This window comes from Acinonyx jubatus, chromosome C1, assembly GCF_027475565.1.
Source record: "Acinonyx jubatus isolate Ajub_Pintada_27869175 chromosome C1, VMU_Ajub_asm_v1.0, whole genome shotgun sequence".
NCBI lineage: Eukaryota > Metazoa > Chordata > Mammalia > Carnivora > Felidae > Acinonyx > Acinonyx jubatus.
The window spans coordinates 80,751,819-80,823,907 of record NC_069381.1 but is presented as its reverse complement, the minus strand read 5'-3'; positions in this window follow the sequence as shown (position 1 = coordinate 80,823,907).

Genomic DNA, 72,089 nt, shown 5'->3' with positions numbered 1-72,089 from the left:
TGTAGAGTCTAGTATGTGGGTCAAAGCTAAATGAAATAGAAGATGTGAAAGTTCCTAGCAGTGCTGGTACTCAATTAACTCAGGGAAAATCAGCTGCTAAGGGTTCACTCTGGAGAGGCAAAGCCAGAACAAAGAATGAATCAAGTGCATTGTCTGAGGCATACAGAAATGACAACAGGCAGAGGGCAGTTATACTTTCCCCAATGCAATAATGTCAATTCTTCTCTATGTGAAAGGCTAATAGACAAAATCAGGGTCACTATTCAAACAGCTTGGAGATCAAAGAGAGGTAGTTGCAAATAATAGCTACAGATGAGAAATAAGGTCAACACAGAGTAAAATTGCCAATTAACTCAGTATAAGCCAGATGAAATGTACCCTTGAGGATATGAACTAGATGCTATGTTAAGAAATATGAGTGTGATCAAGAAAGTAATGACTGATAAAAACTGAAGTGTAAGGACTTTCAAATTCCAGGTAAAATAGCAATGTATCCTCCTTTCTCCTAGAAAAAGCTTTTGATAATTTCCTTCAATGACACTTTGTTGTTAATATTTTTACTTTTATGTATTTTCTTTAATGGCTAGGCCACAGAACTTTACTAACAGTCACACAACATTCAATTGCAAACGTTTCTATTGCAAGCACAAACCCACCTCTCTCCATCCATCAGAACTTGATTGAATGCCAGGACACTGCATCATGTCCTGAAACATTTGAAATTTGTCAAACAGGAGAGAAAATGAATCCCTGAGATATGGGCTTCCCTTAAAAAATGACTTGTTCAAATTTGGAGACCATCTGGAGAAGGACTAGCCTCTTTATCTACGCCCCCACTTGCTCATTCATCAACTGTTCTCCCTGGGCTGTGAGGGATGAGAAAAATAAGTAAATAAATGAGAGGAGCTAAGCCTCTGTCCTTAAAGAACTTTTGGTCTTTAGTTAATATCCTACTAGCATAAGGTGTAAATGAACCAGTTTGACTGATGATTAATCATTAGGGTACTTCAAAATATATAAATAGCTCAGAAAAAAAATAACTGAATCTGTTATGTTAATCATGAAATAATAACCTCAAGAACAAAACTATTTTTTCATGTTGAACAATGACCAGCTTATTGCTGATAATGGCATATATATAGCTATGTGTGTTTGTGTGTGTATATATGTGCATATGTAGATAGACATGTTTATGTGTTACATCTCTATATATGTAAATATGAGAGGAATTCTGAGGTTACAGATGTATCAGCCTAACCCACATATTCTAGGAACAATTAAATGGCAAAACCTTAGTCTCTGAAGGCAGGGAGTTCTTTGATATGGCTACACAGGAAGTATCATAGAATCAATGATTTTTGCACAGTGGGAAAACAATTTCAGTTAGAATTCAGCTTGGAAAGTTTTCTCTATCCATCAAAAAGCCAGGACTGGTTATAAAGCCCTTTCCAATGCCACAATAGTCTGAGAGAGACAGTAAAAAGTGCAACACAGAAAGAAAGAGATGTTGCTATAAAGTGCTTGGGTAGAATTCAAAATCATGTCAGATGTACTCAGAGCTCATACTCTTCCTCTCTGCTTTCTGGTGAGGGAAACGTCATGGGCTCACAAAAGTATGAGGTTGAATCCCGGCCCTTGGGAGAATTTCCTAATCTTTCTGCCTTTCATTTCCTTTCTCTTTAAAATTCCAGACCTCACCAAAGTACTAGCTATGTAGTTGCACTTAATATTTGTTGAATGAATGAATAACTGTAATGAATAATAGCTAATTGCGAACTTGTGAAGACAATGTCTTTTTATATTTGTATAATGCTTTGCACACGGCAGGGGCCAGGTAAGCGCTCCCTTCCATTCTCATTCCTTAGGGAAAGAAGCTGTATGTTATACTTCTTTTGATTAATCATAGTAGCTAGCACAGTACTAGATCTTTATTGGTTATTTAATAGTACTCATTTTATGTAACAATAATTGGAACCTGGGGATTTATGTCAGGCTGACGTATGCTAAGTGTATTACAGTAATCTAGACAAGCAGTGTTTAAGACATGGGCTGCAAAGTGCAGACTTGCAGGCTGTATCTGCAGATGTGTTTGATTTGGTCATGCACAGTGCTTTAAAAAAATGGTACATATTTGAATGTCTTTAGAGGGGCATATGTGCTCTGGTTCTACTGTAGTCCCCATTATCTCCTGCTATGTTATAGGCTGAGTCCGTTTCTCTCATCTTTCTGGCTGCAGTTAAGTGTGTATATCTGGATCAAGACTAAGGTAAAAGTATTAAGAATTGCGCTAGGGGTGCCTGGGTGGTGCAGTTAGTTGAGTGTCGACTCTTGATTTCAGCTCAGGTCATGATCCCACGGTTGTGGGATTGAGCCCCCTATCAGGCTTTGTGTGGAGTGTGTCAGGTTCCGTGCTGATAGCACGGAGACTGCTTGGGATTCTCTCTCTTCCTCTGCCCCTCCCCCGCTTGCACTCACTCTCTCTCTCTCTCAAAAATAAATAAATAAACATTAAAAAAATTAAAAAGTAAAATAAAGAATTGTGCTAGAGAAATAGGGACATCGCCTTTGAATGAAGCACAGGTGGAGTAAAGCTTAATTGATCATAAGTGCAAGCTGAAAATTCAAGGGCTGCTACATGTCTAGGTGTATTCTTAACTCACACCACATATGAACTCATTGATAATCCATAGATTTCAGGGAAGCGAAGAAAATTCTGATAGATGTACTTTAATAGAGCATGTTAAGTCTGACCCAATAATTTTTAGATGAGGTATAGTTTGGCTCAAGACTACTTGTAAGAATGAAATCTAGATGAAGATAATCAGACAATATTAGCCTCAGAAAATTGACATGACTAATAAAAAATAAGGTTCCCACTTGCCTAAGAGATGAAATGAGAATAATAATAACGAAAAAAAGTTATTTTGATCATGGAGTACATCAGAAAGTGACCTATCCCAGGTTCAATAGAAATATTAACAATTGAGTCATTAAAACTTCACAGCCAGGGGCATCTGGGTGGTTCAGTCGGTTGAGCATTGGACTTTTGGTTTTGTCTCAGGTCGTGATCCCCAGTGTCGTGGGATTGCACCTTGCATTGGGGTCCGTGGGGCCTGCTTGGGATTCTCTCTCTCTCTCTCTCTCTCTCTCTCTCTCTCTCCCTCTCTCCCTCTGCCCCCTCCCCTGCTCATGCACTCTCTCTCTCGAAAAAGACAAATATGCCTATTAACTACATAAAAGGAAATGGAAATAATGTAGATTTCAATATTACCAAAATAAACTTCTATTTACATATTCAGTCCATTGAAATATTGTTTGCTGTCTTCAGCCTTAAATTTGTCACTTGCAATAAAGCATCAGAGTTGCCTTTTAATTTTAATAGACTATATTTTTCAAATATGTAGCAGGTTTGTGGCTCTCATCTAAGACCTACATTTGGTTTTAAAAGAAAATTCCTAGATTCAATATGAAAAGCAAATTTTGTATTTCAGGCTAAGTTAATCATTATAAACTCTTTTTTTCCCCCATAACTTAAAAAAGAGGGCAAGAACCTTAATTTTATCCATGGATGTATGCCAAATGCCTAAAGTAGTTCCTGGAACGTATTGACTAAATGAAACTGCATCATTCCCATGACACTATAGGTTTCCCAAACCACAGCAAAATAAGCAAACAGTCCACCCTTTGGAAACATTGTTTTTAATTCTGTAAGTACTATAGTCTGAATGTTTGTGTCTACCCTACCCCCAAATTCATATGTTGAAATCCCCAAGGTGGAGGTATTAGAGGTAGCATCCTTGGGAGGTCACGAAGATGGAACCCTTGTGATTAGTGCTTTTATTTATATTTCTTTTTTTAAATTTATTTATTTATTTTGAGAGAGAGGGAGGGGCAGAGAGAGAGGGAGAGAGAATCACAAGCAGGCTCTGTGCTGTCAATGCAGAGCCCGACACTGGCCTTGATCTCACCGATACTGGGATCATGACCTGAGCCAAAATCAAGAGTCAGACACTGAGCTGACTGAGCCACCCAGGCATCCGGGATTAGTGCTTTCATAAAAGAGGCTTCACAGAGCTCCCGAACCCTTTCTACCAATGTGAGGACACCAGGAGAAATCTGAGACCCAGGCGAGGCCTCATGTCACCATGCTGGCATCCTGATCTTACACTTCCAGCCTTCAGAACTGAGAAATCAATTTCTGTTTATAAACTACCTAGTTATGGTATTTTGTTACAGCAGTCCGAGTGGACTAAGGTATTAATTATGTACTTCCTTCTAATTAAATTTGGTAATAGATGACGGTAGGATTTGTTTGTTTAATGATTTTATTTAGAAAATAAAAGTTTGCATCATATATAATATGGAAGGAAAATTTCATCAGTTCACGAAATCACCAAGTCTGACCAGTACTGCTATCAAGCAAAGAATACAATACGCTGCCCTCACTTACCAGATAAGGTTGTCCTTAACCTGTTAGTTCTTTGGACAACATTTGCTATCAACTTTTAATTTTTTCTCCATCTATAATCCCATGTGGTCTTAGAGTCTGTGAGTTTAAATTTTCTTCTGAGATAGATTGCTTTTCATTCCTACTGAAGAATTTATGGGTTTTTTTTCCCCATTAGTTTAAATACTATGTGAAAGAATGACCTGGTATGTTTAAGAGTTCCTGAGTTAACCATTTTTTTTTTGCATGTTGTTGGTGCAGAATGAAAATTTTTTTACTGAATGAACTAATGAATGAGTTGATGGGATGGACTGAACAAAGTCAAGGAATAATGAGAAAATGGAGATTGGCTTGTTTGGTGCTTTTACAACAAGTTTGTTTCTTTTATTGTTTGAACGCCCCAAGCAACCCTTGTATAGCTAGACATGGCATTTTTCCTGAGTGTATTTTTGGAACCTAAGGCACCTAAATGTAATGCAAGAATATGAATAGCTGAGTAAGTCATCTGCAGGGCAAGCAGTAAAATCAAAGTCTGGAATCCAAGTTTTCTTACTGCCTATCCAGTCAAACCTTGGGCCTTGATATCAACCCCACACTAAAGGGCCTGAAGTGAGGCAGTGAACCACAGCAAGGTGCTGGAGGGAAAAGTGCAACGACTGTTAGTTCAGGCTTTCCTGAACTAGGTGACGTTGGAGGCGGAAGTTTGGAGCAACTAAAACAAACAGAAAGACGTCCTTGGTTCTAAAAGGAAGGGAGCTCTGAAGAGGAGAAAATTACTATGGTCCAGCTTCGAGGTCAGTGATGGCTTATCTGTTAGGACTTATGACTTGATTTGTGAAATTCCCCAAGAAGGTACATTTTCTGTATTTACCTCTATTTGACAGAAGTTGCCTTGACAATATAAAACAAACCAACACATAAGCCTTGAGGAAAAAAATCCTACACCTTAAAAATTATTTGGAAAAGAATTTTAAAATATTTCAAATTTTAGAAAAATGCAGAGAATATTTGAATAATCACATATATACCCAGACTCCGCATATATTAACATTTCCCCACATTTACTTCACTTCTCTTTTTAAAATTAAAAAAGAAAATCCAGTTTTAGTTGAAGCCTCTTTCAGCTCTAACCTGATCTCATTCTTAAACTCTTCTCCCCAGTAAATTGTATGTTTATTCTTTCCCCTTTTACAATGCATACATTAAGAATATAGAGTTGTGCATGTTAAAAATATTTCTTTCACAGGGCACCTGGGTGGCTCAGTCGGTTAAGCGTTTGACTTCAACTCTGGTCAAACGCTTAACCGACTGTTTGTGGGTTCGAACCCCTGCATCGGGCCCTGTGCTGACAGCTCAGAACCTGGAGCATGTTTCAGATTCTGTGTCTTCTCTCTCTGCCGCACCCCCCACTCGTATTCTGTCTGTCTCTCTCATCAAATAAATACTTTAAAAAATTCTATTTAAAAAATATTTCTTTCACAATTGCCTTTTTAATATATTTTTGGGGTTAAAAATATGTACACATGGACTATGTACATTTAATAAATTGCTGTGTAGCATTCCAAAGTATGAATATGCCATAATTTACTTGCCATTCTCCTACTCCCAGGAGTAGCAATAAGAGTAAAAATATTTTGGCTATTACAAACAAATTTTAAATGTCACTGCAAATATTTTAGCATATCTCTTTGTGCATATGTGTGAGAGTTTTTCTGGAAATAGAATTGCTTGGCAGGAAGGTGTCACTTCAATTTCACTCCATATAGCTAAATTGTTCTCCAATGTGGCTTTACTCTATAAAGGGTCCCTGCTGCCCCACGTTCTTTGCAACATACAATACTATCAGAAATTTTAAGACTTTGACAATATTTCCAGTGTGAAATGGTACCTCAATGGTATTTTCATTTCGTCTAACAATGATAGATTATCTCCTTGTAGGTGTATTAGTCATTTTATGTAAATTTACTTTTTTTACATTTTTTACACTTTTTTTCTCTGTATTACGTTGCTGTCTTTTTTTTTTTTTTTTTTTTGATTTGAAAGAATCCTTTTTTATATTCTGGATCCTCTTCTAGAGAATATTTTTATATGTTAAATATTTGGGGGAAAACTTTATAAAAGGTCAGTTTGCCCAAAAAAAATTGACACCTGTACTGTTTTGAGTTTTATTTTTTTAACCCCTATTTGACAATGAGACTATATGAGACCACCACTTTGATGATAGGGTTTTAAAAATGGCATTTACCAAAGGATGTCTTACTTTGGATGCAGAGAATAGACTGTAAAATTTCAGGTAGTATTAATCTGTTACAATTGGAAGTTTACAGTTTCTACACTTTTTGATATGGGTCACCCTTGCCCAACAGAAAGAAAGGCTTTGGTAAATAAAAAGTGCCAAAGTGGGAGACACATTGCCAAATCACTGACTGGGGCTGTGAGGTACTTTAATGCTAAGTAATCACAGATTTTGCAGATTATGAATTGGGAAGAAATTTAAGTGCCTATGATTAATTTTGTATGATATGTATGATAAAATATGATAATTTTGTATATCACCTTGACTGGGCCATGGTGCACAGACCTTTGATCAAATATTCTTCTATTTTATGTGAGGGTGTCTTTTGATGTGATTAACATTTCAATTGGTGGACTTAGAGTAGAACCAATTACCCTTCATAATCTAGATGGTCTTCATCCAAACAGGTGATGACTTTAGCAGAACAAAGAATGACCTCCCCTGAGCAAGAAGGAATTCTGCCAGCAGGTGATCTTAGAACTTGAACTGCAATATGGGCTTTTCCCTAGGTCTTTAGTCTGCCGGCTACCCTGCAGATATTGGACTTGCTGGCTTCCATAATCACAGGAGCCAATTCCCTAAACAAAATATCTCTCTTTATATATACACATCCTATTTTTTCTGTTTCCCTGGAGAACTTTGACTAATTCAGTGCCGTTTAGCATATGGTTACCTAAGTAAACACCTTTCCCATTATCAGAGCCTATCAATATATTTCTTGTTGCAGCTGGCACATTGCACTGTAACTATACTTATGTCTTCCCCTTCTATTTGGAAATGAAAATCTACCATAATTAAGGGTCTGTAGTTATTTCTGACTCTAACAAAGATGGAAGGCATCCCAAAGATTTATTAGGACATGGTAGATGCTTTGCCCCTTTATCCAGGCTGTAATTTGGGGTAGACATACTTGGCTCTGATGTCAGGTTGACAAACAGGTATCAGTTTTCAATGCTAATTTCTGGTTCTTGGCGATGGTCATCAGGAGGGATGAATTGAGAAAAATTCTGTGGCCATTTTTCAGCTCGGTAAGAAAAAGCCTGCGATCTACTAGTGACATTTATTTTAGGTGGCAGAGGAATACTTATGCTCTGTATTTGCCATCTCTGACTTAGCCTAGAAATGTAAAAGAGATTCTTCTAGCACACCGTGAGATAGCCCACCTCCCCAGGGCCAATAATGCCAAGGTTCTAGTTAATACTGATGTCTATCTTTGTCTGAGTGTCCTTTGAGAATGTGCAATAACAATAAGATCCTGGTCAAATATTTTACCATTGAATGGCAACTAATAGAAGAGATAATCACCTAATTTATTTTATTATGTCCCATTTATTTTGAATAATTACATTACTATTACTATACCCCAGCAATATACTTGCTTCAAAATAAAAGTGCTGGGATTCTTTTGAATTTCTACAATATTTAATCTATTGTATGACACTTAATATGATACTTAATCTAATCTATTATATGATACTTAATAATCTATGATACTTAATAATATATTGCTTTGTTATTTAAGCAATATATGATACTTAATAATCTAATCTATGATACTTAATAATATATTGCTTTGTTATTTAAGGTGTTCATGGCGTCAGAAAACTACTCGAGGACAAGACTGAGTCTTTTGCTTCTTTTGTTGTTCTCTATAAGAGCTCAGTAAATAGTGGTTGGACTGAATTGCTTCTAAGGGACCGTAGAGTCTCGGGTCTTGAAGTCTTTGTATGTAACTGCAGGGGGAAAAAAAGGCCAGAGTGTTCTTGGCATCACCAAGAGGTGTATTAGAATGAAAATAGAAAGTATTATGTTACCCTTGAGGAAGAACATGTTCTAGTCACTACACTTCCAGAAAGCTATAACTGACCTTGGAAAAGGGCCAGAGATGGGCAGTTTGGGGTTGATAAAGGTGCTGGAACAGCTTCAATGAAAACAAACCAAAATGACTACTATCATGGCTCATTTAGAAGCCTTTGCTACCAGGGAAACATCTATAATAGGGTATAAAGAAAGAAGATTCCGGTAAATAGTAAAAACTCCAAGGGGGTAGCTTCTATTGGGCTGGATTCCTGAGAGATCCTTGAGACTGGGTGGCAAAGGATCCCTGGGCCTGATTGGCATGTGTAGCTTTATCACAGATATAGCTGCCAGTCATCCTGAATGAATGAGGAGATCACCTCCGTCTTTAAAGACTCAGGCCTGTGGTAACAGACAGTGGTCACTTAAGATGGAACACACCTAGCTTGCCTCCAAATAATCAAGTCTATTTTGCTCCACATCTTTGTTAGAGTAAACAGCTGCTTTTAGGATTTTCCACCTAGATTCAATTTTTTAATCTATCCAGCTTGCTAAACCAGGCCTAATTCTGACATGTACCTGCATCTAGACTCAGTGTTTCCTCATCTGTTATTCCTACTGTAAGCATTACCTGGGTCAATTATACCCACGTCAATGTCGCTGTCATTTTTAATCCCAGGAAGTCAACCATGTCTTTCCCATGGCATTTGCCTTGGCCTTGATTTGCTTTGGTTCATTGATGTCTTTGGTCACTTTGGTCAGCTTTGCCTTTATACCCAAGATGGAGATATTAGCACTTTTTTTTCCCCCTGCAAAGAGAAAGGGGATATGGATAAATCTACAAAACTGTGATTCATTCACCAAGTTTCTAAAATTTAAGAACTAGAAGTAAAAATTATGCCCCTTTCATAGTAGGTAGCAGGCCCAAGGAATATTATTATCCCAGAGTTACACGAAACAGAAGTCAAGAGAATCCCAAAAAAGCCTAAATCAGTTAAAGAAGGATTGATCCTTTATGTCACTGAAGGAAATGTATCATATACTCAGCATTGACAACATTTGAAGATGATATTGAAAAGCAACCAGGTTTGTTTACTAAATGCAACTGTTGACAGGCTGAAAAAACAATTACTTTGAATGAAGCAGTTTTGTTGTTTTTGTGTTCATTACATCATTGAAGTAGTGTGTTTTTTAGGTCTTTTTCATGTTTTCAGCAGTGCTTTCCAAGTGCAGACATTAGCTCTACATTTTTTCAGCTTCACCGTAATAATAATAGTGCATATTTATTGAATATGTATTATGAGCTCAGTTCTTGATGTACATTTCTTCCAATGAATCCTCGAGCCAGTCCCAGGTGGTTGATACTATTACTGTATGCATTTTGCAGATGAGGAAACCGAGGACACCGAAGCTAAGAAACTTGTAAATGTTCCCAGAAAACGGCACTGCAGAACGTATTTACATAGCCTGTGCACATGGCCACTTGGTGATATTGTCGCAGCAAAGTGCTGCAGACCTACCTTCCTGATTGTGTGCCTGCTTTGGAGGGTCCGATACAGGAAGCTGGCGACTCTCTACTCTCCAGGCCTTATTTCAGGCCAACACTGTTGTCAATATCTAAACCTGTCTCCTGATGAGATTATTCCTACTGGAACGAGAGCCACAGAAAGTAAAGTTAATAAATCTTCTGCTCATGCCCAGGAACTTAGTAGACTGAATGTGAAAGGGGCCAAAGCAGATTTAAAGTGATTGAAATGACAAGAGGTGAAATGTGAGTGAAGTGAATGAATTACAAAAGCATGTATGAATAGTATTACACAAGTGCAGCAAATTCAATATCAATTCAATTTCTGACCACGTGCAGAGGGAAAACAAGGGCAAAGGAGCAGAAGAGTCAAGGGTAATGAACAGCTTTATTACTTTCTTTCATTGTGCTCCTACATATGGGTTTGTGCTGCTATTTATTAACATGCAGAGGTTAAAGTTTGTGTAAAATGCCAATCATAACATTATGGAAGGCTAAGTGCCACCCTGCAGTGGAGAAGGCAGTCGGAAGTCAGATTATAAAACAAAACAAAACAAAACAAAACAAAACCAGCTTCCTGCCAGTATTGTAACGTGCCGAGTGTATTTTGGAAATTAAAAATAAAGCCTTTTTAACACCCAGGTTGGATTCTGTCCAGGGAGACAATTGTTCTGCGTAGGTGAGTTTCTTCCGCGTTAATGCAATGGAAAGTGAAAGTAGTGTGCAGATTCAGACTAAGCCATCTCTTCTGCTCAAGGTGGGTAATATTCAGCCGTCAGCAATATAGAGAGACTTCACCATCTAAGCAAAAGGTAGTCAGATGCTGATACTCTATTCTCTTGAGAGATAATAACGTTGGAACTTAGACTGGCCCCGGGCCTGAGTCTTGGCACCAAGGCTCCAGGTGTGTCCATAGGCCACTTGTGTAGCGTCCTGAGTACCAGCTTCCTTACTGTAATATGAGGATAATCGCAACCTTGGAGGATTATAAATAATACAGTACCTGGAAAGGGATTGGTAGAGAGCCCTGTACTCAGTAGGCCTGCCACAAATGATAGTAAATATAGTTACGTAAAGTGCACAGTTCCCTGCCAAGCACATGGAGGAGCTTAGTACATGTTGGTAGAATGAGTTCAATAGCATTAATAGCAGCAATTGCACCTGTGCTGTTGCGGGGAGGGGAGGTATGATTGGTTCTTCAATCATAAGGCATAGGTAGCTATTTATCTGAAGCATTTATAGAGACAGACCTGGTTGGAGATGTCCTATCAGTCTTTCAGGCTAGGGGCTGGATCAAGATAGCTATTAAGTGGGCAGTGTGGCCAGTGTATAAGAAATATTGACACACGTGCTTTCCACTTATTAACTATGTGAGATTATTCTTCCTGTACACATACCCATGCACACACATAGGCATGATATTCTCTCTCTTGTGTATTTCTTCAAATACAGGGACTTCTCTTTCTTTTGTTCATTCTCTTGCTTTTTATAGAGGCAGGGATACAGAGAAATCTCTACTGTTAGAAAAAAGCATCAGTGCCAGAGTAACATTAAGTAACCTTTGCATCACAGGGAACACGGAGTACTGTCATGTTCTGTGGAACATGTGTCCTTTGGGGGAGCCACTGCTCAGCTCCAGCTGATTGTTACCATGACAAAATTTGAGCCTATCTGTGAGAGTTTCTGATTTCTCAAGAAAAACTGAAAATCCAGGGATTTATGTGAAATTTACCAACTTTCAAGATTGACACAAATATTTTTAAGACACCACATGGGTGAAATAAAGTCTCTTTTCCAGCTGAATGTGGTCCAATGGCTTGTGCGATTTCTCTTCCAGGTCTGGCTTCTCCAGATACTCCAATGCCTTAATCATCTGAGATTGAGATTCTGTAGTACTTGGGTTGGAATCTGAGGGACTCCATTGTCTGAACATGTATTCTGAGTTCAGTAGGCAGTGGGGCAGTCGAAACATTAGGGCTGATAACTAGAAATGAGGCACAGCCCCAAGGATGAAGCAGGAGGTCCACGTAGACTTAGCAGCGGGGGGGGGGGGGGGGGGGGCGGGGAGGGGGGTGGCACATGTCCCAGAGAGTCATTCTGGGCATGTCAGGAGTTCAGCAAGACATAACAGATGGGAGAGGTGGGAATGTGAGAGCAGACAGTGGGCACAGAGTGTGTGTAGTGGGGAGGAGGGAGTAGATGTCTGTCTCTAAAGCCTGTTCACATATGCTTAGCAGCAAGATTCCTGAGAGGAAGAGGGAGTGAGAGGAGCAAGACAGACATGAACTAGAACTGATGTGAAATAGATGCAGTGTTAGAATAGATGGCACAACAGTCACTTCAATTACTGAATTAGGGCTCTCTTTCCACTCAACAATCAGAGCAGGCTTAGCCCCAAAGCCTAAAATAAAATAGGGGTAAGCCTGCAAATCAGCTAGAACCTTGACTAGAATTCAGCTGTGAGCAAAAGGGACCAGAAGACCAAAATGTCAAGAGTGTGAAATGGCTCAAGAGGCCACCGATCTGTCTTTTCAGTGAGAGTAAACGTCTTTGTGTTGAGAACATCCAGGACCATGCCTGCAATCCCCTGCAAGCAGTGAGAGCCCAGGGTGGAGGACCTGAAGGAACAATCCTGGGCTGTTCCTAAGAAAGAGTTCTCTCTGAAAATGACTCAGGGACCTTGGGCCTTTGAAAAGCAGTAGATATTCTGACCACTTTGTAGTTGATTGTCACCCAGCATTTCAGCTGGCCTTCAGACCGACTAGGGCATGTCTGGTGAACTGATGGGATGCACCTGCCAGATATCTTTTTAGAAGAGGGACTGATAAGCTTCTTGGGGAAAGAACTCATTTCAAATGAAGAGCAGCCAAACAAGACCCCATTGACCCAGTAAGAGAATCTGAATGCCAGCAGGGAGGGGAAGATACCATATAGTGACCGTCCTGGAAATTTATCTCATGGATTACCACTGGCCCAAGTCTCGCTGGACTCCTATGGAAAGCAGAGGGTGTTTTCTTTTTCTTTCTTTTTTTTTTTCTTAATATAATTTATTGTCAAGTTAGCTAATACAGAGTATATACAGTGTGCTCTTGGCTTTGGGAGTAGATTCCCGTGATTTATCACTTCAATACAAGACCCAGTGCTTATCCAAACATGTGCCCTCCTCAATGCCCATCACCCATTTCCCCCTCCTCCATGCCCCCCCCCACATCAACCCTCAGTTTTTCTCTGTATTTAAGAGTCCTTTATGATATGACTCCCTCTTAGTTTGTAACTATTTTTTTTCCTTCCCTTCCCCCATGGTCTTCGGCTAAGTTTCTCAAATTCCACATACAAGTAAGAACACATGATAATATGTCTTTCTCTGACTGACCAGAGGGTGTTTTCTAAAAATGCCCTTAAAAGTTGTTTCACCAAATATTCTGGCCCCCAAATACTACTGTTTGAGTAAACTCCCAGTGGAGGAAGACACTAAACGAGGAAATTCTTTCCCAGCTTATAATATTCATTAGCACAGCTTCGACACATCAAAGTCTTAACCTGTTGAACGCATTGTTGGTGGCAGACCTGGTGTGTTGGGGTGAAGGCGAACAGGGCAGCAGCAGAAGGACATTGTTGGCAGTACAGCTGAGCAGAATTTTCCTGAAATCACGAATGAGGCACACCTTGCCGAAACCCAAAAATATTGGGGAGACGAGGACTTGGGGGAGAACCTGAGGTCTTGTATGAGTAAGGAGGAGTGAGACACACAAACCACTTCTGTTCACATGACCCCCTGGGTGCTTACAATCTGTTGAGGCTTAGTACAAACTTTTGTTCCATTTTTGAGTCAGAACATGAAACACCTGTGCTTTTCTACTATCAATTAAGTATAGTCAGCGAATCTTTGTTACCTGTAAAATACCTAAGCTATTGTGACAGCTTTAAGCATCAGTGTCCTGAGGATCTTTGACACTTGGAATAGGATACTATTCCAAGAGGCCAGTCTGGTCTGTGACATTCTTTATTACTTAGGAAAGAAATAAACTAATCGTGTTATTTAAGGACATAGAGACACATGCGTGCACATGAGTGTGCACACACACAGATAAAGAAAAAGAAATATAGAAAGAGAATTAAATATGTAGAACTGCTGGTCATGAGATAAGTCTCAAACTTATCTCACTGGTAAGTGTTTATTGAAAAAGCGACTTCCTGGAACCACAGATGGAAAGGAAAAGGTATAGAAAAGGAAACAATTGTTTCTTGTTCCTCCTTTAAGAGGAAGCCTGAAATTAAGTGGCTTGTTAAAAGGCTCATGTCAGAAAAATGTGCTGGCTTCATAAAAACAAAAATAAAAACACTGCAGATGAAGCATATTAATATTTATTTATTTATGTATTTATGTATTTATTGTTGCAACCCCTTTCTAGAATAGAGTTTAGATCAAGAAAACAGCCAAAAAAAGGAATAGTAATGCACTGTTAGGCACTTACATTATAAAATGCTACCCCGTACGTTGGGTCTGTTTGGCAGATACTTGCAGTCCTGTGTTTTTCATTGCAAGTGGCTTACATCAGTACTGACATCTTCCAGATGTTAGTAGCTTTGATTTTTTCCCCCGTGTTGCAAACGAGTTGGCATGGAAACAACTCTTCGCTGGAAACATGACATATGATTCAAGGCAAAATGCATTTTAACACAGATGAATAGTTCAGGAATCTGCCTTTAACAAAAGTCATTTTGAGAGCTGTTTTGAATTTGTTGGTGTTTTGTGACAACTTTTTCAACTTAGGAGAAATCAAAGCATTCTGTTATGCAATGTAGCTATTGTTAAAATGTGATTCGGCTCTCCTATTGAGTAAAAGCTTCAAGTTTAGAAATGGACTTTAGGTATAAGGAGTCCATACAAACAAAATTTTTTTTGCTCATTGGAAAGTGCCTATTTGTTTTGAAAATTGAGCCCTCTAAAACAAACCAAATGGGGATTGGGAGTCTGCTCTTGATACTAGGAGATAATGCGGAAATTATTTCAGAGTGTGGATTTCTTTCCCTTAAAAGGACTGTGGAGAGATGGAGAACGTAACAGATTCTTTTCACTTTGCCTTGCTAGCTAGCATTGTTCACCTACTTCTCAGTCTCTCTACCAGAAAGGCTGGGAGTACGGGATGTTCTTCTAGAGGCCCCGATATAGTTCCTCTGCTTGCCTCAGATACTAGAGACCACAAGTTCTCACTCGTTCCCTGTTCTCCTTTCCCGAGTGAGGGAAGCGCTGTACTTCTCAGTCTGCTTTCAGGAAAGTGGACTGTGTGACTCGTTCTGGGCATGGGCTGCGAGAAGAAATGACAGCCACTTCCAGGTCCAGGCATTTAGCTGCCTGTGCAAAACCCCTCAGCACCCTCTTTCTCTGTCTTGGCGACGAGAAGCCACTTGTTCCAGATGGTGCAGCTGCAAACCACAGAGCCTTCATTAGCCTGGGTGCCAAGGACCATGTTGTGCAGAGTCTCCTACGACTTCCCGCAAAGCACATGTAGCAGAGTGTGAGCAAGAAGCTCTTTCGTATTTGTTAAGATTTGATTTGTGTGTGTGTGTTTGAGATTTTGAAGTTGTTCATTACCTAAGAGTAACTCAGGGAATGTTTTGAGTTATGACATTCCTGATTACAGATTCCCCAGGGACAGGAGCACAAATGCACCTCTGCATCCTCAGAGTCTTGGTCAGGGCTTGGTGCATAGCTGACTGGTGTTATGACTAAAATATACATCAATGGTTATGTTTATTTTTTTTCCTGTTGCAATACAATTTGAGTCACTTTGCTGAGTGTTCTCTAAATGCAAAATACAGCTTTCTAAACTAACAAGATGCCCAAGACACTGCTTCTTCTCCCAAAACTTACCATTTAATGGCAGTTACATATACATTTTAAATAAGGACATCTAGGAAGTATGTTGCCTCTTTCACAACTTGGCAAATTTCTACAACACATACCTGGTCTCATTTGCAAAGTCGGTTTGCACTAAACAATTATAATAATGTAGTTACCATTATGTATGATATATTAGAATTTAACACTCTGTAAAACATGCCCACTGTCTCAATAAGGTATATTACATATGAACATGTGGTTCATATAGCGTATATACTCTCTGATCCTTAAAACAGCCATGTGAGCAGGAAGGCATAAGGTAGTTACCACACCAATAGGTAGAGTCAGAATACATGGGTTAGAGTGTGTGTTGTAGCATTTCCCAGTCATATCACCTTGGACAAATCATTTAACTTCTTTGAACTCAGGTTTATCATTTAGAGTTAGTAATACAGGTGTCCTGGAGATTAAATGAGTTTATATATGGTGAAGGGTTTAGAAAAGCATTTCATGCATAGTAAGTGCTCAATAAATTTTGCTTACTACTCATATCTCACAAATGAAGAGATGAAGGTCAGAAAAATTAACTAGCTTCCCAAAGATCACATAGGTTGGACTGACACCAAAATCCTTTCTTGCCCTTGTCACTACAATGCCTCGCTCTCTAACTAGATAGAGGCAGGCTGGCTCAATGAATTAAAACCACATGTGGTTTTATCTAAATTCTAGCCTGTTTGGGTGAAAACTGATGGTGTACACTTTACCCTTTGCTCTATTTTCTCATATGCAGAAATAAAATGACCCAAATGTTCATTAGACTGTGATCAGCATTTAAAATTTTTTCTACAATCTGGGATCAGTAAGCGGAGAGGAAGTTTCCGCAATGGAAAGACTTTGGTATCTGATGCTGAACTTCAGTTTCCTCCTCTCTAAAATGGAAGTAATACCCTGGGCAGCATGGTTATAAGGATTAGGAGTAATGCAGGGAAATCCCCAGCATGTGCTTGCACATAGTAGGTGCTTCATAAATAACAGCAGCAGCAGCATCATAACTGTCATCATTTGCCCAGAAGTCTAGAGATGTTCTCTGTAAGTTCATTCATAGGGAAAAGAGGAACTTTCCATGTGCCTTACGGCCATAGCTCAGTGAGCTACTGCTTAGCCTGTTTATTTATGAAAGTTCCTTATTCCAGTTAGTGGCTGCATTGCGGCCTTAGGGCAACCACAGTGCAGCTTCTCAGTGTTAATTCCAGAGCGATGCCACAAACTGATGGAGCAGGAGGCTCAGGCCACCAGCCGCACAGAGTGACTTTCTCGGCCATCCAACAGTGAGCTCAGCGCCAAGAAGACTTCACACAAGGAGAGATAACATGAGGGGGCTGGTCTTTCTGCTCTGTGCTTGAGAGATGTGTTGTTTCTCCACCACAGAAGGGGAAACTGTGGGGAGTGATTGGAGTCCACACTGCTAAGGCAAAGCGGAGAATGGTTTCTTATTAGTAGTCCTTGTCGCATTAATAATAATAATAGCCATGAAGTAACAAAACAGTCTCTGTCTTTGAAATATAGGAGAGAAGTAATTGGCCCAGAAAGACATTATCAGTTGGAATGTTCCATATTTGCTTGATTTACCATCTTCAAGCAGTTCAAACAGCTTTGCCCAATAAACTTAAATGCCTAAAATGTCCTGCTCGCGCACTGAAGCATCTTTTATATACTTGCTTCCATAGTTTGGAACACCCTTGTTGCAGAAATAAGAAATCAGAAGAGACCCAATTTATTTTACTGATATTTGAAGGTAATTTTTCCCTTAATGAATGCATCTGTTTGGATGATAAATTGTCCATTAGACAATGCTCAAGTGTTTTTATGCTCTCTGTTTTGATTATAGAGCTTTTAATGTAGTGTTGCATCCACTCTTTGAATTTTCTTTGCAATTCAGTCATCCACCAAAGAGAATAGGCTGGAGAAAATGCCACACTGACTTTCCTTCCTTAAGTATTTTAATTTATTAAATAAATGACCTAATAGATTGCATCGAGACATATTTCTGTACTTCGTGCTGACTTTATTGAGAGTTAATCAGTTTCATTATGCTAATTAGATGTCGGCATTAGTGTCCTGTGCATGCATAGAGATAATGGCTCCAATACACAGCACTCAGCACAGATCACGTCCAAGACTCGACTCTGTCTCTTGTGCTGAACACGATCCAGGGAATTTCTCTATTTGTTCCACTCTTCAAAGGGCTGGTGTGCTGTTTTCTTCCTTTCAGACTCATGAGGGAGGATGTTCAATGTGGTGTGAGCAGAAGACACACACAATGTGGGGAATTAGTTACACAGTTGCTGTTTCTGTCATATTGTTAATGGGAATTACACCCTGTAGCAATAGTTCACAGTGGGCACTGGGAGGATGTGAAAATGCATGAGAGAGTTCAAATAATGAATAGTATGGCATTTTAGTTTGGTTGGATTTTAAACTACCTTTGGAAATGAACACATCTTTATCTTACATAAACACTCTATATATTTAGGCTTCCTGTCAAAATTGGTATGTGTTTCACTTCAACGTGGGCTCGGTTTCCAGGGCTAGGAAACCAGAATTGATAGTGATGCCGAGTTCCATTGGAACTTCTTGCAGGAAACTAAGTAACAATATTAAGTTGCCTTGACAAGTAACTTTGCATTTCCTAAATGTTTATTCCAGGGTATCACTTTGCACTCTGACCTACTAGAGAAGTAATCTTCATGACACTAACTTGCATAAACAAAGGCCAAGCAAACAAAAATCCACAAAGAACGTTCCCTTACATTCTGTGCACATCATTGAAATTCAATATTCTTCTCAAAAAGAAATAGGTAAAAAGCATGTGCATATATTACAACTTTTCTTTTTTTATTAAAAATTTTTTTTTTCTTAATGTTTTTATTTATTTTTGAGACAGAGAGAGACAGAGCATGAGCAGGAAGTGGCAGAGAGAGAGGGAGACACAGAATCGGAAGCAGGCTCCAGGCTCTGAGCCATCAGCACAGAGCCCCATGTGGGGCTCAAACTCACAGACTGTGAGATCATGACCTGAGCCGAAGTCAGACGCTCAACAGACTGAGCCACCCAGGTGCCCTAGCTTTTCATTTTTTAAGTCATTAACTTATACACTGTATAAAGCTGCAGGACTCTCTCTTCCCCTGACCCTCAAGAAACCTACTTCCCACTAAACTCTAAAATTAAGAAAAAAAATTAAACGGAGCTTTTCAAGCAGAGGTAGGGGTGGCTGGGCTGGAAAATGCTTTAGCCGCCTCCCAAGGCTATTGGGAGGAAGCCCTGGGGCATGTTGGCAGGATCTTTGGGCTCCCAGGAGCGTCGTTTTAAAACCACAGTTTAAAACAATCGTATGTTGAAACAACATTTTAACAGTTCTTCCTCACTAAAAGAGAGAACAACGAGTAAAACTGACCTTTTGGATATATACCAATATTAATAATTAATTCAGCACTTCCTTTACAGCCCAAAACACTCATTTCCCAATCAAGGAGTTGCTGATCCACAAGGTGACAGTAAAGAACACCCCTTCCTCAGTGGGTTGAAAAGTCTCCAGTGTTGAATGTAAAAATACTTGGTCTATGCCATCCCTACCGTCGCCCATGTGTACTAGTTGGCAGGGTAGCCCTAATGGCACTCACTTAATCCTGAAAGGGCAGATACCCCATCTTGATCTTCCTTGCAGCCTGGTACCAGCACAACACCTTGTTACAAGAGCACATTACCTTTCTGAGGTCTGATCTCTGGCTTACACATTTCCCCAGTCATATTCCTGGAGTCTTTCCATTGGGTTATGAATATTCCTCATTTTCTATTTTCTTTTAAGGTGATTCCTGATTGGTACTTTGAAACGGATAGCTCCCCCCACCCATTTAATGTTGAAACATGTTGAAATTCCAGGAGTGGGATTTAATGGGATCAGTTGCAAATAAGATGTCCTTATTTTTATTTTTATGGTTCATAAAAAATAATTTATTCAGTCAGGGTGAACTCCTGCTGATTCATTATAGTTGCAGCAGGTGTCTTCAGAATGGCTCCTGAAAGGAAGTTCAAAATGAAAAATCTGCAAAATAAGTAATATTTTCCTCCTGTGAGCAAGGCACAGTGAAGTCTTAGTCAAGGCCTCTGTCCTCGGGAGTTTATAATCTCTTCAGGCAGATAAAACAGGTACATAAGTTATGACTAACAGTACAGGTAACATGTAAGATACCAAATTAATGATATCAAAAGTAAGTTAGAGGAATTCAGGGATGCCTGGCTGTCTCAATTGGTAGAGCCTGTGATTCTTGCTCTCAGGGCAGTAAGCTCGAGTTCCACGATACGCGTGGAGCCTGATTAAAGAAAACAAGAGGAATTCAAATGTAATGATGAAATGACCATTTCATTTGGTCCCTTATGCCTCATGTTCATGTTCATAATCATGTAGATCCTGAGGAACTTACATACCTGCGCCAAAGATGCTAAGCAAAGAGAAACTGGATTGTCTCTCTCCTCTGGAATAGAGACCTCAGGAAGAAAATGCTTCTTTATTTTCCCACTGCTAAACTCCTGGCAACTTGTGCCTGGTACACAGTGTATGCTCCTTAAATATTGTTCAGTGCAAGAATAAATGAATGAACCGCTATGGCGCCCAAATATGTATCTGTTCTTACAAACCTTAAGTGGGAATTAGTAAATTTTAAATGATATCTTCTTTGGTAGACAGCTAGAAAGTGTTTAGGCAGTGTTCCATAGTGATTAGCACCTATAATCCAGGTATAAACATGGAAGTGTATTTGAGTTAGAGTTAAATGGTGGGACGAGTTTATTCTGGAATATTAGTCATTACAAGTATTTTGAACTATATTCAGAATTTATGCTTTTGGAATGCAGATTTTGATGCAGTCTGGTTTTAAAGTAGAGAAAAGGTTATGGTGGCTCATAAAAACCTCCTCCCTCTTAATTCAGTTTTTACAAAAGTTTGAACTTGCAGAAACACAGGACAAAAGTTATTCTCATTAGTGTTTGTCCTTAACTCAAGAGTGAATATGTTTTACTTAGGTGGGGGTCCCAATGAGGAATAAAGAGTGGACAGAAAGGTGAGGACAAAGAAAGGGTGAGAGCTTGTATAGGGGTTTGAGGTGGGCACCTGGCTAAGTTTCACAATTTGCTGTTATCCATGGCAAATCTACAATTCTGTACATTGTGTTAATAATTACTGTTTTCAGTCTTACAGTTTATCAACTGCCATTATGCAGAGCTTTTACCATTTCAAAGGAGATTCAAACCACAATAGTTAGTCTTCGAGGCATATGATTAAATAGATGCGTTGGTATATATAAACATATATAATTAGTATGTATATACATCATGTATGTATTTAAGCATTTCTTCTGTTTCAATAACTAGATCATTTATGCCTTGGGGTCAGTAAATTTTTGATTTATTTATTCAACAAATATTTACAGACTGTCTACCATGGGACAAGTAGGTATTAGGGCTAAATGATGAATAAGTCAAATGTGGTCCCCATCCCCATGGTGCTTTCAGCCTGGAGGAAAGTCTTGTAAATAAACTCTTACATACAGCAGCTCACCATGTAAAGTGGTATACTATGGGGAGTACAGGTTACTTTAGGTTACGTTGGAGGAGCATCTAATTTGTACTTAGATTTGGGAAAGCTACCAAGAGAAAAGTAGTGTATACAAACTGAGGCTGGAGAGATGAGAAGGAGTTGGCCAGGCTGACAGGACCTTTATGAATCCTTATAGCTCCTAGCATGGCATCGTACACAGACGGGATGCCAAATGATTTTATTTTATTATTTTATTTTATTTTATTTTATTTTATTTTATTTTATTTTATTTTATTTTATTTTATTTTATTTTATTTTTTGAGAGCTTGCCATGGATCCAGCTTTGCACTAGCATTGGAAAAGATTTAAGGAAGTGTAGGACTTCATCTCTGTAATCAAGGTTTCTACAAATTAGTTGAGAAGAAAGTGAATGCGTTGCTCTTTAATTGTTTTACATATAAGAGGGTGCAATTCACAACAGCATGCACAGTACAGGCAATGAGTATTGCGGAACATTAGGAAAATGAGAGATTGAAATACAGGCGAGGTGCAAAGTGGATATGGGGGATAACACAGAGGAAAAGAGACTTGAGATATACTATAGAAGAGAGAATTGATGGACTAGAACTTGGCACTGAGAATGAATATGGCCATGGAGAGGAACAGTTGGGGAGGGGATGTCAGGTTTAATTTAGCAGAAGGTACTTGTTGAGCTGAGATTTTGACTGAATTTTAGGATGGCAAAAAAGTGTTAATGAGTTGCCAACAAAGCAGATAATCTCTCCTCCTCAACTTAAAGCCCTATCTCTACTGGTTTTCCTCTTGATGGGCATTTTGACTGACATTTTACACAATGACAAACCTGCAGGGGGCTCTGACACAAAAGTAAACTGTTAATTGCCTACTGATAGAAAAAAAAAAAGACTTCAGAAGGTAAGGCCTGGCCTTCTTGCCGCCAAGGGGGAGGGCAAGAGGGAAGCTTTGCCTTGTTCAAGTTACTCCAACATTCTGTCCAACTTCCCACACTCTCTGCTTCTAACACATCTCTAATCCTTCAAGTCTTCCATGGCAGGGTCCAATCACAGAGCAATGTCCTAACTAATGATCCTATCTCCCTCCCACTGTTACTAGAAAAGATCTATAAATCTTTGAAGGAATGAAGACGAGGCCAGAGGAAGAAGCCCAAAGATGCTAGTTAATAAGTATTGAGAATCCGGAGCAAGTGACAGGGGACAGGATTTATAATAACTCACTATTTATGATAAATTTAGAGACTTTATATTTTACGATACAAAAGATATTCACTGAATTTGTTTTTTTTTTAATTTTTTTTTTAACGTTTATTTATTTTTTGAGACAGAGAGAGACAGCGCATGAATGGGGGAGGGGCAGAGAGAGAGGGAGACACAGAATCGGAAGCAGGCTCCAGGCTCTGAGCCATCAGCCCAGAGCCCGACGCGGGGCTCAAACTCACGGAGCGAGAGATCGTGACCTGAGCTGAAGTCGGACGCTTAACCGACTGAGCCACCCAGGCGCCCCAGATATTCACTGAATTTGAATGACTTCAGTTGTCTAAGGAAAACAGGTTCCATTCATGTGCTGTTCTCTTCCTTGAACCTGCAGTGGGGTCTTAGCATATGCAGTTCTCTCTGCCTGGAACGTTTCCCCAGTCACCCACCCCTATCTTTTGCCTGGACTTCTCCTGTTCAAGCTTCACATGTCAAGTCAACTTAAATACAACTTCCTCAGAGAGACCTTCCATGAGTCCTTTGCATGCCTTTCGTTATTCTCTTTCACAACACTCTGTGCAACTTACCTTTCAGAGCACTTGTCAAAATGTATATTTTGCCTTCAGTGCTGCACTATGGACCCCATGGAAACAGGGAGCATTTTTGTTGTGTCCACAACTGTATCTTGGAGCCAGCACCACACCAGGCACAGAAGATGTCCCAACTGAATGTTATTGAGAGCATATATACGTTCAGGTGCTGCATGTAAGGGCGAGGGTTTGCAGAGAAAAGTGATGAGGGCATTGCCATAGCTTGTGGGCCAGCTGGTCAATGGCCAATGATCAAAAGAAGTTTTTCCAGTTGTCAGAAATGTGGATTCGTATTGAGCCACATTCTGATTTCTGAGATCAAGGTTCAGGAAAGCTAGCCGGGTGATACTTCAGGGTTATTGACTTGCTGACATGAATCCCAAGATAGGATTCACGTTTTCTAGATTGGAATAGTTTTAACGTTCCTAAAAGTTCCTGTCCTCTTCTCCAGTAAGACTGCAACTTATGGCAAGGTGGAAAATATTCTGAATTAAGCATTCCGATGAGAAAATTCCAAAATTACCAATCAATTTGGTGATGAATGAAAGGGAATTTTCATTACCAATAATGAGTCTTTGCTTTTGTATTCTCTTCTGACAGAAAAGGAAAAGCGATCCTGACTGGAGTTTCACCATAGACGAAGTCAAGATCTCAGAGCTATAAGCTTGCTTGTGTGGAGCCATAATATTTGTGTTCAGAGGATTCCTCCTCACACTGTTGTCATAGCTTCTCATTTTCAACAGACATTACACACCACTCATCACTCACTCTCCATGTCAGTACCTTATCAGCATCCTGAGCTGCGGCTGCCTCTAGTGGATGAAGAGTTTCCCAGCTTACCTAAAAGAACATCAATCATTCTTCATTCTTAGTGTTCAAACTTGCTCATCAGTTAGTAACAACACTTCTTGCAGCCTTGAAAATTATTTCTGAATAAACACAGGGCCGAGAACAGCTGAAATGATTGACAGCTCATAACTCCTCCAGTGCTTTATGTTTCAAAACCAGTGTGTATGCAGATGTCTCATTACCAGCGTTTGGATGTCACTTAATGTAGCTGCAGCTAAGAGGGGAACTGCATGGGTGAGATTGTCAAGCATCTTCATGGGAGTTTTGTGCCTATAGCAGACATTCTAGAGAGCTCTGAACCAGGGTTGAGGTTTGAATAGAAGAGCTATCACTTGCAGATCAGGTAGCTCACAAAATCGTGACATGGGGAAATTTGTTTCCAGTAATTCTTTCCCTTTCCCTGTGTTTTGTTTCCAGATCCCCACAACCCAAGCAAGACCCCCCAGTGAGATATGTAGAAGCCTTTTGAAAAAAGCAGATGTCCTTCTCAAATTAAGGATTAATCACCACCCCCTGACCCCCCCCCACCCCCAACTCTCGCCCCACACTCCACCTCCAAGTTTGGGACTTCTCACTACTTGAGCAGAGATTGAGATAGGAATGGGTGGGGATGAACATAGGAGGTTAGGAGGAGAGAGGGTGATGGATTCATTAAATAGCAAATTCCTGATAGTGGGTAAAATCTGATCATGAATTTTTTTTTCCAAGAACCAGATGACTTAATCTGATGACACCACCTTTCCTGGAGGGAGTATTAAGAATCTACTGCTGGTTTGAGGGACATGTTTTTAGGACAGGATGGGGTTTTGAGGTGCCTTCAGTCTTTTGATGTGGGTGTCTGTCGTTTTTGTCTATGAATGCCAACCACTATATTTACAAAATTTGGAAAGACTGTGATGGCTGCCTTCTGTTTTTAACTGGTCCTGTATTGGATTTCATCAGATTCTGCCACTGCCTAAGGAGTATATTCAGTATTCACTTGGGCAGTGGCAACAAGCCTATTGGCATGGAAGAATGACCATAGAACTCAACAATGCATAACTAATAGTCAAGCTCGTGGCTCAAGTTCTGGGAAATTTCATCCATTATCAGTTATCCTCAACACGAGGAGAACAGCCTAAGGCCTCACAACCATTTATATGGTATAATTTTCAGGGCAGTGAAATCAGTAAGGCTACCAGATTCACACAACAGGCTCTACTAGATTTTTAACTCATTGAGAACAAGGACTATGTCTTGTTTACCACTCTCTTGCAAGAGAATAGCACAGTACTAGCCCTAGAGTAAGAAAATGATAAATGGTGGTTGAATGAACAACACTCTCTTTGATTCTCTTCTTCAAACCCTTCTCCTTAATCACATTTGCAACTCCGCTCTACCCCTACTTCCAATGAATGCACTTACACTGGCAGCAGAAGTTGAGCAGCACAGAGTTTTAGATATTAATTTGAATAAAATCCAAAAATTTTCTTTACTGACAGCACAGTGATTTGAGTAAATGCCTTCTATGTCTATTTGGGATAAGAGCAAGGATAATGACAAAATAGGAACAACAAGAAATAGAGAACACAGTGCTCATACCAGGGCCATCATTCATAGTGCCTTGCACTCTGAGTAATGGGGAGAACCCAGAAGGTCAAAATGCTACGGGTTTTTAAATTTTAGTTTTTGTATCTGAATAAGATGGCTCTATAGCTCTACTACCCAAAAAAAGGTGATTTGTTCATTAGTTCATTCATTCATTCATTTCAAAATATTAAAATTTTTCTAAATGTTGGGCACTGTCTTAGACATTAATGATACCAAATGAATAAAACATGATTCTGGTCTGAGTAGCTCATAATCTAGGGAGCCATATAGGCAGTGCATTAACAACAACAATAAAATGGTTCAAGGGGAAAAAAAGAAGGAATCATGAAGTACAATCTGCAATACGTTTTTTTTTAACCCCCCAGGTTCATGGGGCAAATACTAGACCAAGACCAAGCCTTCTTACTCGATTAGACCATCAGTCTGGGGAGTGTGGCTGTGGAATGTTCTTGCAGTTGTGTGGTCAAGAACATGAGTCTCTGAAGACCATATGTGAGCTGAGAACATACACCCATTCCATTAATGAGTAGATAATAATTGGAGCAACCTGCTTTTCCAAAACTTAGTTAAGACATCCTAAATCTTAATTTGGGTCAGTTTTGATATGTTCACGAGATTAGATAGATCAGAGAATAGAAGGCTCAGCAATAGATTGAAGGGACAAATAACAGAAGACTATATACACTAGAGACAAATAAACAAAAAGAATATACAGAGTGAAATGAAAGGAAACAAGTTTCTAGAAAATAAGTGAGCCTTACCACTAACACTTGAAATATCTGACAGGCCCATATCAACAAGCTCGGCTGTATTTTCTCTTGGCTGTTCATGGTCTATTTTTCTCTCTAGACATCTTTCTTTAAAAAGAAAATCCAGATTTCCAGGGTTGGGCAGAGTGTGGGGAAGAAACGACAGGAGGCAAGCACTGTCAAGGAAAGACGTTCTCTCTGGAAGGAAGCGAGGGGCCAGAAGGCAAGGCTGGCTCCCTGGGCAGGTTTCTTTGCTGCCACTCCATGTGTCTTTTCCCTCCCACTCCTGTGGGCACTTACTTTCTTGGCACAGGGAGAATTGAGGAAAGTCACGACAAAAATCCTGTCATGTGCTGGAAAAGGAGAAAAAGTTTTAGATCTTTGCCTTTTTCACAAATGAAGAGTTTCATGGAAGTTGATGTGCAATTTTAGATGGGAACTTTGCCTTTGTTAAAGTTACTCTAACATTGTCTCCTGTTCCCACACTTCCTGCTTCTACCTAACCTTCACAAACAAACACAACAAACATTCCTCCCAACACACACACACACACACACACACACGTGAAATGCAACTTAGCTGGCAGCCAGCATCATCTGTCCCAGGGCTATCTCTAAGGACAGTAGATTTATCTTGGACTGACTTCAGACATTTCCCCTCTGATCTTCTACTGGCGACGTTTTTCTCCAGTTTCCTCGCTGCCTCCCTTGGCGCTCATTAATTAACTGCTCCTCACTCTGTGACTAAACGTGAGCCCTGTGTTTGGCTGTAGAGAGGATTGTGACATTTTGCAAACGCACACACACATGAGTGGGGAGAATATTTTGGGTAACACACCGGCAATGGAGGTCAACTAGGAAAACCCAGTTTTAAAGACCTGTTGAAGCAAGTAACCGAAAGAGAAAAGATGGGAAAATAGGCTGCTTATTTGGTGACATTTACTTATTCCCAACATGATATTTTAAAAGGCAAATACAGAAACTGGAACTTGCCATTTAATTGAGGTTCAGGTATTTCAAAGCTTGCTTATCTCTCCAGCCCGTCTGGTGTTTCCATGGTTCCTTTTCCGCTTCTATTAGTCTGGAACGTGGGTAGCAAGTTGATGAACATTTTTAATGAGTAAATCCTTTTCTACACCAAATTTTATAGATAATTAAATCTGATTTATAGGGCAGGTTTCAGCGACAGTCAAAGAGGGAGGAGAGGAAGGCCCAATTATTGGAGCTCTGAGTGAGACTCTAAGTGGGCTCCGCTTTGTTTGTGTAACCTTCCCAGCAGGGACTCTGCAGGGCCTGCAGTGAGGCTTCTGATACACAATAGGACTCAGTGATGGCTTTGCCATGGGTTTTTCAGGTTTGTTTGTTTTTGGTTTCTAGGCAAAGAAGTTCTTTTGTCCAAGAGACGGATCCTCATCTTTATTTGCTGCCCTCCCATTTTTTACTCCAGGTTATGCTGAAACCTCTCATAAAAAGCCTCAGTGTGCACCACGGAAGACTTTTTTCCTTCCATCGTTTGTTTGTTAAGCGTCGTCTATGTAGCAAACACCATTCCAGATGCTGGAGATGCAGCAGTCAACAACGCAGGCAGTTCAGATTCTTTGCTTGTGACGTAAAATAGACTCAGTGGAAGAAAATGTAGACAAAAGACAGTGTAATCCTTTTAAGGAAATTGAGACCATGGATGGTCTGCATCGCACAGCTTGTCTGTCATTGCTGGGGCTGGGTATGGACTTCAGGTCTCCCGACTTCCAGTCCAGACTTTTCTTTTTTTAAAAAAAATTTTTTTTAATCTTTATTTATTATTGAGAGACAGAGAGAGAGAGAGACAGAGCATGAGCATGGGAGGGGCAGAGACAGGAGGAGACGCAGAATCTGAAGCAGGCTCCAGGCTCCGAGCTGTCAGCACAGAGTCTGACACGGGGCTCGAACCCACAATCTGCGAGATCATGACCTGAGCTGAAGTTGGATACTTAACCAGCTGAGCCACCCAGGCACCCCCAGACTAGAATTTTCTTAATGCACTGTGCTCTTTTGCCATTTGTGGAATACATTAAAAGCACCAAAACCAGCAATAGCTTCGGTTTGAAGTGTCTAGCACAGTGCTATGTAGCTGTATTTATTGACCTTGAAACACCATATTGGTTTCTAACAGCTCTTCTATTCTTTTTCTATTTGTATTCATTAATAAATTGAAATTTTCATGTTAATTTGGGTTGCAGGTCCTGAAATATTTGGTATTGCCAAAGCCGAAACACATGTAAGATTTTATCAACCACAGTTCCCTATCTTGGCTCCCCTCTGAAATAATGTGTTCAAATGGGTTTTTGAAAGCCAAGATCAGTCCCATCATCATCAAGAGATTCCTGAGTGACACCTGTGAGTTACCATATATATACAAATTTGAAAGATAATGAGTCTTCTGAAATGACTTCCTGTCACACTGCCAAACTCCGCCCTGTTGCTTAACTCAGAGTAAGACATCAGAAGCATATATGTCTATGGGGAGCCTGCTTGCATCAATCTTTGAATTAGCTTGCATCTTTCCTCTGAGTGTTTTTTCTGATTATAATAGTAATATAAAGTTGCATCCGATTTGCACGTAACAGAAAATCCATCATGCAGAAAACAAAAGTCCTTTGCCCAGAGAGAACCATTAGCAATCGTATGGTATACTGTCTGAACTTTCTTACACGTACACCAACGTGAGAACACACATCTACTGCTGTGCTGCAATGCCTTAGTCACTGGATGACATATTTTCCTTGTCTTTTCATGTCCGTATATATAAATCCATATCTATTTTTTGAACAGCTATATAGTATTTGTTATAAGGTTAAACAATAACTTATTTAACCAATCAATACTTAATATTTAAGTTATCAACAGTTACTCCTTATAAAAGTGAGTGCTACAAAATTCATTCTTGTATATAGTTATGTGTTAACTATATTTATTAACCCAGAATTCCATGTTTTGTCTTCAGACCTAAAAGTCAGAGTGTATGATCTGATACATATGCACATATATGTTAATATAATCAATACATTATGTATAATAAAATTAAGAATTATAATTTATATGTATTGGTATATGTATTATATATGTATGATGTATGTGTTTCTTCCCATAGTCAAGAAACTGTCCCACCTGACTTTGAAGGCAGTTTGCAAACCCACAGAAGTCCTCAAATTACCTAGTCATCTCTTTCAAAAAATTATAAAATTGTAAAATAAACAAAACCACATTTTTTAATCACTTGGCTAAGACTATGTTATTTAAAGCTGGGTAAGTGAGTGGTAGCTATTAGAGAAACGGATTTAAAATGTAGTGAAGATGAAAAAAAATTCTTTATGAATCAAGCTGCTATTACTCTAAGTCAATTAAATGAATCTCCCTGAAGGAAAAACCTAAGGATTCGAATTCCTTTATTAGAAGGATGTTATTAAAATGTCTCTGTGGTTTATTGATTTCTTTAGTTCTGCTCCTTGAAGAATATGGGAATCACTAACAGAACTGAGACCAATACTAAATGCTTGGAAATGCTGGTCAAAATTGTATTTAGAGACAATAAAAGTAATGTGTCCATATGTAGGAGCTGGTTAGAGACTTTTCTTTCAGACCAGCTATTCCCACTACTCCCAACTGTCTTATTAATTTTTAAATTTCTTGTGGAAGAAAGCCTGGGATTAAAACTTACTGGACTGCTCCTTAGCTCCTTCTTACTGCTGGTATCCTGTCACTGTTATGCAGTCTTTTGCTTGGATTTTGGCTTTCTCTTCATTGTCATTGCTTGGCTGGAAACAAGGAGATTTTCAGTTTGTACATGCTCTTGGTTACAGGCAAGTCTGAACGTCAGTACAGCCTCCTCTGTGCCCCACTCTGAACTCTCTCTTAACTCCACTGTGTTGAACAAAGAAGCTAAAATGGTTTGCAAGGAATCTTGAAGGTAGTTGACCTCAAACTCTTATTTAAGAGATGAGGAAACTAAGCCCAGAGAGATTTAGTGACGTGTTTAGAATCCTGCCATAAATAATAACTAGGACCAGAATCCACATCCAGTGGATCGCCTGGCTAGTTTTATATAATGTCACTGCACCTGTCAACCTCTCAGCGTTTCATGCCCTTCTCAAAGGCTGGGTTGGCCACTGTACTTATGTCAACTTGTGTTCCTCCCAGAATTGGCCCCAAAGTCTGGCCTTCATGCCAAGAACTTTTGCTGCCTGTATTACTTGACCAAGAATTAGTGATTACTCCTTACTATGGGATGAAGTGGATTTAAGCAATAGGCTTTTTTGTTTTTAATTTTTAAAATGTTTATTTGTTTCTGAAAGAGAGAGCACAAGCATGGAGGGGCAGAGAGAGAGGGGGACAGAGGATCTGAAGCAGGCTCCACTCCTACAACAGTGAGCCCGATGTGGGGCTCAGACTCGCAAACTGTGAGATCATGACCTGAGCTGAAGTTGGGCGCTCAACTGACTGAGCCACCCACATGCCCCTTAAGTGATAGGTTCTTAAAGCAACTTTTTCAATGTCAGTATTGGTCCTGTGAGTAAAATTCTTCTGACCCTCTAGCTGATGACTTCTGTCTCTTTGAGGCTCTCATGCTTTTGTGAGGAGATAAACCCTAGGCATTATTTTCTATTTTAATATCTATGTGAATGGTCAGCACCCTGAATTCAGCTATTCAAGAAACCTTGTATATATTTATAGGAATTTGTCCAAAATTAACATCTCTAATGAACAGAATTATACAGTTTGTCTTTATGCTAAATCTGTGGATGTTCAATACCATGGGGGTATAAATAGCATGGTTTTTATGGTCAGAGGGATAATGGTTTGAAACTAGTTCTCACCACTTGCTAATTGCATGACTTTGGACAACCTAACATCAGTGAAGCTCAGTTTACTCGTTAGTAAAATGGGGATAACGATACCTGCTCTGAAATGTTGATGTGGGAATTAAATGAGACCATGTGCTAACTCGGTGCCCAGTATGGGGCCTGGCACACTCTAAGTCCCCAATAAAGGCTCCTTTGCTTTCTTTCTCTCTTTCCCCCTTCATTTCTACTACTGAAAAGCCCCTGTCCAAGAAAAGGAATGGGAGAGAGTTGTAAAAGTCTGAAGACATCAATTTTAGTTTTTCCTCTTTTTTTAAATCAAGAATTTTTTGCTGAAGGTGCTGCATTATAAATGGACTTCTCAAAAGCCGCTTGTATCAGTAGTCCGATCATTTATTCCTTGATGAGAAATATTTTGGTCTATTAGCAAGAAGAAAGATTAACTGCACATTAATCAAAAACTTCAAGATGAGTACAAGTGTGCATATATCACAGAAACTGCCAGAGAGGTACCACCACCACAGACTGGGAAGCGTGTGTTTGTGCACCAACTTTGGCCTCAGCCTGCTGAAGCAGAGTCTGACTATTCGGTTTACTGGGCAACTTTAGAATGTTCTTAAAATTCCATATGTGCTATTTTTTAAAGAGAGGTTTATTTGATTTTATTTTACTCCCCCCCCCCCTTCTCTGAAGCAATTAATTTCTTGCTGGTACTGTGCCTGGAAACAGTAGGAGAAAATGAGTTGCTAGAAGTGTATTTCTAAATTAGCAATCATCTCAGTGACGTGTGCACTTAGTCAATGTGTTTATTTCTTGGTTATTGTCTGTTTTCTAAAAATACCTAGAGAAAGCTATGAGTATCTTGGTAATTCCCTAGAAGCTGAGACAGAGAAGGATGAAGGCTGCCTGAGTTTGCCATTTGGGGGTTCTTACTGTTGTTTCTGGGCTAAGGCGAGAGATAGATCTTCTCAAAATAAAATGACTCTGCCTCCAAATGGAAATCCTCCTCTGGCAAACATAATCATCTACCCAAAAACTTTAGTTAAAAAATCTAGTTAGATTTAGGGTGTCACTACTCCCCAACATTCTATCTTTGAAAGCTTTGAAGTGACACTCCATTAAAAGCTCAGTAGTCACAAAAATAAAGGGGACTTCACAGGGTGAAAATTCTCTGTCGGGATGGAGAGTTGTTATTTAGCTATTTGCTAGTATGCCATTATGCCAGAATATAATGGGACGGAGTTATCCAGGAAACAGTGATGTAGGGCTAGAGATTGTGTGTGTGTGTGTGTGTGTGTGCGTGTGCACGCCCATGCACGCACGTGACGCACACACACATTTAATCAGGTCCACAAAGCTTTCAACTATCCATTTTCTTCCTTATTTTTGCCTTTTCTTTAAGGCTCACTGCTACATCAAGTGTGTATGGAGACTCACTAGTGTATCAGAAAATGGAGAAGTGTAAGTTGTGAGTCTCTAAGGATAGTTGTACTGGGTTTATAACCCATTTGGAAATGTAACCACAATTTCATCTCATCCCAGAGACCCCCACGGAGCAGTAACAGGGGAGAATAGGATGATTCACCTAATTTCTTTGATGTAAATTTAAAATTTCTCCTGACAGTTTATGCTGGAAACTGGGGCTTGAATGCATCATCCTGAAGAATTTTTACACTTGCCCAGAAATGTGGGCTAGAGAGAGCAGATGCTCGGAAATGCCGTTGACATTTCCAAGTTTTTATAGCCCTGGTACATAGCCCACTAACTCCAGCATGCTTCACACATGGAGAAGGACCATTTGTCATTTTGATGCCAAGATGATACTCACAACTCTAAATGAAATGGATTACTTCTTTCCACCTCCTGCTTGGACAGTCAAAGTAGAGCCATTTCTGGCATTTATTGGTCACCCTGTACATGCCCGAATGGCAGAGTGGTATCAGTATTTGCTCTGTGGCAGGGGAAATGAGGGTCTCCGAAACTGCTCATGACAGCAAAAAGTACAAGTTTCTGCCACGCTCAATTAGGGTATGATTTATTTGGCAACAGTGACTTCATTGAGAAATGTACAAATAATAGTTACTAAAGGTGCCTTAATTCTGAAACAATTAGCATTCAGATAGATGCAACACACCTATACATACCATTCTTTGTATTTAAACAAAAGTACTTACCTGGGCAACTCAGCATCTTGCCAGCTCTGAAACTCTGGACAGTCTCCCAGGCAGTAGATATTTTGCATTTCAAGTTATAGACATTATGTCAGGAAATCTCTATGGCAGGTCTCCCAGCATGCAGAGAACTATTCCTTTATGCAATACTCAACACTTGATCATCCCCAAACATACACTGAGGTCACGATTACTCATAATTTGGCTCCTGGATAAACGAGAGTGGCCAGGGACTTGGTTAGAATCAAGCTTCTACTTGTCTGGAAACCTTAACATAAGGGCAAACATTAATCAGTTCTCCAAATATTGATGTAATGCCCGCTCTGACCAAAAGGTATTCTGGAAGTCATGTTGCCTTCTCTGGCCTGCACATCTAAAGTGTTCTGTAATCTTAACATGTAATCTGTCAAATGCATGTGAGATGATACTAACGGAAAGTTTTGTTTGTTTCTAGTGTATATAACGGACATCATTACCCTATGCCTTGGACTTACAGATCTGTAGAGCAGGTGTCTCTGGGACCTGCCCAGGGGCAGGCAGGCAGGTCTCCATTGGGAGGCTAGAATCTGTGCCAGACAAATTCCTATAAGGGATAAGGACTTTTTGTCAACCCAGGAGACCCAGAAGCTGTCCATGCTGCTATTTCCCCCTTCATAACCCTTTAACCACCTGTGATTCACCCAGTAACTATCTGATAGGCTCATTTGCCTTGAACTGGAGAGCTAGACTGCTTGATTCCCACCGGAAGTTTGATTCAATTTCCAACCTTCAGGTCAGTCTTGGTCCCACACAGGTGGAAATGAGTGGAAGGCAATTGCTCAATGGCTCAGTCTCCAGTCTTGTTGACTTTCTACCCTACCTCTCACCTCCCTTGTGAGTAAAACTGTATCTCAAATCTCACTTCCAGTAACTGAGGTAAACCCTTGGTGCTTCTGTGTTTACTGTCAGCCTCTGCCCAGTATCCTATTCCCCTCCACTGCTATGCTCCTGTCCTGCCACCTGAGTCATTTTATGGACCTAAACTTTACTGCTTACGGTTGGCGCCTTTTACCTGTTGCCAGATTTCCCTGATATCGACTCTGTCTGCTGCCAGCCCAGCTCCTGATGCTGCATTTGCCTTCTCTGCCAGCACACCTGTTGCTCACTGCTGACTCTCCCCTGATGCACATTTGCCATCTGCCTGGACTTTCTCCTGCCGATTTTTTGCTGCTGGGAATGTGTCCTGCCCTCTGTGTCTGTAACTGTGGTTGAAACATAATTTTCTAACAACAAATAGGCAAAACTTTCAAAAACCAAGCTATGAATTTAGTTTCCTATCCTCTACCACACCCTGTGCATGAAATATATTGCTTATCACACATTGTATCATTGAGAATATTTGTATAAAAAGTTCTAGCTTGTGAGATAATTGTCCTGTAGGAACAAATGAAAAAATAGAGTAGGAGAGCACCCAAATCCAAAACGTGAGTGTGATTAAAAGTTCTGGAAAGGTGAAGTACATGTTATGTACAATATAAATGATTTTAATATTTCTTTTTTTTTATTTTAATATTTCTAAGGATGTTTGCTGATGGACCTTATCAGAGCCAGATGGTGGCTGTCTCTCAACATGCCAAGGGATATTTATTAAGTGACAGGACACCTTGAAAGAAAGATGCACACATTTCCTGCTGGGGGACAGGAGAAAGGGATGGAATGCCCTGGCCAGGGGCTTGCAGAAGCAGTTAGAAAGGAAAGAGCGCTTTTAGTGAACCTATGTGTTTACAGAGAGAAGAGAGAAGGAGGCTTAGAGGAACAGGGAGGAGCTGAGCCCGGGTTAAGGGCCTGAGGAAACAGCAATTGGAAAAGGATTAGGGGGAAGTGTAGGAGAGACCAAATAGAAAAGAAACAAGATTAGATGGGGACAGTGAGGGAAGGAGAGTGGGGTGCAGGAAGAAGAGAGAGACAACAGAAACCAGGAAAAGCTAATTATATCAGAATTCTGTTTTAGGGAGAGTGAATAACAGGTAGTCCTCAGAGTTGAGGAAAATGTTTAATGGGCTGAACCAGCAGGGTCTCCAGTTAAGTTTGGGAAGCAGACCATCACTAACTATCACGGGCTTTCTCAAAGCCAAAAGGGGTTTGGGCCCAAACAGAAAAAGATATCTTTATTCATAGACCTAAGGATTTGAGGAGAGATCTTGACTAATGCCTGGCAGAGATCCCAGGGAAGTCTTAGGAAAAAACCAACACCAGGTCTTAGGAGGGGTTGATGGGTGAGAAAGAGAGAAGGAATCTGAGCACACAGCAGGAACAAACCATTGGAATCAAGCTCATGCTGGAGCAACCAAGAAATGGAAGCCCATGTTTGTAGCTGGCTCTTACTCTTTACTGCTTTGTGCCTCAAGTGTCCTTCATACAGTAGGAAACTTGCATCAACTGTATGTAAATTACAATAGATGGCAGTAGAGCTGAGCAGAGGGGTTAAGTCACTAAGCTTTGGTTTGAATCCTAGGCTCTATTTTTTATGAGCTATGTAACCTCGGACAGGTTATTTAATCTCTACATACCTTAGTTTCTTCATCTGTGAAATAGCAATGGTAATGGAATCTACTTCTCTGAGCTTCTGTGCAGATTAAATGAGATAAGGTTCCTAATACTATTAAAGGTTTCTATTAACATGAGAAAGACAGCCTGTCAAGAAAGGAAAGTAGGGTATGTTTCCCTGCCTTTATTCTCCTCTGGATGTGTCAGCAGATAACTGAAGAGAGACCAACAGCAACTAATGGGGAATGTAACTAGAGGAGCATTTTGTTTGCATTCAACCCTTGGCTTGGGAGTGGAGGGTACGCGGCAGCCTGTTTCATGGCAGGATGCAAGGGAATTATTTCCCTCCCAAGAGGCAGGTAACAGTCCAGCTAAGCCTTTGAACTTGTATTATTTGATTTTTTTGGAGACCCAAACAGCAGAATTAGTCAAGGTCTTCACATATTATTTTGCCACTTATTTAACCTGTGTTGTTGAATACAGCAAATTCTGAAAGACTTTAAACTACACGTCGCATTTAATAACACATCCAGCAAATATATTCCACTTGAAAATAAACCAGAATGTTCATGTGTTGAATTCTGTAAAGGTGATTTCATGTCAATGATAAGTAAGAAAATAGATGGTGCTGAAAGAATTGGGAGGCTGTAATACACTTGAGGTGCTAAGGTGATTGACCAGCAGGAGCTTTGCCATTTGAGATATTCAGCCTTCGATATATATTTAAAAAAAAAATTTAATGTTTATTTATTTTTGAGACAGAGAAAGACAGAGCATGAATGGGGGAGGGTCAGAGAGAGAGGGAGACACAGAATCCGAAGCAGGCTCCAGGCTCCAAGCTGTCAGCACAGAGCCGGACGTGGGGCTTGAACTCACAGACGGCGAGATCATGACCTGAGCCGAAGTCAACGCTCAACCGACTGAGCCACCCAGGCACCCCAGCCTTTGATATATTTTAGAGTTATGGATCTATTTATAAGATTGTCATATATCATTTAGCTTGTTCCCTTCACAATTCTAAAGCCTTTTATAGGAGATGAGGCCAAAGAATTGTTGGACACCACCAATTCAGCATTTTGACCAGGTGCTAAACTTGTCCAAAATGGTTAGGTCGGCTTCGATCGAACAAAAAAAAATTACCTCCTACTATGGATCAGGCACGGTTGGGAAGGGGTGTTAATCTTTTAATTAATTTATTTATATTTTTTAATATTAATTTTTGAGAGAGAGAGAGAGAGAGACAAAGTGTGAGTGGGGAGGGGCAGAGAGAGAAACAGAGACATAGAATCCAAAGCAGGCTCCAGGCTCTAATCTGTCAGCACAGAGCCCGATGTGGGGCTTGAACCCATGAGCAGTGAGATCATGACCTGAGCCAAAGTCGGACATTCAACCAACTGAGCCACCCAGGCGCCCCTAAGTCTTGACTATGTTACCAGTTTCTTTGCCTAAGCTAGTCAAAAGCTTTTATGCTCTATTCAAAGAATCTACCTGTAATTGTCTCAAGAAACTCCTTTTGGATTATAGACTTAAACCATTAAAATATTTCTTTAGAGCAAAAAATTCTTTAAAGTGAATGTTTTTAGGTTAGAATCCATGGAGGATGCCTCAGGGAGTCTGTTGACCAATTCCTGTGATCAGGCTGTTCTACTGGTATAAATGTCATGGTTACAGATTCTTGTGGTAGAGCCTAGTTCCTTATTAAGAGGCTTCTAATGTCCCTTTCAGAGTTGATGGAAGATTTCTCTCTAAAGAAGCTATGCAGCATATTCAGCTTGTAGCTTCTAGGGATACCATCTGTATAACGATTACAATCTTGAGAAGTGTATTATGGCCTCCACCCACTGGCAAAAAGCCTCATTGTTGGTATTTTTACTGACTGACACAGCAGAGCTGGTAGTGCTCCCATCTGGCACTCTGGTCATTTTCTAATTCTGTGCAAAAGCCTGCAGTTTTCTCAAATATCTTCCCATGAACCTCTGAACCTTCTCATGAATTCCCAGGCTTGTTTGTCATGACTTCAAGGTAAATGCTTCAATGCCAGATGATATGACTTGCCATGACCTTTCATGAGATTTCTTTTGAACTTTTCTGGATACCCTTTTAAGATGGGGCAACCCTTCACATTCTGAACATGGTTGATGTGTATGAATGTCAGTGTAGATTTCAATGGCATGCATTCAGTTAATGGTAGAATTCATAGATGGTTGTCAAGAACGTCTAGACTTTTGCAATATGGACACTACATACTTGCTTTGCTGTTACTCTCAGGCTCCATGACAACTTGAGTACATGCAAGGAATTTATTCTCTAATTGCCCTCACCATTCTGCCTGAGAAGTATATTGAAATCACCAAAAAATAAAATATAATAAAAAAAAAGGGAAGGCCTGCACCAATGTGGGAAACCGGGGAGAATTATCAGTTCCCTGCCAGGTACTTTGACTGAACTAATATAGTATAGATGGAATGAAGTCAAAAGAAGTCATTGCAGGTTGTTGTACAACTCTCTTCTCTGGCATAGCAGTAAAGCATTCTAGAAAGCTGGGAAGTACCTGGTAGAACCCAATTAATGCTTTTAAATGTAGTGGACCGTGGAACAAATGGGAACATTTTTTTTAGGATTTCTCTCTCTTTGAAGGATAACGTGTAGGTGTGTCTGCAAGGGGAGGTCGTGGAGGTTTTGCAACTAGGCACACTACAGACTGAATTCTAGCTGAATTCCTTGTGCACTTTCCCCAGTCTAAGGGCAGCCCCAGAAAGGGGGCCTAGACAGCCACGCAAGGTAAATAGTATGGAGAATGTGACAATAGAACGCTGAGTATAGCCAAGTGTGGCAGCTCCCCTAAACAACTGCTTAGAGACTGACATGGACTTCCCAGGGCTTGGGCACTTTCCCATCACTCAGGTGGTTACGTCTCAATATATCCTGCTTCTGCCGTCCTCCAGCATGAGGTCTGGAGAAAGATTTATCACCACGAAGATAAAACGGAGATTGAGAGATAATCCATTCTTCTGCTCCTAGGCAAATAATGAGGTCGAGAGAGCCGAATTTTCATTCAAAGATAAATAATAAGGGGCAACAACAACAAAAAAGGTTTTTCAACCTAAAATTACGAGGAAAATATAGTGCTTAAAAGCTAAGGGAGATTTTTTAAACCAAATTTTTGAAATAAAGCGCTAGTAGATTTATAACATTTATTTTGTGCACCATGTAGCAGTTTAGAATGTGCGGACTTTAAGCAAAGAAGAGATGAAAAATGAAATGAGAGACGAGAGAAGAGAGGAATTGTCTTTTGTGCATAAATACCAAGACGAGGAAGTAATATAACAGTACTGTAATAGAAGAATCAAAATGTGCCCTAGAAGTAAGCAGAATAAACACTGAGAAAATCATGTCAGGTAGTGAACTGAGGGGAGTTTACAAAACTTAGAAAGGCTGGCAAAAAATCATGGATGTGTAGAACTCAGTGAGGAAATCCAACCCGTAGATATCTTATGTTCTTGAAGAAAAGAGAAAGAAAAGAAAACAAAGCAACAATCAATGTTTAAAATGGAAATAACTTTTTGAGATTTCAGAACAGAATAACATCTTGACATCTTATTGGGAAATTTATGAATTTCAAAGATTCAAAAATGATTTCCATCATCATCCTGTCAGACACTTAGCAGTAAAAGTCAAGCAGGTCTCTGATTTTCTTTGGTCATTTCATTGACTAAATAATGCTGCTGCTGCTGATGATGAATGACAATGAAAATAATAACAAACACTTCCTGAGCATTTTGATGCATCAGGTACTATGCAATATACCTTTACATAGGTAACTGAAACCTCCCAACAAATTTTTATATAAGTGCTTATATTCTCCTCATTTCATAAAATAATATTTTCAACATAGCTAAATAAAATTGAAAAATAACAAGAAAATGCAAAGGAAAGAGCAATGAATCATAAAGCATACAAAAAATATGACAGACATAATTAAGACTAGCCATGTTGGGGTGCCTAGGTGACTCAGTAGGTTGAGCATCCAATTCTTGATTTTGGCTCAGGTCATGATCTCACATTTGTGAGTTGGAGCTTCACTTTGGACTCCAGCCTCAGTTCTGTGCAATCTGCCTGGGATTCTCTCTCCCTCCCTTGCCATCTGCCCCTCCCCTGCTGGCACTTATGTGCGCACGCGCTCTCTCTCTCTCAAAATTAATTAATTAATTAATTTAAAAAATACTAGCCATACTAATTAAGACAATAAAAACAATTAAGTGAAATTCCCCTATCTTAAAAAAAAAGGCTCACATTGAGTGAACAAATGAAATAAAACCAAAAGCAAACCCAATTCTATGCTCTCTACAAGAACAACCTTCCCCTTCCCCTCAAGTAACTCTGAAAGTTTAAAAATAACAAGATAGGGGCGCCTGGGTGGCTCAGTCGGTTGAGCATCCGACTTCGGCTCAGGTCACGATCTCACGGTTTGTGAGTTCGAGCCCCGCGTCGGGCTCTGGGCTGATGGCTCAGAGCCTGGAGCCTGCTTCCGATTCTGTGTCTCCCTCTCTCTCTGCCCCTCCCCCATTCATGCTCTGCCTCTCTCTGTCTCAAAATAAATAAACATTAAAAAAAAATAAAAAAATAACAAGATAGGCAAGAATATTTCAAGCAAATGAAAATAAACAAAGAAAGACAAATGCTATTTTCAAGGTAGATTTTAATGCAAAAGAATTTTAAATGTACGTTTAATAAAGACGTCAATTTCATACTGAAACAGGTAGCAATGCCCTAAAGCTGGTCAGTATACCATCATTGTGGAAGACAGAAATATCTCTCTATATTTCAAAGATTAATGGCTGAAGCACAAATGAGGATGTAAAAGATTTAAATGGTTTTGAAACAGATGATTTAACAGATCTAACTAATACTGTTTCCTAAATCACAGATAATATATTTTGTTCAGGGAGGCAATTAATATTTTTAAAAATTTCAAAGTATATTAGACCAAAGAACCCCTTAAATAAATGCCAAGTCACAACAAGTGTGCAGGACCCATCATTTCTGACCACAGTGTAAGAAGTTAATTATAAGCATATAAAAGAACTCCCTTTTTCTTGCTGTTTAGGAATTAAACTGCTACCACAATTTCCCTTAATAATTGTTGGATTAAAACAGGAATCAAAACTGTGGCTTTAATAGTTAGAAAACAGGGATACTGAGAACAACATGTATTACAACATCAGGGATCCAGTCAAAGTCATAATCATAGACAAAATCAATATGCCTTATTGATTTACTTAGAAAACTCATCAGAACAGCAATCAGATTAAGAAATAAAATGAGAAGTGCTGTACAGTAAAACCTTGGTTTGCAAGCATCATTCATTCCAGAAACATGTTTATACTCCAAAGTACTCTATATCAAAGTGAATTTCAAGAACCATTGGCTTAGCTGTGATCATGTGACATTTGGCACCAGATCCTACTCATATTGCAAGACATCACTTGTTTACCAAGTTAAAATTTATTAGAAATGTTTGCTCATCTTGAAGAACACTCACAGAATAAGTTACTCGCAATCCAAGGTTCTACTGTACTTTGATCCATAAACAATAAAAAACATTTGGTAATATTCGAAGTCTAGTTATACAATCTGTTGGCTAATGAATACTCCTTTATGATGGTAGGGCATGGCTATCATACTTAATGGAATATTCATAAATCACTCCTATTAAATAAGGAATAAGACAAGGATGTCACTTATTGTTATCATTTAACATTCTTCAGGAAATTCTAGCCAATGCAACATGTTAAGAAAATAATTCAGATAATAATTATAAAAGAACCTGTTTGCATATGATATGAATTATGTGGAAACTCCAATAAAGTCAACAGAAAAACTGATAAAATATAGCTCAATGAAAATGTCAAATGTAGATGAAATATACAATTAATGTTCCTATATATTATTAATAATCAGAATGAAAATTAAATGAAGCACCAGTCACTTTAGAAACATAAAATCTATATGTAAGTAATAACAAGAAAGGAACTCAGTAAAGTTATTTTAAAATTTATATGGAAGAATCAATGTCTAGAGTGAACTAAATCTATTTTGAAAAAAGAAAACTCAAAGAAGATTTGTCTTATTAGATGTTGTCATATATTATATTATAAAGCTATAGTTATAGAATCTATTGCAAAGGAAAATAGATCATAGTACAGCCTAGAGATCTCAGGAGACTCAAGTTTATGTGGAAAATTAATATACAATACAGGGAGCCCAAAATATTAATAGAGAAGAGACAGATTGTTTAGTAGATGGTATTGGGGAAAATGTCTTACAGCATAAACAAAAGTAAAACATGATGTATAGAGAAAGACTCCATATAAGTTAAAGGTCTAAACATGAAGGTAAAACTATAAAGCTAAGAAAATAATGCAGAAGTGAACTTAAAAAAAAAAGAGGGGGGGGTGCCTGGGTGGCTCAATTGGTTACGCGTCAGACTCTTGATTTCGGCTCAGGCCATGATCTCATGGTTTGTGGGTTTGAACCCCATGTCAGGCTTTGCATTGACAGTGCAGAACCTGCTTGGGATTCTCTCTCTCCCTCTCTCTCTGCCCCTCCCTTGTGAGCACTCTCTCTCTCTCTCTCTCAAAATAAATAAATATATTTTAAAAAAGAAAATATTGAAGAATATTTTAGTATCTGAATTGTGGAAAAATACAACACTTCAGAATCATGAGGTGGAAAATTGCTGAATTTGATTACGTTACACTGAAGATTTTTACTCAATGTCGGATACCATGGGGACTAATATCTGGAATATACATGAGCTTCATAAGAATGAGCAAGGAACAGATATGAACCCCAATAGAAAAATGGTCCAGGAATACATGTACAGGCAATTCATAGAAGATAAAACCCTGGGGACTAATACACTTACAAAGAGATGCTTAAAACCATTAGTAATTAGATGGAAGCAAATTAAAATAACAATGACATATCCCTTAAGAACCGTCAGGTAGATGAAACATTAGCTGATGCTGCTATGTGTTGGTGGGAGGAGAGCTATAGGAATACTCAGGCGCTGCTCTTTGGAGTGTAGAACATAGACCCCCTGTAACAAAGTGGCAGTACCTACTGAAACTAAATAAGGATATGCCCTATGACCAGCGATTCCACTCTTCATAGAACCATTAAGCGGAAACGAATGAGGATGTTCCTTGAAGCATTGTTTGTGGTGGCAGGAAGTTGGAGGCAATCCAGTTATCCTTCACTGGAGGAATGGCTATATAAATATTGTGAATGCATGCAATGGAAAAACATACTAGTTAGGCCCAATGAGCAATGTGTAGATGTGCACTAACAGCAATGTGGATAAGTTTTAAAAACCTTGGGTGGAATGAGAAAAGCAATAAAGAATGCAGTTTACAACACACAATAGCATTTGTGTAAATTAACAATTCATGCACACAAATGAATACACATTTCACAGAAACACATATGAAGACTTGAACAAGATAAAAACAAATGAAAATTGTAACATTTGAGGGTAAGGAAGGAAATGGGAATGGGAGTTAGGGTTCCAAGTGAATGAATAAATAAATAAAAGAGCCTTGCAAGGTAGCATAAAAGAAAAAAAAAGGAGAGGGAAGGAAGGAAGCAGGCGGAAAGGAGAGAAGGAAAAGAAAAAGACAGTAAAATTAAGATGTTAGTAGGATATTTTTGAAGGACTAAAAAGAAGTCTTGATTAAAAGAAAATGCATGCCATGTTCTCAGATTTCAAAGTTCAGAATTACAACGATGCCAATTTTCAGAAAATGTAGCCATAAATGTAATTTAGTTCCATTAAAAATTTATGGGAGATTGCTTTTATTACTAAACAAGGTGATTCAGTGCTAGATGCCTTCCTTTTTTACCTCCTTTCTCTTTTCCACCATGCTTTGTGTCCTACAAGGCTGACCTGGAAGGACTGTATCAGAGGGCTTTCTTATCTTCTGGTTTCAGGTCTAGTTTGCCCTGCAGTAAATCAAAGGGCAGGAGCAGGGTTATTTGGGGGAGGGTGGTAGTATTTATTCCAACTCCTGCCTCCTTGTAGGATCACCTTGGGTTGAATGAGCCCTCTATTGTCTGGTAAATGTCAACACAGCTCTGCAACTTTAAGCCTAAAAGTGATAATGACTCCCCTCTGTAACTGAACCAAAGATGATGATTCAGGGCTGCATAAGAACAACCACGAAATTTTGAAAAGATTAACAAGGAGTGACTTGTGCTGTAAATAAATTTAACTGTATTCAAAACCACAGTAATTAAAACAAAGCACAAGGATAGGTGTGCCTGGGTGGCTCAGCCGGTTAAGCTTCCAGCTTGGGCTCAGGTCATGATCTCATAAGTTCAAGTCCCGGTTGGGCTCTGTGCTAACAGCTCAGAGCCTGGAGTCTGCTTCAGATTCTGTGTCTCCCTCTGTCTGTTCACCCCCCTCAAAAATAAATAAACATTAAAACATTAAGAAAAAAAATTTTTTTAAACACCCAAAGTACAAGGATAGACAAACTGTGAGAAAGTGCTGCAATACAGCTCTATGTGTTTGGGGTTTTTTTATGCATGTATATATGTGAATAAAGGTAATATTTCAATGGTTTGAGTGTATTGGTTAATTACTTTGTAACTAAAAAGTTAAATTCTTATGTCACACTCAGAATTAAATTCAAGGCGGATGAAACAGTGAAATGTAGAAAGAAAGAAAGGAAGAAGGAAGAGAAAAGAAGAGGAAGTTGACTAATCATTAATTTGAAATCTGGTTGGGAAAGATAAGTATAAAAATAAAGAGAACTATAAAGACAGAGGCTAATCAATTTGATGACATAAAATATGTAAAAATAAACTGTTAACGTGTTAAATGTTAAAAACAAATATAAAAGACAAATGTCAAATAAGAAAAATACATTTGCAATAAATGACTGGTAAAAAATTAGTTAAATAAGTAGCTTTTTCAAAATATTTTAAGACATGAGCAACTCAACAGAAATAAAGGCATTCACAGAGGGAAACTGTGAATGACCAAACTATTTATGACAGTATATTTTACCGCACCAGTACTAAAATGAATGTAAATTAAGTTACTATGAGGCTACTTTCACTTATTAATTTAATAAAAAAATAAAACTAGTGCTGACAGTTTTTGAAAAATAGAGGTATAAATTATTAAAACTTTTTTGTTAATGGACTTTTTTTTCTTTAAGTAAGCTCTCAGCCCAAAGTGAGGCTTGAACTTACAACCCCAAAATCAAGAGTCTCAAGCTCTACTGACTGAGCCAGCCAGGCACACTAAAACTTTTTTTTAAGTTTATTTATTTATTCCGAAGGAGGGAGAGAGAAAGAGAGAGACACGGAAGGAGGGAGAGAGGGGCAGAAAGAGAGAGGGAGAAAGAGAATCCCAAGCAGCCTCCACGCTGCTCAGGCTCCAGCAGCCTGAGACAGGGCTCAATCTCACGACCGTGAGATCATGACCTGAGCCAGAAACTGGGAGTTGGACACTTAACTGACTGAGCCACCCAGGCAGCCCCAACCTAAAAACTTTTTTGGACACAATGTACATACACACACACATTTAAACTTTAACTTTCTGTGTAATTTTTTTCTATGAAAATAAGCAGAATCAAAGTAAAAATATATGTAAAAGCAAGTTTATCGTGATATTAAAAACTTTAAAATAATGGGAATGCAAACCGGTGCAGCCACTCTGAAAAACAGTATGGAGGTTCCTCAGAAACTTAAAGATAAAACTACCCTATGACCCAGCAATTGTACTACTAGATATTTATCCAAGGGATACAGGTATGCTGTTTCGAAGGGGCACATGCACCCCTATGTTTGTAGCAGCACTAGCGACAATAGCCAAAGTATGGAAAGAGCCCAAATGTCCATCGATGGATGAATGGATAAAGAAGATGTGGTATATACACACACACAATGGAGTATTACTCGGAAATCAAAAATAATGAAATCTTGTGATTTTCAGCTATGTGGATGGAACTAGAGGGTATTATGCTAAGAGAAATTAGTCAGTCAGAGAAAGACAAAATTGTATGGCTTCATTCATATGAGGACTTTAAGATACAAAACAGATGAACATAGGGAAGGGAAGCAAAAATAATATAAAAACAGGGAGGGGGACAAAACATAAGAGACTCTTAAATATGGAAAACAGAGGGTTACTGGAGGGATTGTGGGAGGGGGGATGGGCTAAATGGGTAAGGGGCATTAAGGAATCGACTCCTGAAATCGTTGTTGCACCATATGCTAACTAACTTGGATGTAAATTTTAAAATATTAATTTAAAAAATTGAAAATAATCAAAATATTCTAAATTGGTAATTAATTAAAGTAGGGCACATCTATACAATTGCATACTAGAAAGGCATATAAAGTCTTTTCACATAATATTTAATAAAAGACAAGAAATCCTTACCTTGCTTTAGGTTAAAGGGAAAGAATAGTCCCTAGGATTTTAACATGTTAAGTAGAAGTTCAATTAAATATAAAGGGGGGTGTCTATATTTTCAAAAAAAGAACAAAATAAAAATGCCAAAATATTAAAAATTTTTATCTCTGGGTAATTACTATAAATATGGTCTTAAGTGAAAACTTTTATAATCAGAGGAAAAATTTAAGCTTAAAAGGAGCTATTCCTTTTGTTATGGTATACACAGAATGACAAAGTCTTGTTGGCTAGACAGTGGGCCATTATAGATACCGGTTTTGAGTTAGTGAAAAAGAGTTTCTGGAGGGCTTTACACCAGTTACTATGTGATTCATAGTAAATATGAATATGTCTATTTACTATAATAAATATGTCAGCAAATAATTTTCTTAAATTGCAGTGATGGGCCAAATGGTATATTTGCAGTGATGGGATAATGCTTTTATTAGGCTGATTATTTTCTTGGAGATTTTAAATACCCAAATGAGAACAACGAAAAAGCTCACATTTGAAGCGTTCAATATAGATCAGCTGTGTTACAGAAAGTGCTGGGTTCTGTAACAAACCATTATCAAAAGATAAACTGAGGGGTGCCTGGGTAGTTGAGCTGGTTGAGCATCTGACTCTTGGTTTCAGCTCAGGTTGTGACCTCATGGTTTGTGAGTTCGAGCCCCTCATCGGGCTCTGTGCTGACAGTGCAGAGGCTGCTTGGGATTCTCTCTCTCCCTCTCTCTTTGCCCCCTCTGACTCACACTGTCTCTGTCTTTCACAAAATAAATAAATAAATTTAAAATAAAATAAAAGATAAACTGAGGCATATTACAATTTTAAGAATTTATTTGAATAAAAATTGATTGAAATCAGGCAGCACCAAACTGGAAGTAGTCAGGTGTGCCTCAGCCTTTGGAAACCAGGGGCGAGACTTCTCCAGAGATGGTCCAGAAGCAAAGAAAGGAAACTATTTCATTAGCTATAGCTTAAGCCTAGTTGCCTGTTTGTGATTGGTTGTCTTTAGGTTTCAGTTTTGTAACTTTGAGGCATTTAAAGGTTTAGATTCTGGTTTGCTCACGTGGATCACCCAGGCATGAGAACCACCTCAATTCGGTGGTCTCCTTGTTCAATTAATTTAACTGTAGTAATGTGTTAATGTATTTTCATTATTTAGGTCAGAAAACAGATTCCATTTTCTGTTTTCTGAGAAACCAGATCATTATCAATAATATAAGGAGTGGGTATTTGAATCCTACCCCTTACTACTCTTCTGCTCCATGATATTGACTTGAATATAGACAGGAAGAATGGATCACTGCTGGGATCTAAATATTGGGTATATCATGTGCTCGCCATCAGACTGGAGAAGAAAGCGAGCCCTTTATCTTCCCCCTTAAACTCTACAGTTTTCCTTTTTCCTTCCCTCACTCTCCCTTCCCATCTTATAACTAACACAGCTACACCCCATTCATTTCTGGCTACCTTTGCATTATAGTGGCAGAGCTAAATAGTTGTAAGGTCAGTAAAGTCTACAATATTGACCATCTGACCCTTTGCCAAAAAAGTTGCTGACCCCTGCTGTATAGGAAGGGATCACCAAAACAGAAATGACCAGGCTTGTAGCATGGTTTTTTGTGTTTTTTTTTTTTAATGTTTATTTATTTTTGAGAGAGAGAGAGTGTGTGAGTGGGGGAGGAGCAGAGAGAGAGGGAGACACAGAATCTGAAGCAGGCTCCAGGTTCTAAGCTCAGCACAGAGCCCCCTACACGGGGCTTGAACTCATGAACTGTGAGATCATGACCTGAGCAAAGTCAGATGCTTAACCAACTGAGCCACCCAGGCGCCCTGCAGCATGGGTTTTTAATTGCTTCCAATTATCCTGATTTTTACTTTTTGCAGGAACAAAATCTCAAAGACATTGGACCTCCCTGGCATACATAGCAGAACTGTTCTTTTAAAAAGCTATTTCCTTAAAAAGAAGAGACACAGTCTTGAGCTACCTTCTGTGGGGTTGCACTGACAGAGTAACAATGAGTTGTTCATTTCCCCATGGACTCTGGAAACTATTTGAGCAGGTAATATATGCCTAAACCCAGTGAAAACCGTTGACAAGCCCAGTGCAGACAGACTTGGGACTTGGGCAAGTTCATGGGAATGAGAAAAGACTAGCAGCCAACAAGCATGAACTTGGGTGTGGAGAATTCCTAGATGAAATGGAAATTTCAGAACACTAAGGGAACGGCGAAATAAGGACGTTTGCACGTGAAGTAACTAAAGGAGCCCCTGGACAGGACATTACTCTCAGCAATTTCTTGTTACTTGTAGGCCGACACCCACACTTCTACAGTGTGAGACCCGGCTGTGGGAAAGGTTTGTGAAGGTCTTTTTTGTTAGGGTACACTTGAGAGTCAGCAGGCAATTTTGTCTCACTATGGGAGAAAACAATAAAATCCCTGTAGGGACATGATATTATCTAAACTCTGTTAAAAATAAGACAACAGGCCCCAAGTGGAGTTACTTATGCTAAGCTCCACATCACCAAAGCAAGGCTTAATTACATTTTCAGCTTTCTCAGAAATGGAAGCTTAAAGGAGTCAATCGGGAAATGCCTGATCAGCACTAGTTCAGTCATCTGTCTGATAGACCCCTGACATCCACTAAAGGAAAGTGACCTTGCAATAACTAATCTGCCCTTTTGTCTGGTATAACTTGCTTGCCCCTGCTCCCTTTTGCTTATAAAAGTCTCATTTTGTTCAGCTCCCCAGATCTCCTTTCTATCTGCTAGATTGGATGCTGCCCGATTCATGAATCTTGAATAGTACCAGTAAGATCTTTAAAATTTACCCAGTTGAATTTTGTCTTTTAGCAACCCAAAACATTCTAGGTGCCTGGATGGCTTCAAACCAGATGTAGAGATTCATGTAGGACCTGAAAGAGAATTAAAAATTGTGGATGAGGGGGTTCCAACATGAGATGAGAGAAAAGCGGTGGGAGACTGCTTTAAGGGGGGGTAGTTTGGGGGATTCAGGTAAAGTGGGGGGATTGCTACTATGCAGGCCATCCATGAATACGGTGAGCTAAGGAGGGGAGTCAAAAGCTCAGTTCCAAGAGAAGGGAGGGGAGGAGGGCAAGGAGGACTGGCAAGGGGAGAAAGGGATAAAAGTGTGGAAGCTAGGGGTAAAGAGAATGGAGTAAAAAGTGAGGAACAGATAGGATGGTATCAGTCATGTGTCAGGGGACTCCCTCCATTTTTAAAGACTTTATTTGCCAGAGTGATAGTGGGATATAATGGATTATAATACACAGTACCTTCTTTCAAGGAATTGACAATCTGGAGTTGGGGGCGGTGGGAGAGAAAACATGTACATATAAAAACTAACTAATAGAACAAGGCAGTAAAAGGAATACAATCTACAGAATCATAGCAGGTGGTTTAACCCACGCAGATGTGAACTGTAAAATGTATTTCTTTTTCATTCCTGAGTTCCTTTTTAAAAAACATCTCAGATCAGTGATTCAGTTAAAAAATGGTACCTAGGGCAGTAGTTTCCACTAAGGTTATCCTGAGGGTCATATCCAAGTGGCACAGATAATCAAAAAGACCATGTATATATTTGCATTTAAAGTGGTATGATTTACATGTTTTTGCATATCCACACGTACTATGCATATAATTATGTCGACAGTAAGGTCTGCCCTTATGCACAATATTAAACTTTCCGTTAGTAGGCTGGAGGGAGTCAGTTCTTACTTTTTCTTGCCTTCTTCTTTTTCACTCATGTTCTGTCATTGATCTAGCCATCTTGTGGGAAAGGTGAAGGCAAGATGCATAGGGACCTGGCCAGCAGAGGGTAGAGTGTTGATAGGGATTTGAGCCACACCCTAGATTAGAGGGCACTAGACCCAGTTGATCAGAGTGCCATCTTCCCACGAAACCATATAAGGCTGTGTTTTCTGTGTTAAAGAGAGCTCTGTCAACAATTATAAAAAAAATGTGCTAATACTGTTAATAAAATTAATGATTGTTGATGTCTGTTTTCTTTTTCTGTCCTGAGAGACAAAACTCCTCAAGGACAGGGATAGATAAAGTGGTCACCATTTATTGAAAGCTTATTATGTACCTGACATGGCCCTATCTACTTTATATAGTTTGTCATTCTATTTTTTAATACAATTAATTACCTTATGCAGTAGGTAATATTATCTCTACAGTTGAAAGAAATGAGACTTAGAGAGGTTAAGTGGCCCAAAGTCACACAGTTTGTAAGTGGTAGAGCAGGAATTCGTTGATTGGTTGATTTAATATATATTAAGTGCCTAGTGTGTGCAAGACACCGGCGAGGTACTATCTGCTGAACTCAATGCTAAGTACCAAGCATAATTAGCATCATTGTTTCCTGCCTTAAAACAGCTTATTCTTCAGGGGTCTCTCTTTTGGCAACTGTAAAACCATTCATCCAATCACTGAAGCCATAAATCCAGAAAGCCATCTTAGATTGTATCTACTCCATCAATTCTCATATCCAAACAATCACCCAGCCCGATCAGTTCTACCTTATAAATATCTCACTCTTCCAAGCCCTCTTCTAAATATGCATTGCCACCAACGCATCTTTTGCTCATGTTTACCATACAGCTCTTTCCTTGTTCTCTAAGCTTCCAGAAAAGGAGAGTCACCAGAAATGGTAAGGATAACATATTAGGCATCTTCATTTTGCAGTGCTTAACATAGAGACCTGAACAAAAAGGATCTAATGTTTGTTTAACAAATTCTTGAATAAAGTTCTTACAAGTGAAAATTTGAAACCTAATCTGTCCATGAGACAAGAATTCATTTAAATATACATGTACTCTGAGAAAGTTTTCCTGGGCACGGAACCATACATATTGCCATATCTATATATGGTATTTGTAGACTTGGACATTTTCAAAAGAGGTGCCATTGTCAGGAATAGATTCACACTGCAGAGAGCCAATAGATAGAGCTCATTCTGTCATGTAATGCAGTAATTCTAAGTGGAAGTATAGGAATAATTGTCGTGACCAAAGTGATCCTAGAAATCAGCCTGAGAGAGCCTCCAGACTGAGGGAAACAAAACGAAACAAAACAAACAGATGCTAGAAACCCCAGTGGACCAACTTAGGACACTTTCTGGAAATGAGGTCTTCTCATTCATATCAACCATTTTCTCCCCCACTTCCCAATGTAAAACGTAACAGCCATGGTGTATTCAAGGCCTCTTAATAAATATTCATCGTAGACTGATCGTGTCGGGGGATTGAAAAATAAGTAATACGTGGGGATTGGAAATTACTTAGTGATGCATAAGCAGACTCTGCCGCCAAAGGGATAAATGGACACATCAGTTCTTTAATGCTTATGATGTGCTTTCACATAAACTGTCTCTTGCAAACTCATTTTCCTAACTATTGTCTCCATTTTACTGATGAGGAAACTAAAGCTCAAAGTTAAGTGAATTACTTAGGATCATACTACCAATAAGGGTTAAAAGCCAGGACTTCTGATGCCAAATTTTTGTTCTCATATCATGTGACCAAGCGGATGAGGAAATTAAAGAATTAATCAACTCATTAATTAAGAAAAAACTACTGAACACCTAGGCTGTTCTAAGCACTTAGGGTATGTCAATGTGCAAATTAGATGAAGAGGTCTGCTGTGAAGGTGCTTATGTTTTCAGTTCTCCTTTAACGTGTTGAAAATCTCCCTTTATGCGGGAAGGCCCCTTATGCTGCAGGCTTTAAGGTTTTTTCCCCTTAAGGACAGTAGCTGACTCTAGGGAACAACTGTCCTCAGGCTTCCATCATTGAGCATGGCATCTTGGACCACAAGCTTTTTGGTTTTTTTTAATTACATGCCATCAATTTGACTACTGCACGTATCAGGTACTACAGAGTTGTTTAAGAACACAAGGCTGTTTGCCTTTAATTAATTTAAATATACACACAATGTTAGGAAAATTAAGTAGACAAAAACATTTTCATGCATCATAGGCATTTTGCAAACATGTACAGTGTAACCTGTTAATTACATTTTCCTTCACAAACCATTTATCTTTTCAAAGCCTTGCCTAATAATTTGATGCTTCTTGGTTACATTTTTAACCATTTGTGATTCATTTTTCCAGGCTGTTCCCAAAGGGATTGCCATGTCCCAAGTGAAAAGAAATATTATAATAATGTGGTACAGTAAAACAACATATAGTGTCTCATTCTAGCTCAAAGACTATGTGGGATCATTCGAATATTCATAGAACTTACTTAGATAAAACAATATAATGACTCCTTTCCTAATCCCTTTCTTTAATCTGAAGGAAACTCATCAAAATCTCTATAAGAGAAATTTCCAAAATTTTATACATATCCCTTGTATGTATTAAATGGCGTCACCATTCGTACTACTGGTGAGACAATAGAAGATGTATATATTGGTCTCTGCCCCCAGTTCCTGGCACAGAGTTCCTAAAACACTTGTAATTTCCTAAGTGATAAGAGCGTCTCTTATTCTAATATTTGGCCTTTGACCCCATCCCTAACATCCCTGACTCCTAAAATCCTTGTACATTTCTAAGTAATAAGACCACCAGGAGCATCTTTTGTTCTAATCAGGTGACTTTGGGTGGGCACCTAGATGGAGGCTGGTCCCCAGAAAGACCACACCATGATTAGAAGTTTGGAATTTTCACCTCTCCTTCCCCACCTCCAGTCCACTCTCCAGAGAGGGGAGAGCGGTTGGAAATGGAGTTAATAACTTATCATGCCTACATGAGGAAGCTCCCCTAAAGTTCCAATAGTATGGGGTTTGGAGAGCTTCCAGGTGGGTAAGCACATCCATGTACCAGGAGGGTAATGCACCCCAACTCAATGGGGACAAAAGCTCCTATGCTTGGGACCTTCCCTCACCCTATGTGTCTCTTCGTCTAGTTTCTTATCTGTGTCTGTTACTATATCTTTGAACAAACTGGCGAAACGTAAGTAAGTGTGTCCTTAAATTCTGGAGCCACTCTGGCAAATAATCAACTCTGAGGGGGAGGGGGTGGTAGGAACATGGGATTTGTAGCCAAGTTGGACAGAGTTGGGAGTAACCTGGGGACCTCCTACTTGTGGTTGGCATCTGAAGTAGGGGGCAGTCTCTTGAGACTGAGCCTTTAATTTGCAGGATCTGATGCTATCTCCAGGTAGAGAGTGTCAGAATTGAGTTAAATTGGAGGACATTCAGCTGTGTCAGAGAATTGCTTTGGTGACCATAGTGTCAAAAGTGAAATGTTCTATGAGAAAGTAAAACAGAAAGATACAGGAGAACTGTAGGTTTTTCCAATACGCACCCCCCCCACCTGAATCCAGAGAATCATTCTCATTGTGCCCTTCCCCTCACTCCCAGTTGGCAATTGGTGACTAAATTGGTTCATTTATGGTCAGACCCGTGTAATTGTCCTTGCTATCTCTCTACTCCAGGCAGACTTGCATCTTGTGTTTGAGTTATTACAATAGAACTAAATTTCGTCTCCAAGATCCACCACAACAGCTAAGTGTGCTGTGAGGAGTACCATGCTGAGCTCCAGCCATACCAAATTGTTTGCAGTTTCTTACATGGGCCCTATTCTGTCAGATCCCCATATCCAGTTCTTTTTCTTTCTATAAAGCTCTTTCTGTTTAGTCCTCCTAAAGTTCTACATTCATTTTCCATATTCTAGTCAAGGGTCAGTTCTCTTTCAAATGAAGCATTCCCCCACCCCCTTTTACCTTCCTTCCTCTCTTCACTTGGTTTAGGCAAAAATGGCTATGCTCCTTTGTCCCCACTGTACCCAGTGCAGCACCTAACGCTTTACTAATTATCTTTCTTTGCATGTCTGTCTCTCTCTGACATTGTCCACTGCTTTGATAGGAGGCATGAGGCATGGATCTCCCCAGTCCTTAGTAGTGACAATCAGTGAATTCAGGGAATCCTACTGGATGAATAAACAGACATCTCCAACAGGAAAGAAATGTCCCAAGGCCCAGAGGTAGGGTAGTGCTGAAGTAGCATACCTTAAAAGAGGTTACGGGATGCTGTTCCCGAAAAGTGATGAGGTGGGCAATATTGGCTAACCTCCTTTTATGCTTCTTTCATGGTAGTCTCCTTCCTAAATAGGTATAGAATTTCTATACAAATGACATTTGCTATATGTTAGCAAAATAAGGATTGTAGAGCTTTCAGCACTAGAAGTGTCTCTGCTACTCCTGGATATTTTCTTGCAACTAGTTATACTGGTACCAGCTGGTGGTAAATGTCTTGGTCACAGTGTCCAAACCACAAGCCATATGCTGTGTTTGTAATCCACATGGGGTTTCTTGATCAATCCTTCTTTTATATACTTTCACGGGTAAATTCTCCAACTCAAACTATTTATTTTCTTTGTATTATTTATACTCTCCTGGGTCCCATAAAAAGCCAGAGGACTTGAACTTGCTTGCATTACTGACATATAGGGCAAGTCGCCCTTTGTTGCATTGTGTGTGCTGGCCCAAGGTACGCAGTAAACTTTTAAAACATAAATATAAACCTGACCCAAACCGATGAATTTGACAATTTTTAATTTCACACAGCATAAGCCCTGAAAACTAGAATGTTTGACAATACCATGGAAACTGATTTATATTAATTCATTGATGAAAAGAATCTAGGAATAATTTTACTCTCCAAGCTATTAAATCAGGCTCAAACATCTGCTTTTAATGGTTTCCTTAATATCTGCTTGATATTTCTTAATAGCCAGCAAAAGTAGTTGCCAACGGGTTTAAGGAGAAAAACATAAGGAAATCAAACTTACAATTGAGAGATTCTGTTATTTTTATACAAGAGAAGTTTTCCTTAGGAGAATAATTTGAGAACCATGAAAACGAATCACCCTTTTGGAACAAATATTTAAATAAAAAACCATTCTGTGTACATTACAACTACCTAGGAAATAGTAAGATTAGGTTTTGCCTCCCTTTGCTCTTCTGGTTTTCTCTGCCAGGATGCTGTTTAGCATCAATCTACCTGATGAGTATCTTCACTGTTGCTCTCCCTTAACCACCTCACCCTACTCCATTATTACTACAGCATCTATTATATTCTATTAGGGAATCATTTGTTTATAAATGGTTCCCCAGCTAGATTATGAACTCACAGCAGGAAGGACTTGCATGTATACATTTGCACCTAGCACTGGATCTGAGCCAGATCCGGTATGTTAAACATTAAGATCCTTATTATTAACTACAGAAAATCTGTGGTCTCTGTTTATGTACTTGGTCAATGTTCACTTTTATAGTCTTTAACGTGGGATTTAACACAGGTTGATTTAAAGAAATGCTTGCTCCATTAACAACTGTCCAACCTGGCAAGTGACCACTTTCCACTTGCTGGCCTCTGCAATTTCTCTGCCAGAGTTTCTCAGACTGCTGCCTTTATTCTCTGTGAAGTGAGTGTAAGCAGGTGATGTAGCACCATAGGTAGGCACCTGGACTCTGGCATCAGGTGGACTTGCATTCCAACCCTGCCACTTACTAGCTGTGTGATCTTGGTCTAGTTACTGGATCTTTGTGTTTCCATTAAATAGAAACTTAGAGGTGTTAGTTCTGCTCTCCTATTTGCTTGAGTTTTCTCATCTTCAAAACAAGATAATCATGGGATTTACCTCCTAGCACTGTTGGAAACATTACGTGATAAGAAGTGTAAGTTTCTTGGGGTACCTGGGTGGCTTAGTCAGTTAAGCGTCCGACTTTGGCTCAGGTCAAGATCTCATGGTTCGTGGGTTCGAGCCCCACATTGGGCTCTGTGCTGACAGCTCAGAGCCCGGAGCCTGCTTCTGATTCTGTGCATCCCTCTCTCTCTGCCCCTCTGCTGCTCACTCTCTCTCTCTCCCTCCCTCAAAAAATAAATAAGAAAAGACATTTAAAAAATTTAAAAAAAAAGGAAGTGTAAGTTGCTTAGAGGAGGGCCTGACACATGGCGAGTGCTTAGTAAATGTTAGTAATTGTGGTTATTTCATCCTTCAGTGGTAGAAGGGGTTTTACAAACCAGTTCTTGTCAGTAGGAAGAACATCCTTCAAATTGGGTAGCAAGCTAAAAACAGTCCTCCAACTAAATAAACATAAATTCTATGAAACTTCCTATAATGCCATTAAAGATACCTCTTGCAGCTGCAGCTTAGGATTTTTCTGATTTGTCATTTCATATCATTTTATCATGTTACATAGACGCTTCTTACTTTAATTATGTTCCCTGGACCAGCAGTGCCAATATTACCTGGGTGCTTGTTAGACATGCAGAATTTTAGGACCCACAGATATCATACTAAATTAGAACCTGCATTTTGTTTTATTATTATTATTTTTTAATGTTTATTTTTAAGAGAGAGAGAGAGACAGAGACAGAGAGCACGACTGCGTGAGGAGAGAAGGCGCAGAAAGAGAGAGGGAGACACAGAATCCGAAGCAGGCTCAAGGCTCTGAGCTGTCAGCACAGAGCCTGAGGCGGGGCTTGAACCCACGAACCGTGAGATCTTGACCTGGGCTGAAGTCGGATGCTCAACCAACTGAGCCACCCAGGTGCCCCAGAACCTGCATTTCAATAAAAACCCCATATGGTTTTTATGCACATTAAAGTTGGAGGAGCACTGATGTAGCTACACTGTAGTTTCCTCATAAAACAATGAGAATAATCAAAATACCTACTTCACAGGTTGTGGTGAGAGTAAATGTGTTAATGTATGTAGAGCACATTGAACAGTGCCTGATATCTATAGCAAATGCAAAACATATCTTAATATGTATGTAGTGTTGAGAAACAGAAGGGAGAGCATTGCTCTCTTTCAATTGGCCATGAAAAACACACGCCTAATATTGTGTTCAGTGTTGGGTGCTATAATTTATATACACACTGGAAAACTATTACATATTCAAAATTCAGTAATCACAGTGTTGAGGAAAACCACACTTTGTTATTAGAAGAATGGTTGAAGAAACTAGGAATATTTATGTGAGAGAATAACACACCTGTGGGAGACGACAGCTGCCTTCATATTTTTGAAGGTTCAGATTTATCTTTGTGACTCCAGATGGTAAAATAAGGACAAATGCAAGGAAATAATGGAGAGAGAGGTTTGATTCAAAATAAGTAACAGATCTAATTTCCTACAGTTAGATCTGTTCAAAGTGGAATGGAGTTTCTTGCAAGGAGGTGCGTTCTCTGCTCTGGAATGTCCAAATAAAACCTGGTGTTTGCCTTTCTGGGACAACAACAAGTATTTGTAACTGGGATGGTTTCTAAGGTGCCTCCCAACTCCGAGATGTAGGAGTCTCTGAGTGATAAACTGGAAGGGTGCTTGACCGTCATCTAGGTTCTAGAAACTTCAACCTTTTGTGGTGTTTAGGAAAGTCACAGGAAGTGACTTTGGCCATCTTATCTAACTAATTTCTCATACATTCTCCCTTGCTTTCTAAATAGTTCCTTGTCCTTTCTTTTCCACATTTCAAAAGCAAGAAGAAAGAGGCAGCAACTTGAGGCCTTTCTACAACCAGTATACAAACTGTCCTCCACTAAGGTGACCCTCTTGGACTAAGAGAGGATAATCAACTGAAAAATTGGAATAATGCTATCACACCTCCCATCAGTCTTCTAGGTATTTCCTCCTTGAAATTGTGCTACATTGAATAAAAATTCCTTCCAAAGGCATGGAAGGTTTTATACAAGGCTCCTATATTTCTCTGATAACAATTCTGTGGGATGGAAACCAATTTGACAATAAATTTCATATATTAAAAAAAAAAGAATTCTGTGGGAATGTTTTACAAAAATTCTGGACCTACTTGGAGCAGTCGATTTCAAAGCTAACGTAAGCAAATGTCCGAACTGAAAGTTAACTTGATCAACTAAGTAAGAGGGGAAAAACTCATCAAGGCTCATTGCGTCACTGTATCATTGTATCATTGCTTCTACCAAAAGGAGTACACACTGGAAGACTCTCAAGCACCAAGGCAGGGCCATAGGGGTAACACAAGTTGGACAAGCTCAAATGATAAGATCAAACTCCTTCATCTGACCTCCAGTACGGTGAAGATCTAGGACAAATGATTGTCTAGTCTTTCACAAGCAACAATTGAACTTGTGAACCTGATAGAGCAAAGGCCAAAATTAGAAATGAAAGGAAGACTGACTGACAATCCATCGTGTGTCAGTGTGTGTGGCAGTCCACACACATTTCCTCATGTGAGTTTCACAATAAAGATGGGAGGAAGCTTAAATTCTTCTCATCTTACAGATGAGGTAGCTGAGGCTCAGAGGAGTTACTTGCTCAAGGTCACACAACCAGTTAATGGCTGAGTTGATATTCATACTTGGATGTTTTGATTTTCAACGAAGCTTCTTCCTGACTATTCCAAACAGCTACAGTTTACAAAGTATATCCTTGACTTTAGACAACAAACAGAAAGTTAGAATTTCTTCTGGGCAAATGCTGTCAATTATTTTAATAACTCAATAGACAATGTTCTAGGGGGTTAATGGCAGACACCAAATTTTTTAACTGGAAAGAGGCAGCCTTTTAGATGAGGATGGGTTCCAGAGCAGTTGCAATGCTTCCAGTCAGAGTCAGGTCTCCAGTCCAGGACTCCTGGAAGAAGCAGTACAGCAAGGAAAAGCAACTTGAAGACTCCAAATTGCTAATCAGCATGCATGTACCTCTATTATGTTCATGTGGCAGAGCGTGCGGGGCTGGGGCTCGAGGACTCAGACACTGCAGTGTTGGAAGAACTGCCATTTCATGTCAGCATGAGAGCAAAGATTGGAGGGATTGGCTGTGATAAAAGTGTCAATAGTTAAAGCTATAATCACAACTTCAGGAGAGATCAACACCTACTATACAAGAGGATTTAAAAATCCAATAAATAAAGCTATATTGAGCTGCTATACCGAACCGTGGCATAAAGCCATGGTTTACTGGCAACGTAGAACATCATTGCATAATGGCTAAACACAAGCAGCATGCTGTGGTGGGCAGCGTGAAGCCCAGCCTGCAAAAAGCCAGAGAGAGGTTTTGAAGTGATTGACCAAGTTATATGATTTGCAGGTGCTTTTGTGTATCGTTTCACTGGTCAGTAACTCATTCAGGAGGTGGGAAAGGCTTGAACCCAGACTGGCAATTATGCCACTGGTTTTTGAGTTTGGAAAGAAGCCAGGAAGGGGGTCATAATGTGGTCTGGAATCCACAGGTGGCTTCCAATGTGTCTATAAAAAGGGAACGGAAAGGAACAATCAGAAGGTGTCTTAAACCACATTTGTGGAATCATATTTAATGGACAGGTGGCTCATTGTAGAATTTATTTAAAGTGTGTGTGTGTGTGTGTGCATATGTGTGTGTATTTCCTCAAGAACACACAGGCATTATTGAAATTGATGGCATGTCGTCGTTTTGGGCTCTAGCTGGGATGCAAGAAATAATGCCATAACTGTTACCACCTTCTTTGCCTCCAAAGAGGAAGAAATGAGCTTCTGTTAAAGCCACTCCCGTTGTCTTTCTCTCTCTTTCTCTCTCTTCTCTATCTCTCCTTTTTTGCCTACTACCTGTTATATAAAGCTATGTTTTAATTTTTAAAAGCAAAATAAAATAGAGAGCTATTTTAAGACAAAATATTAAATATGAGGGTGATTTGGAGCCCTGGGTTTGTTTTTTAAAATTAAATAGAGAGTCAGCATGTGGTTATTGTAAATAGGCGAAGCTTTAGCTCTCCCTACAGGCTTTTGTGACAGTAGCTGTCTAAAAAGGAAGAGAATATCAGAAGCTGAAAATCATCCCAAAGTGTTCATCAAAGAGAGTGGTTTCCTTTGTCCAAAATGAAGTCATGAGCTGTTACCTGGGTCGGCAGTGAGTTTGTGCAAATTCCTGCTGCCAGTGACACTTTATCACATTATTGAAGCTACTGGGTCCTTTTCTTGTTTTTCAGTGGTTCTCAGCTCTTTGTTGAAAAGGAGAAAAGGGGAATAATCATAAAAACAACAACCACAACAATAATGGGACGACCCTGGAAAAGCCAGTCAGAAAATCTGCCGCCACTTTCCGGTTTGTCACAGTGTCTCCAGAGGGTAGCTTTTTGGTCTCAGCATCACACAGGAGCTTCTGATGCTGGGTTGGGCTCAACATCCACTCCAGATGGAATCACTGTGGAATAATAATCTACTAGGATGAGCCCTGGTTAAAAAACAAATGGACACCAAAGATCTTCAGTGAAGCTTTTAATATTAAAAATAAAAACCAGTTTTGCAAACACACTTTGAACCACACCTCAAACCCAAAGGGGAAGAAATAGTCCCCAGATATTTATTCTTCAATGTTGTGCCAGAAGTGTGTGGAATCAATAATAATAATAGTAATAATAGTTGATAGTAATAAGTAATCACTAGTAAGTGTAACAACTGTCATTTGTTTATTGTTTGCTGTTGGCTATACATTCTGCTGAGTTATCTTATTTAGTCCTCACAATAATGCAAACATGTAGGTGTGATTTTTCCCTTTCACTAACGAGCAAGCCAATTCAGAAGTTAAGCTGCTTGCCCAAGGTCATCCAGAGGGTTAGGACTGGAGGTAGGGCTCCAACAAGGACCACCGGTCTATGGAGCCAAGACCATTAACCACTCTGCTCTCCTCTGCTGCCTTTGATACCTACTGTGCTACCCTGCCTCCATTCTGTTTTTTAAGAAGATACTTCTAGATTTGACCTGACAGCAAAAATCAATTCAGCAAACATTACCGCTTTTCAACAAGCACATTTAGTATTTATGGAGTGCCAGAAATGAGCAAAGGATTTAATAGACACACACACAAAAGATCGCTAAGAGGAATCTGGCAATGAGAAATATATGGAGTAGGACAGAATATGGATGAGTCAGTTAAAGAAATAAGTGTAAAGAAGGTGAAGTGAAGTAAGCTATTTAATTACCCAGGCTGTCCTGGCTAACAGCACCACTGAGTAGGGGAAGGAGAACAAAAGACGTCATTTTGAGAGGAGTTAATATGGGAATAGACTGAAATGAGGAATCATGGAAAAGAGACAAAGAAGGGTTTTGTTCAGTGTTTCAGGAATTAGACATTAGGGAGAGGACCCAACATTCCATAAACATTCCTTGAATGCCAGGGATAAAAACAGGCAATGTTTCATGCTTCCCGGTGGTAAAGATCTAGGAGGGAAAAACAGACATCTAAGCAATAAGATGTCATAAGTGTTATGATAGAACTTGTGGAGGAAAAGAGTTGTTAAATCCTAGAGAAGAGAATGCCAGTTAGGATTTCCTAAAGGGACAATTTAATAGGATCTTAAAATTTACAGAAGCTCTTGCCAAGTGAACTGAGGAAGTGAGATAGGAAAATAAAAATATTTAGGGGAGGAAACAGGATATGCAAAGGCATGAAGACGGGGTCCTTGGGGGATCAGTGAGTAGTTTTGAATGGCTGGATAAAGCATTAGAACTCGAGGGGATGTGCAGACATGTAAACCCAGACACATGAGCAGGGTCAAAGTCATGGGGGCTCTGCATGGGGCTCTGCATGTTAAGGAGTTTGGACTCTATCCTGCAGATGCTGAGTAGTCACTGAGGAGTACTATGAAAAGTATTCACCTTGTAGAAATCCCTGTTGTGGCAGTGTGACAGCGAGTGAGGGGGCTAAAGCTGGAGGCACGGAGACAAAAGGTAGGGGCTGTGCAAAGCTTAGTTGCGGTGGGAAGAGAAATGTGGGTAAATGCAAGGGAGAGACAGAGCAAAGAGAATCTAGGACTGATTAGGTTCTGGGAATGACTCAACATATTTTGAAATTAAACAATGGGTTTTGGAATCGCACATGAAAGGATGGATGACTCTGCTATTTCCATAAGGAAAAATAACAATTGGCTAATTTTACAAAAAACGCTATTTTTCAACTTCTGTATTGTTTAGTGGTTAATACCGCTCTTGGCTTAAAAGCTCCCTATTTGTTCAAATCTATCCATGTCATAGAATCTGGATTTTAATTCTTAAAAGGATCCCACCAATTCTCTAGTTCCAAGCTCCCATCCCTGGACAAATGACTTGTCCAGGGCAATACGAAAGTTGAAGGCAGGGCCATAACCAGATGCAGGGAAACCTAGGCCACATTCAATGTTTTTAAACAAGGAAAATATGGTATATTTCTGTTTGGGTTCAATTCCAAGAAAGATTATATCCATTCAGATGACTTTTATATTTTCCTTTTTTTTACCATAGCTTCCAGAAAATTTACATCCAAATGTATTATTCTAAGTGTTGTAATTGGCTCAACTCGAGTCACTAAGAGCATCTCTTCCCCCTTCTTGTATGAGAAGAACTTTGTTCTCTTTTTACCCTTCAATACCTTATCTTGTGTTGCATTTTAAACTGCCCTTACATCCACCCTCATGTCCTTTTGACTGTTGGTGAGAGTAAAAATTACAAGCAAATAAATTTATCAATGATAAGCTTTCTTCTAAGCAGGAATATAATTCTATATTTTGTATTTATGGTCAACGTTGGAATCATCGAGAGATTGATAGGAGCTTGGAATATAAAACTGTCAGAGTATTTTCCATGAGCAGTAGAAAATGTCTCGTTAGTATGAACAGAACAATTAGAAGCATCCCTGGAATTGTGGATCTGTAAAAGCTCTCTCAAAGCAGTGTTTGTCTTTGTTTGAAACATCACCGGGCAAGCCTCTCCATGTTAATGGTACTTGCTACATATTTTGCTACCCCAGCTCCTTCAGTCTCCCACAGAGTCTTCACTGCAAGATAGTCTTGATAATTCAGTCATGCCTCCTCCCCACCTCCAGTTCAAATATTTTTGCATGGCTTCAATTTAAAATCAGAGGAAAGTGTGTGAAAGCATATAACCTAGTCTTTAGCTTCTACAAACTTAAAAAGATGTAATAATATAAGTACAGGAAAAGCATAGGAAGTCTAGCTAGAACAAAAGCAAAGGGAAAACATGCTTAACAAGAAGATATGATAAATGATGTCACTTATCTGCTGGAGGCAGGTGCGAACTGTAATATATTAATCACATGGCTAAATTCTAGAACTGAGTTTGGAAAGCTTTCTGTTTTGCAGGGGGTAGGGGTGGGGAGAAGTAAGCTCTACTGTAGGTTTAGCAAGGTATACATTAGAAGGAAATGGTCATTCCAGTGGAGTCATCAACAAGTGGTATGGGAGAGAAGAGCCTAGGACATCCAGGGAAAATACAGAATAAATGGACTGCTTTATAAATGACATCCTATAGTAAGTATCTTTTATAAATCAATAGTCAGGACTTGGGGTCTAACAAGTCTGGATGTGTTTATCGTGGTAATGGAAAGGAATAGTTGAGATTAGCATTAATTCTGAGATGTGAGGTTATTGTAACCACAATAAATATTAGCTGATTTTAAGGTACAACGAATGATTGGATTCTCTTGAAAATTATGTTCATGGTCTGCCATGTTCACAGTTTGGGTGGTAACCTGAATTTCAGATTAAGTGAAAAGTATATCTCCATACCTTTTGTGCTTTTTCAACTTTTTTGATTGTGAGCAATGGCAATAAATAATTTAATTTTACAACCCATTAAATAGACGCACATACACATATAAAAGTGAAACAAAAGTTTTGGGAAAAAAACCACTCTTACTAAATATTTTACATTTGGCTTCCCCCCCCCCCCCCCGCCCCGTTCTATTCTTTTACATTCTTTCACGTTTATTAGAAATGTGGTGTGAGCCTCTAAATTGGTTCCAAGACCCACTAACGAGCTGGCAGCAGCGGTCTGAAAACCACTGCTTGAGATGACAGTTGTAAAATCCGTTAACTTGACCTAAATCAGAGAACCTACTTGGTCCGGAGGGGAGCAAACTGAACAGATGTAGGATGACTCCACTGGATCATATAAAAACAGAAGCAAAGTGTTCAATGTTGGGAAACTGCAGAGGGTGAATTCTTGGTAGGAGATTTATTGGTTTTATGACCAGGAACCATCATGCTTAGAGTCAGTATTCTATTTGGTGGTAGGAAGCCCAGAGAGAGGAGAGAAACAATGCTATTTTTCTAATAAAATATTGAGTTTCTATTAATATGCTTTTCTATTGCAATTATAATCTGTTGTAAGCCTGCACTGCAGGGACAGACTCTAATTCTCTCTTGTGCAGCGCCTGGCACCCTGTTGGCAGCCAACACATGTTTATTATCGGTAATAACAATAATAATACTAATAATGATAACTTGATGATTAGAATCTTTTGCAGTAACACCCAAAGCTAGGATTAAAAGAGCTCTTTTTCCTCTAGTTCTCATGTTTACTCTCCAGGCTTTATACTTCTTCCAATCTTGTTCCTTCTGATTGTGTCTACTTGGCAAACATTCATGTTTTCGTGGGGTTTTTTTCCTTATGGACCTCAATTTAAATGCCGTCTCCTTGTTCGTCTTACTAGAATCACTGGTGAGGTCAACACTGGTGAGGGAGATTCATTTGTTAACTATTGTTCAGAAACTATGAGAAGAGCAAGAAGCCTGCAGACCATCATTTTGTGTATATTTTTTGTGTATGTGTGTGTGTGTGTGTGTGTGTGTGTGTGTTTCTGCAACAGCACACTTAATTTTCTCAAATTCTCAGTGATGGACTTATTTCTTTAATTAAGAAATAGGAGAGTCTCTTTTTAATGCCTGTGTGTGCTTTCTTTCCAGACTTTATCAGAGTTTATGATTTCAAATCGAGCCTCTCATTCCACAGTGATGTAAATAGAAGGAGAGAAGGAAAGAAGCCACTCCACACCAGCAGGAGGGTAAGAATGCCCGAGGGTGCATATGACAGCAGGGAAGGGGAGAAAAGCTACAGTGATAATGTGGGAGACAGGGCTAGGGAGGAGAAGACACAAGGATTGCAGTGTGGCCACAGCAGCAGACAGAGGATCTGAGTGCCAAGCCACGGAGAAGGAAGGAAACAGAAGGGGATGAGGAGGATCCCTCATCATGGGATGGGGGAGTTCCAGTAGAGAGAAGGGAAAGGAGAAACAGGAGAGATGGGTCTTCTGCTTGTACCGGGCTGGAGAGGAATTTCCAGCGGATGCCACATTTCGTAACGAGAAGACTGAATTAGCAACTATTTGCTTGCTTTAATTCAAACTTGTTTTCCTCTTAGATTAATCACAGGTAAATAATTTCAACTTCCTTATCTGAGTAAGCAAGTGCCATAAGAAATTTTGCACATTTTAGCATGACGCTCAGTACTGCCATTCACTCCCAAAGAGTGAAAGTACAACCAGACTTATTTTTTTTAATGAAATTTTTTGTCAAGTTGGTTTCCATACAACACCCAGTGCTCATCCCAAAAGGTGCCCTCCTCAGTACCCATCACCCCCCCCCCCCATCAACCCTCAGTTTGTTCTCAGTTTGTAAGAGTCTTTTATGCTTTGGCTGTCTTCCACTCTAATCTCTTTTTTTTTTCCTTTCCCTCCCCCATGGGTTTCTGTTAAGTTTCTCAGGATCCACATAAGAGTGAAAACATATGGTATCTGTCTTTCTCTGTATGACTTATCTCATTAGCATAACACTCTCCAGTTCCATCCACGTTGCTACAAAAGGCCATATTTCGTTCTTTCTCATTGCCATGTAGTATTCCATTGTGTATATAAACCACAATTTCTTTATTCTTTCGTCTGTTGATGGACATTTAGGCTCTTTCCATAATTTGGCTATTGTTGAGAGTGCTGCTATAAACATTGTGATACAAGTGCCCCTATGCATCAGCACTCCTGTATCCCTTGGGTAAATTCCTAGCAGTGCTACTGCTGGGTCATAGGGTAGGTTTATTTTTAACTTTTTGAGGAACCTCCACACTGTTTTCCAGAGTGGCTGCACCAGTTTGCATTCCCACCAACAGTGCAAGAGGGTTCCCGTTTCTCCACATCCTCTCCAGCATCTATAGTCTCCTGATTTGTTCATTTTAGCCACTCTGGCTGTCATGAGGTGATAACTGAGTGTGGTTTTGATTTGTATTTCCCTGATGAGGAATGACATTGAGCATCTTTTCATGTGTCTGTTGGCCATCTGGATGTCTTTAAAGAAGTGTCTATTCATATTTTCTGCCCATTTCTTGGCTGGATTATTTGTTTTTCAGGTGTGGAGTTTGGTGAGTTCTTTATAGATTTTGGATACTAGCCCTTTGTCCAATATGTCATTTGCAAATATCTTTTCCCATTCTGTCAGTTGCCTTTTAGTTTTGTTGATTGTTTCCTTTGCAGTGCAGAAGCTTTTTATCTTCATGAGGTCCCAATGGTTCATTTTTGCTTTTAATTCCCTTGCCTTTGGAGATGTGTCAAGTAAGAAATTGCTGCGGCTGAGGTCAGAGAGGTCTTTTCCTGCTTTCTCCTCTAGGGTTTTGATGGTTTCCTGTCTCACGTTCGGGTCCTTTATCCATTTTCAGTTTGTTTTTGTGAATGGTGTAAGAAGGTGGTCTAGTTTCATCCTTCTGCATGTTGCTGTCCAGTTCTCCTGACACCATTTGTTAAAAAGACTGTCTTTTTTCCATTGGATATTCTTTCCTGTTTTGTCAAAGATTACTTGGCCATACTTCTGTGGGTCTAATTCTGGGGTTTCTATTCCATTCCATTGGTCTATGTGTCTGTTTTTGTGCCAATACCATGCTGCAACCAGACTTATTCTTAATTATTTTTATTAGCTATGGCTTTAGTTCTTAGTTGGTATCACATATAATTAAAATTCAGGTTATTTAGTGGAAGGATCACACTTCTTACTTGTATTTTTATAAGATGGGAGTTAGGATCCAAGCTACTGCATGAATTGGAAGTATGTGGTCTATATTGGTTAGGGCAACCTGGCTCCAACCTTGGCTTGACGACTGGCTAGTAATAGTACTTGTTAATAGTTTCCTCATGTGTAAAACAGAAGTAATGACACCTACCTCATAAGGTTATTGGGAAATTAAAAGGCAATGGTAAATGAGAAGCACTGGGCACAACTTGGCCCAGTTAGGGACTGGCAAAATGACATCTGTTGTTACATATTCCTTAGAACACTGAGGGTGGTGGGGTTCGTGTTGAGATAGAAGAAACGGGCAGGAGATTACAATATGCTTTACTTTTTATGTCAGGTCCACTGGAGACGTGTGTATCATGTCACCTGTCTCTGTCCCCAGTAGGAGGGCCAAAGGGGTTACAGGTGGAGAGGAATAACCAGTCACCGATGTAGGGGCAGGCAACACCTACATCCTCTGCTTTCTCACACCCGCTGGATATGAAAAGCAGAGTGAAGCACCATGACATCCACTGCTCTTTATGTCACATAAACCGAGGCCTTCCATAAATTAAAATGGTTTCTGTATGCAGCATGACACAGGGTTATCCAATTTGCCAGAGAGGTGCAACTGAGTCTGCTGTGAGGGGAAAGTGCAGGTGGGCTGTGTGTAAAGCTGCAAGTATGGTGTCAGAAAAATAAAAGCCCCTCGCAGTTTAGTAAATGCATTTGCTTAGGCCCTAATAAACTAAGAATGGAAAAAGGTTAATTGACAAAATGATACTTGTCTAATGCTGTCCTGAGCATTGCACTCAGGCAGATGTGTGAGACAGGGATCCTGCTGTGCTGACAAGGATGATTATGATAACTGACTCTTTTTGCCCTCAAGGGTGTGTCATTTCTAGAAGCTTTTCACCCTGGAATCTCACGGTTATGCTAGAGCCGATCCAAGGAGGGTTGTAAAACCAGAAAGCCAAAGGACAACAGAGTTCACACTTAATTTAAGTGTGTTGAGGCAAGGCCACAGTTTGGCACTAGTCCTAAATATGCGGGAGAAAGTCTGCTTTGCGTTTACAACTTTCATTGATTGAGCACTTAACTGCGTGCTAGGCAACATGCTGAGAGCTCCAGACCCTACATCTCATTCTATTTCTGCAGTGATTCAGTAAAGTCGTCATGTAAGCTGGCCAGGTGCGAGGACCCAGAGAGGGTCCCACAGGACCAGGCAAGAGGGTCCTTGGCTTCATGTAGGATGGAAACCAAAAGCGAACTGAGAAGAACTGAGAGCAGAGCTTATTGAAGATATAGAGAGTGAGTGCAGATACAGACAGAGCGTCCCAGACACTCAGAAAGGAGAGAAGAATGAGCCTTGTCTTTGCTCAGGGTCCAGGGTTTTTATTGAGGGCAGAGGTCTGGTGCACATGTTCTCTCAGGTGTCCTAGATCTGCTCAAAAATAAGGATGAGCGCTCAGGTGTCTGCCGTAAGTTGACTTATGCCCTGGAGGTTTCTAGAGTCAGTGGTCTTGGAGAACTTATGGGAAGACCTGCCCAGCTGCTCCTTAGATGTTATCTATTGTGCTGGAAGCCTCCAGAGAAATGGTGAACTCCTTGACCTTTACAAGGAAGACATACGTTATCACTACCAGAAGGCTTGTGTGAGGTGGGGGTGCAGCTCCTAGCAAGAGCAGAGGCAGCCAAGACAGTCATTCATGGGGTCCCTTCAGTGTCCTTACTTCAGGAGGGGTTAGGCTCCTGCAGATACAAAAGAGGAAACTGGGGCTGCCCCAACCCTGTCATTACAGTGTACTTCCAGTTTCCCAAAGCACTTGATAGTATCGATGGATGTATTCATTCAAACTCCTCTTTTCCATGCATGGTTGAGTCATTGATAAAAGCGTTGCAGGATTTTTTTACCATAATTCGTTGTCTCACCACTTTGAAAAATGAAGAGGTGGACGCAAAATGAGCAGCTGGCGAAAGTTTATTAGAGTATAAGGTTAAAGAGGAAAAATTGTAGGAAAGCTCTCTTTACAAACGGGGAGGGGGGGACGTTCAAAAGTGAATGCCTGAGGGCTATAAGCAAGGCTCCTTGTTTCATAAGGTTCTGGTCAGCCCTCTCCCTTGTTCCCCCTTGTTCCTTCTCAGGTTTTACCTTTTTGGTTTGGTAGCTCTGGGTGTTATTGATTGGCTGATTGGCTCGTTTCCATTGCACAGGGGTGGTCTATGACCGTACTTAGGTCTTTTGTCAAATTCCTGAGGGGGAGTAGGTGGGGTCTGTTACAATCTTATGGGGAATCTTATGCCTGAAGGAGTTTGCTGTGGTCGGACACTCCCAGCATGGTTCCAAAATCTGTCTTTCCCCACCCAGGGACCTCTGGTCCTAATCTTTCCTTCTCTGGCTACTGAATCCAACTTCTATCATAAAAGGATGGTCATAGATACAGTGTCTGACTCCCTTCAGAAAGTAGAAAATGATTCCTTCAACTTCTCCATTTAGATACATCTTGGCTGCAGAAGGGCGGCAGAAGTCTGCTTGACATCCAGACAGAAGAGGATGGGGCAATCCAAACCTTTTCTTGGTGGTAGGATTGAAATTCTCTGGAAATATCAACAGATTTTACCTGGAGTTTAGAGGAGATGGTACCCTTATTCTCTGAATGTCTGATAGTTGAAATGAGAAGAGCAAAACGAACAGCGGAGCTACTGCATGCCTGTGTACATTGAAGGGACACATGTTGCCTTTCATAAATAGTTATCCGCCCATTTGCAGATAAGCACTTAAACATTTTTTCTCTCGGAAAAGCTTGGGTCCTACTGGAAGGCAGGGAATAATTGCCATTCTTTCAAAGCAGGTAGGATTGTTAGCTGTGATTTAAACTAAACAGAATAACAAAAGCCCTTCCCAAGTGGGAACTAGCTCTATTTTCCTAGTCATCAGAGCAAGGCTCTTAAAACCTAAATGTCTCACAAGTACATGCTAATGGGTTTATTGCTTTGTTTATTCTGCTTAGAGCAAGTCAGGGGGCAATTTGGAATTTGCATCATTAAAAATCTTTTTTGAAAGTGTGTTGACATTTCAGTTGTTTGTTTTGAAGGGTTTTAAACAGCTCTCTTAATGTGGGCAGTGGTCATCTGTCCTTCTGCCAGGCATGCGTGGTCCTGTACATTCGCCTATGAGTTGTTACATATAGAGATACATTTCCCTATGTTACTATGTCTGCCTTCCCCAAAGGCACATTTGTTGTAGCTATTTGGATCCTTATCACTTAATCATTTCTAGATGCTACTTTCAGATACATATATAATCAGTGTGGGTACAGATTCACAAACATCCTTCTTTAAGTCAAACTTACGTTTTTCTCTTTCACTTTTCATTTCTCCAACATACCTTGATGAACTCCTGTATGTCCCCTCACACAACTGAGTGTATCTCCACACTGCTCAGTTTCCTCAGATTCTTCCAAGAATCATTTCCCGAGTTCCCTTTAGACCAACTAAAGGGCTCTTTCAGGTGACAAAGATAAGTGGGAATGATGAGGGAGCATAAGGCAAGCTGACCAGATGCAAACCCCACCCCCCTCCCAGGTCGGATAGTGTGATTTTCGTCAGGCACTCCTGGCTGCCCAAGAACAAAGGAAAGGGGAAAAAACAAATGGTAAACTGATAGAGATCAGAGTCCTCCGGGGACCTAGGTCTCCATCACCCCTCAATGGGGATGTGGGAAGCAAAGGCAGAAAGAACTAAATTTCCTTATAACCCACAGCCCATTGACAAATACTTGAGGCAGGCAGAGTAAAACGTTTCTCCTGAAACTCCCTTTGTCTTAATGCTAATGCCTTGCTAGCGGGGGGGTGGGGGGAACAACCCTAGCTTGACAACAGCCAGGCCTCCAAAGTCTTGTGAGTCTTCTTTAGCATATGAAAATCTCACTAGAAACTTCCCCTGGACTTTACCTCCCCCAACCCCATAGTATATAACCAGTCTCTCCTCATGGTCCCAGGGCAGCTCTTCCTGCCCACGGGCCCTGTCCCTGTGCTTCAATAAAATCACCTTTTTGCACCAAAGAGGTCTTCAAGAATTATTTCTTGGTCGTCGTCTCTGGACCCCGTGAACCTCACTGTCCCCCCAAAAAACCTCATCAGGAATACAGAAAAAGGCAAATGCTCACAGAATGCATAAAATAGTTGGTGAAGGGTTAGAGGAATGAACTGTGTTTGCAATTTCATTGTCTCCTAATTTGAAAACATGGTCTTAGGTAGTATACATATTTTGGAATTTAATATAAACTCTTTGAAGTATGTTAATAGTTCCACTATCTTTCTCCAAGTTGCCATCACTGAATAGTGGATAGAGTCAGTGGCCAGGACACCTTACGTTCAGGTCTTGGGAAGAACAAAACCAGGAGAAAATAGCACACATATGGAAGACTGTCACCAAAGCTCTGAGAACTGGGACAAGTGGACAATTATGTACCTTCCCCGAGGTTCAGTTTTCCCAGAAAATATGTACACGCATAAGGACATATTACATATGTTTGCACAAACATTTAAACTGTGTGTTTTCATCAAGGAAAAATCGCACTGGACCAAATTAAACAAGCAAAGAAGGAAGATTTTACTCAGGGCTGTAGGAGAAGGCAGACCAGAATGCAGTCTGAACTCAATTCTGCCAAAACAAAGGCCAGGAGAGATTTTCAGAGTTGGGGTAGAGAGGATTCCGGGCCACTTTTGTTTGCTAATTGGTCTTATCCAAAAGAAAAATAAGACTTCTTGTGTCTTCAT